The sequence below is a fragment of the Haliotis asinina genome, chromosome 11 (genome assembly GCF_037392515.1).
Source record: "Haliotis asinina isolate JCU_RB_2024 chromosome 11, JCU_Hal_asi_v2, whole genome shotgun sequence".
NCBI lineage: Eukaryota > Metazoa > Mollusca > Gastropoda > Lepetellida > Haliotidae > Haliotis > Haliotis asinina.
The window spans coordinates 45308637-45380725 of record NC_090290.1 but is presented as its reverse complement, the minus strand read 5'-3'; the positions used below and the strand labels follow the sequence as shown (position 1 = coordinate 45380725).

General features: G+C 40.1%; 1 protein-coding gene across 1 annotated transcript; it reads right to left on the bottom strand.

The window, feature by feature from the left end:
- Window positions 1-44328: 44328 nt before the first annotated feature.
- Window positions 44329-59389, bottom strand: LOC137256039 (growth/differentiation factor 8-like). Its single transcript, XM_067793701.1, has 8 exons — window positions 58957-59389; window positions 53149-53339; window positions 50838-50987; window positions 50096-50206; window positions 49093-49299; window positions 48089-48340; window positions 47307-47389; window positions 44329-46187 (listed from the first exon to the last, which is right to left on the bottom strand). Exons 1-8 carry the CDS (start codon window positions 59181-59183, stop codon window positions 46065-46067), a joined length of 1344 nt encoding a protein of 447 aa, XP_067649802.1. The 5' UTR covers window positions 59184-59389; the 3' UTR covers window positions 44329-46064.
- Between the last annotated feature and the right edge of the window lie 12700 nt (window positions 59390-72089).

Below are 72089 nucleotides of genomic sequence, written 5' to 3'. Positions count from 1 at the left end.
ATGTGGATTTACATTGTAAATCATGTTCGACCTGGGAATATAAACTGTTTATATCACGAACTCTTTGTGTAAAAGTATAGTAAGAGTACAAGTTTTCTGCATCTTGCGCTATCCAAACATGAACAAACCACATGTGAAAATTAAGTGACGGACATCTGCAACCGATGTATGATTGCCATTTTCATCAACTTTTTTGGACGAATAAATAAGACTGTGTGATTCCATTCCTGATCATTTTAACCAAAATTTTATAACACCTATTTCAGTGGACATGTGTACCACATATCTTCCACATTCACCCAGTATGTCTTATTGGATGCCTGTTTGCAAAACTTCAAAAATAATTTGCACTATGTAGTTTTTTCAAGCTTTCCGCCTTTTCTAAGCATTCATAATATCTAGCGCCCAAACTTCTGAACCATACAGTACTGCCATCCTGATTTTATGATATGAACAGCTCAATATGATTTATGATGTTAATCCTTTTGCCATATAATTTTCACTGCTATTTTACATTTTGCGATCACTGAAATCTCTTTAAGTAGCTAGATAATCGAGACTAGTTTCTCCGATAGTATTTCATATTTATTATTATTTTGAAGGTTGCATTTGCAAATTATTTTATTGTGCATTCCAGACAGAAAGTCAGTTTCACCCGGCTCACTATAGTGCAAAGGAAGACAGAAGACAGTGTCTCGCTTGCTCAAGAACTGCACATGATACATGTTTCTTAGCGTTACTGTTGATTGTCAGTGTTACAGATCATGTGTCACTGTCTCGGCTAAACTTCACTTCCGGGAGTACATAGAAAGAGGAGACCTTTCATGATAATTCTTCTGTTAACATTTACCAATGGTATTCAAGATGAAGTCTTGTAAAATGACTTCCTCGGGATTCTTTTGTCGGCGAATGTTGGAGCAGGATTGAATAAAGGCTCAAGTGCACATCTTTGCGGGATGCTGCAGCATCCCGCAGTAAAATTCGAATGGCTTTTGTGTCTCATGCTTGTGGCATTTCAAAGTCACACTCTTCAAGTTGGTCTGCGTTCTTTCATGTCATTTCCAAGGGGGAATCGCAACAAAATTACATGTATTCAAACTGAACTCACTCAACTGTATATCCATGTTCGATGTTTGACAAACTGGTCGAAAATAACTTTGAGAATAGTCACTATTGTTTTGACTGTCGCTATGAAACGTTATGTCAAATTCCTGTTTACCCATCGCCAAGCTGTAACGCTAATTGTATTTCAAACTGTCTACGGCTCGTCTAACTTCATATAATTACATTATATGTTGTTCACTGGTTCACTGGTTCACTGGTTCACTAGTCCCTCGGGGCGCATGAGTTGATGTATCTCGATGTTTGTCTATGTTCCGTAAGTCCGAAGCCCCGAAACAACAACGAGGGTACATCAACCCATGAGACCCGAGGGACCAGTGAACAAGGTATTTCTCTTACCAAACACCACAATGTTAATTTTAAACTGTTTGAAGCATGATAATCGGATCGTATGCTTCGGCTAACCTGTGTGAATCAAAGGATTCGAATCTTGTTTTTGTTGTTTTTCCCGCAGGATTTGATCGCCGCGGTGTAATTCCCCTTTTCAATATTCACAGGGACTACATTTCAACGTTTTGTCAAAATGTATTTATTGGAATGCGAAGTGTTGATATAATTGATATCTGTAGACACGCGGGTGAGATTCTATTCATCATTCAAAATCATTCTTCATTAGTGTTCAATGAAAAATGTACATCTCTGAACACAGCACTGGCATTAGATTAGAGCAACGATGTCATAGCAGTGTGACGTCATCAAGTTCATGACGTCATAGCATTGTCGAGGCATTGTGCAAAATCTACTCTCAAGCGATATCTATTAGGACATATCGTCTGATCTCACACAAGCGATATCTCCTGTGGAACACAGTTTGGGATGATAAAAAGAAGTACTACTACGAAGTACCGAATGAGCTGCTATTGGCAGCGGGGTACATTACAATGTACCTCGATTGTAAATGGACACATTGGAAATGATATAGGAGCGCTTAACCAATCGGAAAACGACATTATGTGTGAGGTAAGATAATATCCAATATCCCCCAGCAATAGAAACGCTGAGCGTTTTCATCTATACATTAGCAGAAATACAAGAACTAGTTGCTTTACCAATGTTTTGGCCTGAACCTCAACACATGAAAAGACGATAACGGAAACTAGTAAATTAAATGTTTTTTATTAAGTATCTATGATTTTATTACTTTCATAACGTCGTTTCATGACTTGGTCACACGTTAAGTGTGTGCATGAACGATATGAACTTATGAGCAATGAAGGTTCAGTAGAAAAACAAAGCATACTGTGTTTTAATTTCTTTGAAAATTCAAAGAACTATTTTCAGATTTGATCATGTGTTTTGAACCATAATGCTTTTTGCAACAGTTTGTACAAATGATCGGTGGTTTGATAAAAAAATTGGTGTAAATTCTTAACTTGATGTAGAAATAGACTGATCAATGACAACTGGTGACAGAAATGAATTGCAAAGATGCATTGATTTTCAAACATAAAATGTCTCAGATACATGATCCCGTCAGCAGTTGATTGTCATCATGTACTAGTATTTTTGTTTTAATGTTTTGTAACAAAAGTCATCTCTGACTGCAACTTATCCCTACGATACGTCAAAATATGGGACGAATATTACTGAGTTATGTGATGCTTTAATTGAAAATCCGTCACATACAATCAGCTCAAAAGACAATCAGGTATTGGTTTATACTACAACAGCTTCTAAATACATTCATGATTCCTCTGATACTGTTGAGGATGATGACGTTGTCCAAGGCGGCCGATTTCTCTGTGTATGTTGTAAACGCTTTGGTACTAATCTACCTGCTCTATGAGTATGTGTCCAGGTGCATCAGCTCTATTGAAGTTCTCGTGGGTTTCAGCAACATCTATGATATTTCACAAATACATCACTTTCTTCACAAAATATGCTCATTAACTGGAACACTGTTGAAATCTACGCTACAACAAACCGACTCACTCATGACGCTGTGCCCGAGTTATAGGTACACAATATGCAGTTGGTACATACGTTTACTCCAATCACTATTCACAGTAGTCTTAAACTTTGGAATGGAAAACTGCATTTTCACTCCAGCTGTTATGCAAGCAACATCGTATAACTAAGTCCTCAAATGCCATTTTGAAATTAGCTTTCCATCTGTAACATTATACACCGACAACGAACGGATTTAACGAGGCAATATATAGCAATAATGTCCTTTTAACTGTCCTCATCGGGTATATTTGAATGGCAGATTATCTCCTCTTGTCACACTAATAAGTCGCATACAGTACCGTTCACTAACACAGATGCCACACAATGACAGAGGACGACAGTTTAATGTCATAAAAACAGACATTATTATTGACTTTCTTTATATGTCTCTATTTCTTCCATGATCCAAGGCTGGATTTGATTAACATACCCATGAGACACCACGCAGTCACATAACTGTTCTTCATACAGTGTAAATGACTATAAGGTAAAGAAATGAGCGGCCTTAGGACCTGGTGTTTGGGCCACAAGGCTGCACCGTATAGAATGCATTCATGGACTCTAATTCGTATTATCTGAGTAAAGATTACATTTTGTACTTGCATGCATACCTTAAACGGGTGTAAGTGTGCCCAGAAACAAACACAGGAAATTGTGCATGACAGGTGAAGAACTGGTAACCAGAGAGAGGAGCCATGTTTCTGTGTTTGAACTTTTCTTTGCTTCAGCTGATTATGGTCAGCCCAGTGGCGTTTGGCAACGTTTAGATAACATTCGTAATGTCTTGGTCAAATCCAAGTGCAGATTTGGTGAGTAGTAGTTCTTTTCCTCATTACCCATTTACCGTATCCGATGTGTTTATATCTATCGGTGGTAAGTAGTAAGTCCACCAGAAAACAAATATCTCTTACTTCACGCTTTTTGTATATTTCAGTGACATCTGGCTAGACATCGTTTGGACGTCGTCTATTTGTATGTAAAGTCTCACAACTGATGTTTGCTCTCGGTAACACGTGATATAAACTGTTATTTAAATGGACTGCATCCATGGAATATAGCCTCTTTTCACTTTAGGTGATATATAATAGGCTGCTGTATGACCCACATACTCATGTATATGTGAGTCGTCTCTCCTTTCCGTTAATGTTTTCTGAAAAGTCGAGGCCAATGACAGTGATTGTAATGTCTTGGGTATATAATATCATTTTATTGTTATACGCTTCACAATCTGTCTATCATTTTTACGAGCTATGTCTTAGAAGATAAACTGCATTATGTCATGCGGACAAGTGCAAAGTTGGTGAGTAGTACTTCTGTTACCAATTACCTATTTACCTCATCTCAGGTACTTATATCTATCGTTTGTAATTATTAAGTCCACCAGAAAACAAATAAGTGTAGTTTGCATATTTCAGTGATATCTGGCTAGATATCATCTGTTTGCTTGCGACTTCGCACAGCTGGTGTTTGCTCTCGGTAACGCGTGATATAAATAAACCATTATTCAAATGGACTTCATCCATGGAATAAAACCTCTTTTCATTTTTTGATGATATGCAATAGGCTGCTGTATTGCTCACTGGAATCCCAACAGACGAGCAGGATGACACACATACTCACCTATATATAAGTCGTCCTTCTGTGTTAAGGTTTTGTGAAAGTCGATACTTGGAACAATGACAGTGACTGGTTCTAAAGTCGTAGGCATGTAATGTTGTTATTTGTTATACGCTTCACAACTTGAGGAAACAGTTATGGCTCCAGGTCTAGAATTTATAAGAGTTATGCCTCAAAAGATAATCATGCATGACGTCACGTGAACATTTCATCTCAATGTTATAACGACGGATGACGTAATTGGTTTTATTGCAGTTATATGATGTTCAACATGAAATTGTTTTTGTCAAGAATTAAAATCATAGGCCCACAATAATCCAGTGACTGACATCGGTCTACAACAACTGGGACACATGTCATGAGTCAACCGAGCAATCGAGCCTAAAAACACGATCCCGTCGGTCACCTCTTACGCCAAGCATGGGTTGTTGAATACCAATTATAGCCCAAGGCTTTCTTTAAATGGTTTTTTTACTAATCCGACGAAAATATTGCATTGCGTCATATATGACGGCATCATCTGAATGAGTTAGCAGCCACGGTGGAGGACGTTCATGGTTTCATTGGAGGAAACCGGAACACTAGGCCAGATATACATTGGCGCAGCAGGATCCTAACGTCATTACATCACACAATTGATGGTCACAAGAGAAACAACGTTTTTATCTTGTGCTGCAAATCCCGTAAATTCTCGAAAATCTCGCCATAGTGACTCTTTTGACTCAGGATCAACCGGTACACCTGCAGAAGGCAGACGGAAGTTCATGGCTTAATTTAAACACTCTCTATAATCTCAGACTTACGTTGTCAGTATCAATGGGAACTCTGAATCGCCCCTTTCATGGGCAATGCACGATGTATTCACTCCATCGAATAAGAAGGCTCCTTGACAGTCGGACACTAATCGGCATGTCGAAAGGAACATTCCTTCAAGATATGGCGTCCTACAACTGGGGTCTCAGTTGTAAAGAGAAGCTACATGCCTCTGCAGAGTTCATCAAATTTCAATACAGCGATTTATGCTGAATAACATATCCAACAATAAGGAAAAGTAATGTGAGAATTCTCAGTGTGAGAAGTACCAGGATAAGCACTATACGAAGACATTGTAAGCCGGAATGCTGACTGTGGGTTAGAAGTTGTAAAGATGAAGGAAACCCAAGTTCTGTAGATACTCAGTGAGTGCGATGTTTCAGCGTAGGTACTAACACCGTTATCAAGCAAGTCATACAACAATTTGAAACATGGACAATGTATATATTACTTCAAATGGAGTATATACACTTGAAAAGATTGATGTGCATTGGATATCTGATTGGTCATAGGTAAAGGGATGGGGTTGATGACGATTATTATGTGAATGACGCCAAACAATAAAAATGTTGAAGTAAGTGACCATGCATACGCACACACGCACACGCACGCGCACACACACACACACACACACACACACACACACACACACACACACACACAATTGTTGAATTAGCCCCTATTACAAGTGCACAAAATAGCAAAAGAGCTGCACGCCGCGGGGACAGCACACAGTCAAACCCAGTACATATAACTCTAATACAAAGGCCATGTTTATATAAGGCTTTGCTCATGATCTCTGTGTTATAAACACATGAAAACTTGATGAAAAGTATTTGGAGAAAAGTTCAAGTTGTCTACGTGTGTAGAGGAAATACTTATGGTTTTATTGCTTTTAGCAATGATCCAGTATCACTGCAGGGGATGTGTAGAAACTGAATCTATATTTCTATTTTACTATTGTACTGGAAATGCGCCAAAAGACAAAAATATGGCCAACTGTGTGTCGTTCGTTATATGTGACCACGTGTAACTCCACGTGTCGTCCTGAATATCGCTGGATCACGACCATGCGTGATTCTTTAAAATATATCTTCTTTATTCCTGTTACTCTTCTCTACCTCCCCAGCAACAGCAATTCCGGGCTTTATTTGTCAAGTATCGTGTAATTATTTAAGCTTCGGATTCTGTAACACAGTAACAGACACACGCAAAGCAGCTTACAAGCTCCAACCATACACTCAGAGATAATATATGACCTCATCATACATATGTAGAAGTTTTCTGCCTGTATGTCCTCTTTATGATTTACTTTATAACTTTGTGAATTCAGCTTGAACCATTCATCCCTCAATACCTTCATGTCAGTCATGAAGCGTTCACCCGTTCGTTTACCTGTGTGGTATGCCAATGCGTGTTTATAATCAGTGGATCAGTTGCAAGAAGGTCTTATAAATGCATTGTTTCCTGAGCCAGGTTATCCATTATTTCTTTAACATTGTCTTTTACGTCGTTTTCATTTTCGTCTAAACCACACGCTTCCGTTCTTTTTTTGTATTTTCTGCAAATGTTTCTCCAACTTGGTAAACAAAAATATTTTCCTACCCGTCTCTTCAGTGTGACAATTTCTTTAACTGATCAGTTGTAGGGCTAACGATTTCCATGTTGAAATGAGTAATAGTGTCATAATTCTAACTTTAAATCACTGCAGTTAATTCAAAATGTTAGTAAATGATATTTCAATAACACGTCGCGCATTCACACCAAAATTGCATTTGACAATTTAGCGAATTATTTACATATGATTTAGATAAAGTACGTAGCTGACCGTCACAAATCTGCAACTCAGTCAAGCAGCCACGGAGAGGCTTACGCCCCAGACTGTAACATAACGTTGTTACGAGTGTGTATTTTCTGTATATTATGTTATTAATTCAGTAATAATTACATTGGGTCACAATGTTTAGTGTTTTGAATATTAAATAGGATGGGTCACATTGCGTTTTAATAGAAGGTCAACAATTTTAGGATTCTGGTTTTCCGGAATTTATCTGCTCCTAGTTTTCCATGGGTTTACTTCCGGGAGACTTATTCGAGGGCATTCTACAGTGTTGACGATTGTCGTATGTGCCTGAACTTTCGGGAAATGACGGAGTATATATATAAAGGCTAGTTGCCGTGTTGAGGGCGACACTCATTCATATTTGCTGGAGTTACATCACCGCCAACGCTTGACGATCAAAACCCGTCAACGCCTGAATCTACATTATCCGCTCTCAGACCGATCGCTGTGATTACATTCTGCCTAGTTGATCTTCTCTCGCACTAAGACTTTGGTGAGTTTGCTATATTGTACTTTGTGTCTCTCTTGAAATCAGTATTATGAAAGTGACTTGTGACTTTGTATACCTTGCTCTCGTTGCACAATAATGCATAATTTGAATGTTTATGACTTGTCTTTGTTCTGTTTTGCTGGTTCACAGGGGATTTCTTAACCGTAACAACGTCCATGACCGGGTGTATTGTGGTTTTAGGACTGTAACAAAAGTACAAACTTCGCCGCCAGTTCCTCTGTGAAGAAGGCTACATGTACATTACATGCCATCGGAAATTTCTTGAACTTTGTTGCTGAGAGCAAAACTTACTCACGCCATATCTTAAAATATGTCATTAGTTCTGATAGTTCATACTGTTTTCAGAGACAGCTTGTTACTATTCTGTCAGGAAACGTTCTGCAAACTTAAGGAGACCCCTGATTGCTCAAGAACGTTAGTGTTGACACAGTCACACCAAATCTGTTTGTCCATTCAATGAGAATGAGTGTTCATTGGTTTAAAGCTTTGATATCTATACTTAGATTTTTTTACTACAAGTGTTGACGTTTCGAAGTAGTCATTCCTCAGCAGATAATATCTGACAGCTGTATTTACAGAAAATGTTTAAAGAAATGGCGTAGATGGTTAAAGTATTGACCCATCACTACATTCGAATCCTCACACGGACACGCCGGAGAAAGTCCATTATTGCGAAAACGATATAAATTAGTCCATTATTAGGAAACAAAACAAATTAAAGAAACCTTATTTTTTTACTGACGACAAACACCTACACAAACACATGTGTTTCATAGCAAGGGTAGTTTCTACCAGGTTTCAGTGTCACCCTTTAACATAACGAGTTTAAACTACAAAGGAATTTCCGATGGTACACTACTGCCAATTGGTATTGTAGTTATCTTTGAAGATCAACATTTTCACCCTTTTCTTCCAAAGGTTTAAAGGTGGTTGGGCAATAAAGTTTCAGAGTCCTTTCTTATCCAAGTCTTCATTTAACCTTTTTTGAAAAGAAATGAAAGGGATCACTTTCTTCAGGAATGAGTGATTGTAAAAAAGACATAATCAATATAAAGAACAGTTTGCTTTCCAAATTTCAATTACATAAACACAAACTCGGCATATGTTCTTCCGCCCCTCCGTTTAAATGAGTCTGTTACTTCTTTTGCTTCTTCACTCCAGTGACAGTATAAAAGTGTCCTTACCATTTTCTCCAAAGGGAATTAGATAGAACTATATTTACACAAATATATTTCACGTTGACTATGAATGAAATAATAGATTTTGTGGGTATTTAAGCTACTATTTTTTGACAGAATGTAACAGTGGATCATTTCACATGCATGACCAGCTGCATCTGAAACAGATGGTACGTTGGATACATACACAAAGCGAGACAGCCCCTTAACATGGTATATACGTATGGTGAGGGATAACATCAACATGAAGCGGCATTCCAGTAACTGATGTCTTTAGTTCAAACATTTAATTACCGTTGATGTTCAGATGAGCAAATTGTCCCAATGATATTAAAGAGCATCATACGACACTATTCATTGCCATGTGCTGTTTTGAAAATACTATTCCCAAGTTTTAGTCTTGCAATACTGATATTCTTCAGCAATCTCACACAAACAAACTGTACTTGTTAGTGATTCATAAACATATGTACGATCAAATCATGCTGTTTTAATCTAGGATCTGGGAAACGGATTGACACGTTTATTCATAAAATTGAACCACAGTGATACTGCGTCTAGTAACAAGGAAAGAATATTTTTTACGCAAATGACAGGTGTGTGCTACCGGTAGAACGTAGCCTTTTTTACAATATATGGTGTCATTTTCGTATTTTAGCGGTTTTTACCTTGACTAAGCTCTGTGATGCTTTAAATCAAATTGCATAGACATTTGATTCCGTCTTCAAATAATGTATCGTCTTTCAAATGATAAAAAACCCTGCAGTTTGGTTCAAAATCTATATAAAGGACGTCCCTCAAAGTTCATGTTCACTTAATGACTATCTTGTGTCTTTAACATTTAGCTTTAGTAGAGATTATTTTGTAATTATATGAGTTTTTGTCACTGTCCTTTATACATGCTGACAGTGTAATTTTTGTGCCTTTTTTGTCACAGAAACACATTGTGCCATATGTGCAGATACACAGCCTGATTGCATTTTGCATATTAGATTATTCGACGTCTTATAGTCTGAGAAACGGGCTAATATTGCCGATATTGCTACCATTGCTGGACTCAGTGGCTGCTACTTATAACGTTCTTTGGAACGACTGGTCCGGACATCAAACCCAGATCTGTCACTGTCAAGACATATGTTCTGTTTCCGGTTTTATACATGTGAGTGAATGAGAGGAAATTTTACTTCACATCTCCAATATTTCAGCCATATCGTGAAAACAAAACGTTCTGTACTAAAAATAAATATATTTATACCTACAAAAAGCTGTCGGCGAAGTACAGAATCACGACTAGATTATCACAAATTAATTAAAACCAACTTCAGCTCACTGTAAAATGTTAAATCAATTCAAAACAACAATATAAAAACCGGCTACAGATCGCCAGCAACTGAAATTAGATCATCATGCTAGGAACCTTATACGTATGATAGTCCTAACAATATTAGGAATATGCAGAGAAACTTTGGAGTGAAATATCACATCCCTCTCCATCAGCTGCCGTCTGTAAGAAACAAGGTAGATTCCCAGTTATCCGAAAATTAGATCACTCACTTTTCCGTCGTGAGGATCAAACTTTAACCATCCTGGGACTAATACATGATGTCCAGACGTTCTTTATTTCTTGACTAAATATCACTTTAACATTCAACGTTTCGCCAAGACGTTTGCATTTGACCTCTAAATCAGACGGATCTCTGCCCTCACAATGGAGATATTCCCAGTTTGGTATTAACACATGATATCCTGACATACTTTATTCTTTTACTAAATATCACTTTTGTAGTCAACACCGCTATCTCATCTCTGAACATCAAGAGTACAACAAAATCATACCTGGAACTCAAGTTCGTGTCAGCCGGGGAGAGTACAGAGATGATTTTTTGGAGATTCAATTGAGTGACTTTAGTTTTACACCACACTCGCCAATATTCTACCTATGTGGCGGCTGGCTGTAATCAATCGAGTTTGGACAAGACAATCCAGTGAAAGCAGAGCAAACTCTCAACATATCTCGCCACATAAGATTCGCGTGATTGGAACAACCGCTGCACATACAGCAGGAGAAAAGAACACAAGGCTTGATTTCAACACTCCTTATGACCTCGCCGACTTAAGTTTCAATATCAGTAAGCCAGTAAGGTTAGGTCTTCGCCTCAACCAGCAATATTCCAGTTATATGGCGGCAGTCTGTAATTAATCCAGTCTGTCCATTGGTTCCAGTATTTCCAGGATATCAAATGGCCAAACTAGTTTCAGCCAGTACACAGTTACAACTTGAACTCTCTTCCAAATACGTTTCACTGCATCCTTTTTCCATGTTCAGAATACATGGGTCTAGATCAAAGGCTTAAAGAAATATGGCATCCATCATGGGTAGATTTACATGTAGAGGCTTTGCGTCCTGCAGCACATTTGTTTTATCAGGAAAATGGTTTGCAAACTTAAGGAGACCTCTTATGGCTCAAGAACTCTTGAGTTGACACAGTCACAGGAAATCATTTTCTCCATTCAATCAGAACAAGTGCCCGTTTTGACGGTAACAAAACATCGAACATCTGCTGCTTTTAAAGATTTGATCAGTAAATTTAGGTTTTCTTGACTAAAAGTGGTGTCCTTTCGAAGTAGTCATTCCACAGCAGGAAATATTTGACAGCTGTATTTACAAAACGAGGCTAAAGAAATGGCATAGATGGTTAAAGCATTGCGTGATCACTACATCCTCAAACGGCCACGCAGAAGAACGTCCATTATTGCGAAAACGATATAAATTACTCCATTATTAGGACACAAAACAAACAAACCGTATTCTCTACTGACGACAAACACCTACACCAACACATGTTTTTCATAGCAAGGATTTTGTAGCAGGGTTCTGTGCACCGTTTAACTCTTTACCATAAAGAGTTTAAACTACAAAAGAACTTCCCATGGTACATTACTGCCAATTGGTAATTTTGTCTTCTAAGATCAACTTTTTTTTACCCTTTTTCTCACAAATTCACAAAGATTAAAAAATGGTTGGGCAAATTCATTGCTTATCCAAGTCTTCATATAATTGTTTTGTAAAAAGAAATTGAAGGGATCACTTTCATCAGGAATGAACGATATTAAAGAGTATCACACTGGCCCAAACGTTGTTGACCTGGGCTACAATAGGTGAGCATTGCTTTACTAAATATTCCAGGAACATCACGGCGGGGACACCAGAAATGGGTTGACACAGTGTATCCGTATTCATTGGAATATACCGTATTGACATGGAGGGTGTTCGTTGTCATGTGCCATACTGACGTAGAGGGTGTTCAGTGTCCTGTACCGTGTTGATGTACAGGGTGTTCAGTGTCCTGTACCGTGTTGACGTACAGGGTGTTCAGTGTTCTGTACCGTGTTGACGTACAGGGTGTTCAGTGTCCTGTACCGTGTTGACGTACAGGGTGTTCAGTGTCCTGTATCGTGTTGACGTACAGGGTGTTCAGTGTCCTGTACCGTGTTGACGTACAGGGTGTTCAGTGTCCTGTACCGTGTTGACGTACAGGGTGTTCAGTGTCCTGTACCGTGTTGACGTACAGGGTGTGCATTGGCATGTACTGAATTGAAGTGGAAGGTGTTCGTTGGCATGTGGCGTATTGACGTGGAGGGTGTTCAGTTTCCTGTACCGTGTTGACATGGAGGGTATTCATTGACATACGCCGTATTGACGTACAGGATATTCAGTGTCATGTACCGTATAGATATGCATTCATTGGTATGTACTGCATTGGTATGTACTGCATTGGTATGTACTGCATTGGTATGTACTGCATTGGTATGTACTGCATTGGTATGTACTGCATTGGTATGTACTGCATTGGTATGTACTGCATTATATTGTTTTACAACCGACCGTATACAAATATATACAACTATATGACACATTATGTGCATAAATTCATGCAGATGAAACATTTCCCAAGGAACGGAATAAATTATGACATTTGTCCTTAATTTCTCTTCTTCATCTTGTTCCTCCTTGGCTTCATCATTGGGGTAAGACAGGTGTTCTGGTTTCTGGTTACGTGATAGTCTTAAAAATATACGAAAATACAAAAGAAATAGAATATAGGAAGCACGTTGAAGTGAAATACCATATGCCTTAATTAGCATCAGCTGCTGTCTGTAACATAAAGGTTACAGAATGATTAGAACATTGTATCACTGATACTTACGTCCTAAGGATCTAATTATAACAATCATCGGACTAATAGATGATGTCCACACATACTTTTTGTTTCTAGAATAAATATCACTTTAGCGATCACCATCACCAAAGTATTTCTGAACATCAAGAGTCAAAAAATCACATTTACGCTCAAATTCGTGTCAGCAGGTGAAAATACAAAGGTAAGTTTTGAAATACAGTAAGTAGTGAGTGAGGGAGTGGGTTTAGTTTTAGTCCGCACTCAGCAATATACAAGTAATATGGTGACGGTTTGTAAATAATCGAGTTTTGGAGCAGACAATTTAGTGATCAACAGCATGAGCATTGATCTACGTAACTGGGATACAATGACATGTGTCAACCATGTCATCGAGCCTGACCACCCGATCCCGTTGGTCTTCTCTTACGACAAGCAGTTATTGTCGAAGACCATTCTAACCAGGAATTTTTCAATTTTTCAATTCAAGTGTTGAATATAATATACTTAAAATAAGACCTTTTCAGAAATTAAAATATATACAATAAACCGAGACAGTATTTCTTCACTGAAACAAAGTTGTTTTTGTCGGATCAGTCTAATTCAAGCACCATTAAGAGCCCACTTTTGTTTTGACGGCGTCATCGCCCGATCATCCCGGGACTCCAGGGAGCTCAGCATCTATGGCAAGTACTTACATTAATATTATGTCTATATATTCTACACATTCACTTAAGTTCTTAATTCTACGCTTCCGACGTTTACACTATGTATACAATGCTTATGTTTCATTTACCACATCAATGATAAGCACATTTACATGTATGTAAACCATACTTTATATACCTGTTATGTCATCTGTAACCTCATTTCGATACACGCATCACATAGATGTAGAAACACATAACTACATCACATTGCGTGCTACCTTGTCAATACTGTTCAATGTGCCAACCCAAACTCATCCAGGGGCGGTGGGGTAGCCTGGTAGTTAAAGCGTTCGCTCGTCACGCCCAAGACCCAGGTTCGATTCCCCACATGGGAACATTGTGTGAAGCCTATTTTCTGGTGTCCCCCTGCCATGATATTGCTGGAATACTGCTAAAAGCGGCGTAAAACTAAACTGACTCGATCACTTACCCAAACTCATCCGCTCGCTCTCCCACTCCCTCTCACGCTCACTCACTGACACGCTTACTAAGTGAGTTAAAGTTTAACAGCTTTTAGCAATATTGCAGCAACGTCAGGACGTCAGGAATGTCTATCACACATTGTTCCCAGGTGGAGAATCGAACCCGTGTCTTTGGCGTGATTAGCGAATGCCTTAACCGCTAGGCTACCCGACCGCCCCGGTATGTAATAGAAAATTGGTATATACGTACGCATGACAAATGGGAATATGTAACTTTAACAATGTAGATTGAAAATATGCAACAGGGGACATCACCCTTTAAATCAAAGCAGGCATGTTCCATTATTCTTATTACTTGTAAAGGCCCTTGAATGACATTTAGAGGTGATACACACAATGGGTGAAAATCTATGGATGTCAACTTCTTTGTAATATGAGGGACACGACATTATCAAGTATACTAATGAAGAAATGAAAATATACTCCCTCTGTAACAGAAGTTAAGATATACTCATTTCCACATAACGGCACATGGTATTACATCAGTATCGTATTTGTAATTCCTCTTATGGTTATCAATCAAATACGTTATTAGATGCGAACATTATCCAACTCTGAATGGATTCAAACAAGGCAGTATACTGTAACACTGCCCTTTAGCTGTTCCATATCACCATAATATCTCGTCGCGTGTACGCATAATGTACTGACCATAGACTGATTTCTCCGTGACGATAGTAAGATATTAAGAGAACAGACAGTTTATTTTTTACTTTCTTTTATGTCTTTTAATTCCAAGCATGTTTCAAGAACAGATTTAATGGTTCACCTGAGAACCAAATATTCTCTCAACTCGTCTAGCTAGACAGTGTTGCAAATGTAATGTAAAGAGACACACAAACCCATAAATTGGCTGACTAACAGAAGACGAGAAAAACATCCTAAATTTGTTGTGTTGTGCTGCAGCCATTCAGGTTGGGTTAATGTACTTCCTTGGAGTGAAGTGAGTGGGATCAGTTTTACGCCGCACTCAGCAATATGCCAGCTATATATGACGGCGGTCTGTAAATAATAGAGTCTGGACCAGACAATCCAGTGATCAACAACATGAACATCGATCTGGCAAACATGGGTTTCTGAAGGCCTATTCTACAAATAGCGTGAGCTTTTATTCGTGCCGCCACGGAACCGATGACATGTGTCAACCAAATCGGCGAGCCTGACCACCCGATCCCGTTAGTCGCCTCTTACGAGAAGCATAGTCGCCTTTGATGGCAAGCATGGGTTGCTGAAGGCCGATTCTACCCCGGACCTTCTCGGGTCCCAAACAGAGAGAAGAGAGGGATAGATTCGGGGAGAGACTGAAAGAGTCGGAGATTGACTGAAGCAGAGAGAGGTGGATGGAGCGAGAGATGTGATAAGCATAACCTTTTTCCATCAAACAGTATTCGGAGAGCTGATGAGCAAGAAAATTATATAGCCAAACGTCAGACCAGTTGCAAAAAAATCATAATTTATGTATTTCAATCGTATTAGCAAATTGGCATTCCTAATATTACAAATACCAGCTTATAGGTTCTTATTGCGCAAGACATGAGAGACAGACAGAAAGAGGGACAGAAAGGGAGAGAAAGATGGAATCACATGGTCTCAGAATGTACAACAATGTAGAGTAGCATACATATGTCACATCTGTGCATGAAATGGCGATCCCTGTGAATGCACACTATCGATGGGTACAATCTATGAAGCCCAATTTCTGGTGTCCCTGTCGTATTGCTGGAATATTGCTAAAAGCGGCGTAAAACTAACCTCACTCACTCACACTATCGATGGGTACAATCTATGAAGCCCAATTTCTGGTGTCCCTGTCGTATTGCTGGAATATTGCTAAAAGCGGCGTAAAACTAACCTCACTCACTCACACTATCGATGGGTACAATCTATGAAGCCCAATTTCTGGTGTCCCTGTCGTATTGCTGGAATATTGCTAAAAGCGGCGTAAAACTAACCTCACTCACTCACACTATCGATGGGTACAATCTATGAAGCCCAATTTCTGGTGTCCCTGTCGTATTGCTGGAATATTGCTAAAAGCGGCGTAAAACTAACCTCACTCACTCACACTATCGATGGGTACAATCTATGAAGCCCAATTTCTGGTGTCCCTGTCGTATTGCTGGAATATTGCTAAAAGCGGCGTAAAACTAACCTCACTCACTCACACTATCGATGGGTACAATCTATGAAGCCCAATTTCTGGTGTCCCTGTCGTATTGCTGGAATATTGCTAAAAGCGGCGTAAAACTAACCTCACTCACTCACACTATCGATGGGTACAATCTATGAAGCCCAATTTCTGGTGTCCCTGTCGTATTGCTGGAATATTGCTAAAAGCGGCGTAAAACTAACCTCACTCACTCACACTATCGATGGGTACAATCTATGAAGCCCAATTTCTGGTGTCCCTGTCGTATTGCTGGAATATTGCTAAAAGCGGCGTAAAACTAACCTCACTCACTCACACTATCGATGGGTACAATCTATGAAGCCCAATTTCTGGTGTCCCTGTCGTATTGCTGGAATATTGCTAAAAGCGGCGTAAAACTAACCTCACTCACTCACACTATCGATGGGTACAATCTATGAAGCCCAATTTCTGGTGTCCCCGTCGTATTGCTGGAATATTGCTAAAAGCGGCGTAAAACTAACCTCACTCACTCACACTATCGATGGGTACAATCTATGAAGCCCAATTTCTGGTGTCCCTGTCGTATTGCTGGAATATTGCTAAAAGCGGCGTAAAACTAACCTCACTCACTCACACTATCGATGGGTACAATCTATGAAGCCCAATTTCTGGTGTCCCTGTCGTATTGCTGGAATATTGCTAAAAGCGGCGTAAAACTAACCTCACTCACTCACACTATCGATGGGTACAATCTATGAAGCCCAATTTCTGGTGTCCCCATCGTATTGTTGGAATATTGCTAAAAGCGGCGTAAAACTAACCTCACTCACTCACACTATCGAAACCGAAAGTGAAAGTTTATTTAAAAGTATCTTTTATTCACTGTGGGCGACCACAATTTCTTTCAAAAACGCTTCGTTACATCAATTTTACAAAGTTTTTCGAATGCAGAGATCAAGGACTAACAACCACGTGGCTTCCTTCACATGCACGAGGCTTATATGACCACGTTTCGACTGCATGCTTGTCCATTGGTCCAGCAGCTGTGTTGTTTGATCAGGAAAGTGTATTGCTTCCAGTACAAACGTACTGTGAATTCTGATTGGTCAAGAACTCCAGTGTACATACAGTCACAGCAAACCCTGGTCTCAATTCAAGAGATGTAATAGTCCAGGCTGTGTTAAAAGAAATCGAAGCTATGTTGGTTGTGAAGCTGTGCCAAATATATTCAAGCTTGCTTGTTCAAACGTACTTTTAAGTCATTTCACAGAAGGAACTGGTTGACGGCTGTGGTTTTATAAATCTCTTTCTTCTAAGATCGAAACTTTTCAAACGTTTATTATCATGGGCTTTAAGAAGGAGCTTTAACTGAAGGACTCTTATAGTCTTTTTGACGACCTCAACAAATGCATAGCGTATTGGTATACACATCTGCAAAACGTATTTCAGAGTAAACCGTAAGTCAGCAACAACCGGTTTCACTGAAGACAATAACTTAAGCGTTCTTGACACTTCTTGATAATTGTCTTTATCAAAATCACACACACTGAACAGCGATAATTGGCGCCCACCAATACATGTCTCGCACACTACTATTCTGTTGCTGTATTGGGACCAGGGAATCAACACGACACGACCACACTGGTAAGCTATTTGTGGTGTCCTGTGATTGCCATCGCGTGCCGCGTAAAAAAGACGACGTCTTGAGCGACGTCGCGTTGTAAAACATCTTTGGCTACACAAACAAATGGACACCATAGCTAATACCCTTGCATAGACAAACAGAGGCACATACGCCAGTACAACCAGCTTAGCTCGGTGCCTCGTGGTTAAAGCACTCTCTGACCACAGCCGTCGAAACAACGTGTATGCGCGTTCTATAACGCCCGTTCGTGCAAAAAATGCTTTAAAACAGTACTTTGCTGCAACCTGAAAACAGGTAGGTATTTCCTGGGCTGATGACAGTATCGTTTCCGCATAATAAGGGAAATTACCATACGTATTTGTATCATAGTCCGTTTGATTCGAAATTTAATAAACATATAATAAGCTATGAAACGATGAACATAATCAAAACGTCACACCAACTCTGTGATGTTTTTTCCAGAATTTATGTCCAAAATGTTTGGCCGCTTATGAGCCAAGCGGTCTATAGCGCTTAAATCAAACACAAAAATGAACACATGGTGGTCAGAAAAAAACTGCTGAAAATACCTTTTTGTATTAATTCCGCACACTACAGAGGGACAACCACACTGAGAAGCAAATGAAAGTATACTTCTTGACCTGTTTGACCCGATATTTTATTTTGAACTGAAAATACCACATGCTACAGTTATCGAACCACAGGACGTAACTGCATTCGTGAGTGAGTTAAATTTAAAGTCACTTTGGCAATATTTTAGTCATATCGTGACTAATAGAATGAATACTAAATAACTTATTATTGTAAAATCTGTCGCTAAAGGACAGTAAAACAACTGGTATATCACAGTCAGAGATATAAAACTAGCATGTAACTTAAAATTATAGACTCTAGAGTTTTAACTCATTACGCCAGGTTCATAAAAATGAGCTATTGAAGACAGACCAACTTATTTGGGACTTTGCTGCCTGCATGTGTTCTAGCTGGATTTACAGCCATCCCTTCAGTCACTGGCGATTGTTGTCAAATTTGGAACTACATTAGCACTCATGCATTCTCGTCACTCAAACAATATTTCAACATGTCTCATTTCTAGATAAAATTTAAGGGTGAAACGATTTGAAATTAAGAAAGCCATTTCGTAAAACTGCCGATGGGTATCTCATACATCTCATCTTCGAGAAGCCTGAAATTAAACGTTTACAGCACAGATGTACTACGTTAAAGTTTTGAGCTTAATAGGTAACTAGTCCTTATCGAACTCATATGTTACCTAGCTAAGGTTCCCATGTTCCCTTCGTGACCAGTGAACAACTAATATTATCTTACCTCACACATAACTGTCGCTTTTTGATTGACGCTCTTCTGTTATTTTCAATGTACCCCGCTAAAAAGTGAGTAACATTTTCTGTATACCCAGCTGACAATGCCAACTCATTTGGTTCTTCGCGGTAGTAATTATTTATCTCGAATAACACTGAATCACGTATGACCGATGTTTTCCGAATGTAAATCGATGGAAGGGAGATAACTATCTGTTCTTCTTGTCTGCAAAATCTATCGATGGCGAGAAAAAAATTTGATACCCGTGCCTCAAACATAAAAATTTACATTGAGGTGTTCGGTAAGATAAATGCGTCGTTCACCGATCTCTCGGGCCCATGGGTTAATGTGCCCTCGCCATCGCCCTCCGGGTTCAGGGAACATAAGACCCGTGAAAGTTCTCGATAGAGTAGGCCTTCAGCAACCTATGTTTACCATAAAAGGCGACTATGCTTGTCGTAAGAGGCGACTAACGTGATCGGGTGGCCAGACTCGCTGATTTGGTTGACACATGTCATCGGTCCCCAGTTACGCAGATCGATGCTCATGCTCTTGTTCACTGGACTGTCAGGCCCAGGCACGGTTATTTACAAACCACCGTCATATAGCTGGAATATTGCTGAGTGCGGCGTAAAACTAAACTCGCCCAGCACTCACGCACTCACCCCAACTTTTTGTACGTTGTGTTCAAAGTTTAAGATCTTCAGTAACCCATGTTTGTAGTAAGAGGCGACTAACGGGATCGGGTGGACGACCGGTCACTTTATCCACTGGGCGACCCAGTCACGCCGGTGCTCAGCTGCAATCAGTAGATTGTCTCTTTCAGATTCGATTATGTGGAATATTGCTGAGCGCATAGTAAAACTAAACTCACTCACATAGTGATAATTGGGAGAGGACCCGATCTCGTTAGTCGCCAGTTGCTGAAGACAAATTCTAACCCAGATCTTCAACCGTGTTTAGCAAACGTTTTTATGCTTGTGAGGATAATACCTATAGAGTAGGATCCTGTTTTGCAAATACCTGGTGTCATTTTCAGTTATCTAATCATAATATTTCATGGTTATTTTGTCATGGCAGAGCTCTGGAACGCTTTATATAAACTTAGAAACCTGCTATCATGCTTAAATGAGTATTTCGTGACTTTTACTTTTTGTTTTAGTAGACAATATTTTGTGATTTATATGATTAGCTTTGTGTCACTGTCTTTTACATATGACAGAGTAATCATGCCCTTTTTGTCACCGAAACGCACTGTATCATATGTTATTATTATTATTATTCAGAATAGGGTATTTATAATATACTAGTAGCGCACATAATCACGCAGCTACTACGTGCACAAGGCGCTGAGTTATAGCATGACAGTTGTATATTGTGTATTGTATTATTCAACATGGTATAGTTTCAAAAGCTGTTTGATATTAATACAGACAGTACGTCCATTGTTATGGCTACGAATTATTATTATTACGATTATTACGATCAAACCAATCCCCTCCACTGTTTAGAGAGGCGTTGTATCACTCAGCCATTGATGCAGTTGTGGATATACGTGTATGACAGTTCTAACGAATTAGAAAAAAAATACCGGCGAAATAAAATGGAATTATTATTGCCTAAGCCGGTGTCTGGTAGAGAAAGGTTAGATTCCAAATGATTAGAACATTAAATCACTCAGACTTGTTGGATATGACATAGTCGACCTACGATATTTTCACTTAACATTCAAACATCATCTCCTCAATGGATGTTAATCTTTTTTATCGGCACGATTTGAATCAAACATTACTAAAATATCGTAAGTGTAATTATTCTAATGACATCTGGAAAATAACTATCAATTTGCAACATTACAATCCAGCTTGGAATGGATTTCGACAAGGCACTATTTCTATAAAAATTCCCATTTAGCTGCTTATAACTGAATATATTTAAACAGCAGAATATATCTAGCCTTGTTGCACAATGAGTCGCAGATTGTCCATGATATTGTACTCTTCCGAAACACAGTGACTAATCTGGGTCAGGCCACAGAACGTTATAGGTAAAACATATATTGCTTTTGAGTTTATTTTCATGTCTTACAGTTATAAACCTGGTGTCAACAACATATTTATTTAACAGGAAACGTCACATGCCGACTCAGGTGCCCAACTGATAGAATGTGTGTTAAAGATACACAACATATCCATGCATATGTATTTACAGATTGATAACCGCATCAAAAAACGTATTGGTTAGTACAGATACTAGTGATGATAATTTTGACAGCATCCGTGAATGATACTGAGTATATTACATCATTCAAATTGGAATAGTTTGATGAATATTTTGATACTAGCAACGGCAGTTCAGTTGTTAGGGCCGCTGCCGCTACTTATTAGGTTCTTTGCCATATGGATCCAGTTCTGTTGACGTCCATTCCTAGTGTATGTTGCCATAACATTACTATCTTTACAGTTGAAAATCAAGCACATAAAGTTAATTTCCTCCTCAACGAAACTAAGCCTGTTTGCTCTGGCCATTCCGATTCAGGCGTCACCGAAATATCGCTGATAATTCATATGGTGAAACGTTACCAATGTCATATATATCACATTTGCACATATCTCTTTTGCCTAGCAACCATTGTTTCTATATTTAGCCGTCTGTGACGTCATGAACCAATTGAACGTAGCGTAAAAGAACAAGACTGCCACTTGCTTGCCGTGTTTTACTGCACAAACGTGTATGAATAAAATATATAATAAAGAAATTATTACACGGGAAAGTGTGGCACACAACTTACACGAAACTCGTGCAAAACTGTGTAATACAACACGCCACACTTGCTTGAATACACACTTGCGTCACACTCCTGTTTGTGTAATAATCTCTATTCATGCATTTACTCTAATGGTAGTTGGAAATTAGCTATCAACATTCAACATTGGAGAGATTTAATAAACAATCTGCTGTAATAATTTCCTTTTAACTGCTTCTAATCGAGTATGTTCAGATAGAAGCATATCTGGTATCTTTCTATTAAGGATTCGTAAGCCAGTAAGATATATATATATGAATAGACATTGCTGATGATTTACCTTTCATGTCTTGCAATTGCAATGACCCGAAATAGATTCACTAAAACCTTACAAGTCACATAATCAGGCTGGCTATGCAACTGGCTGATGTGCTGTAAGAATATAGAGGAAACGACACGACATAGTCATTCAAAGATATTCCAAACTTCACAAACTTGAAACATGCAAGTTTATGTATGATAGCTTCTTGTTCAGTGCGTTAAGCGACATTACGATGTAGATTCTTACATCGTTATCGAGCTAAACGTCACTACAAGCAAATGGTTATCCATGCATGCATGCATGCATGCACGCACACACACACACACACACACACACACACACACACACACACATACATGGGACAAGCAGCGGATCAACATAAACAACAACATGTAATAGGCCGGTAGGGAACTAAAAGCAACAAATAGCAATACGTCACAGGCCGTAATGAAGAAGGAAGATGATAAACGTATGTAACGTACTCCGCAAGCGCACAGCGCTGCTGGGGCCACATTATTATTCTACAAATAACCATTTTCCAAAACCTGAATAAATCAATTTCACTTGTTGTTAAATCCGGGAATACCTGTTGTGCTTGAAATGTTGGGGGGATAATCCATAGTCAGTGAATGAATCAGACATCATACGAGGGGATGTCAAAAATTAGCTAGTCTAACTATACTCTCGATGTCCAGTGTTTGTGTGTCCAGTTTCCATTTTATTCTGAAGGGATCATAAACAAAACCAGATCCAAAATTTAAAGTTTTACATAAGTGGGTAATGTTGTTAATGGGATATAAGTCACCACAACACATTGGGGTATAATGTTTGTAAAATAATTGCAGAAAATGAAATGTCATTTGGTTCCTCTTGGATAATGGCATGTCCTAAGATAATATGATATAAAATATGTTCAGAATGGTCTTGAGTGCATTCCTGTCATAATCAACAGCCAAAGATTTGGATTACTTGATTCAGACTTAGACCGGGGCACATGAAGGACACCCATTTTGATCTTCCAAAACATTTTGTACACATATTCAAACTGGCACTGTTTACAATATATTGGAAACGGACACTTATGTGACCATTCAGTATTTAGCTTAAAACCTTGGCATCGTGTATGTATAGTGTAAACATTAGTGTCTTTAGGATTACGTGACCTGGAAGGGGTGGGTATAGTGTGTCCGAAACAAGCTCTTTCAGTAAGCATGAAGAGGGGAGTAACTTTAACGACCGATTGAAGCTTCAAATATCTTTTTATGCACTTTTATACCTAAGTTTGATTCTAGCGGACTTCTATAAATCTAAAACATGTTTCTTGTATATTTTGTTTCCTGAAGTTTGTGATGCATTTATTGCAGATTTTGCATTGATGGGAGATACCAAGATAAAACGTCAGACAGCAAGGGGATCGTGAGGCTGGAACATAGCAAATCCATTTTGCTTGAGGTCCCGAGATAACATGCAGAAAAATAAAACATAAAAAAGCAGCTGCATTTATATCATTGTGATGGTGAGACTCGCTACTTTTTTATATCCCCTCGTACATATTGCCTGAAAAAGTCAGGGATAATACGCATTTTCCTATCTGACAGATTCACAGCGACGTGCATATTTACTGATCCATTGGTTTGAAATCTCCGCCACCGTCCACCAACAGAAATCTGACTCACATAAAAGCGGACAGTAACCCGTCGCTGAGTTCGATCGGCATTCTAAATCCTGAAACCTTTCAACAAGTATTCAAGAACGTCTCACCTTAAGCTACGATTTCGAACAGGTAACTGAACAGTGAACGACAGTGAAAAAACATCTTACATGTGTATTGTCTCCACTCTCCACGGACTGAGCGACTTGCACGTGCAAATCATTGACATTAAGGGGCACATATATTTCCTCGTTTACAATCTAAACAAAAAGCATGAAAATAATAGTGAGTGAGTTTAGTTTTACGCCGCACTCAGCAATATTCAAGCTATATGGATGGTGTAATTTCCTAACTTCATAATCATGTAATTTGTTATATCGCCGTTGGTTTTCAACATGTGGAAAATGTTCTTGTTTCAAGTCAGAATTTAAATTAACGTATTATGCGTTTACGTTCCCCTGTATGATGTTGAGGGGAAAATAAACGTCTTTTCAAGTCTGTAAACATTTTCCGATTTTTTTTTATCTGAGAACAAAACAGTGCATTATGATATACACCATCACATCAACAGAATGTTTTAGCAGCCATGGCGGAAGGCGTTGATTAGAGATAACAGTACTCTCAGCGTTACATATTTGCGGAACGACTCGAATCCAGGGAAAGACGCTAGTGTTGATACATAACACGACTAGTGACCACATTGAAAGCAGTGTAATATAACTGACAGATGTAGCTCACATTGTAAATGGTTAAAACGTTCACAGAGCATTTCCGATGACACCAAACCAGTGCATTATGTCACATGTGACGAGTGAGTGAGTGAGTTTTACGCCTCACTCAGCAATATTCCAGCTATACGGCGGCGGTTTGTAAATAATCGAGTCTGGACCAGAAAATCCACTTATCAACAACATGAGCATCGATCTGCCGAATTGGGAACCGACGACATGTGTCAACCAAATCAGCGAGCCTGACCACCCGATCCCGTTAGTCGCCTCTTACGACAAGCATAGTCGCCTTTTATAGCAAGCATGGGTTGCTGAAGGCCTATTCTACCCCGGGACCTTCACGGGTCCACATGTGACGATATCATGTGAGTGGATTACGTGGTTTACGCCGGTTTAGCTAAATGTCAGCAGTTTCTGGGACACCAGGAAATAACTTCACACATTGCACTCATGTAGGGAAGCGAACCCGGGTCTTCGGCTTGATGAACGAATACATTCATGGGAAAACTTTTATTCCCCATATGGGTTTCAGTTGTGAAGACCATTTCCCGTCGTGATATTGCTGGGAAATTGCATAAGGCGGAGTAAAACCTCACTCACACATATGGATTACTGAGTTACATGGACACTGTTGGGTGCTTAACTTTTGCAAAGATGCTTTTTCAAAATTGATGTTTGGTATCAAGCTTTGTACAATATGCACACTATTCAAACGTATGCAATCTGTTGGATGTTTAAATATACACAGTTTGGATACAGTTGTATGCAGTTCGGAAACGATTGTTTACTTATCTTCACCAACTTAGATACGGGTGGGTGGACAATTTATGTTTTTTGCATACATTTGCCTGTATTGACTTATGCAGTATGTGGAGGGAGGTCGATGTCTGACATTTACAAAACACTTTCACGTAAATAACATCCCCAAAATATTTTGAAATGTTTCCTGACCACTATCAATTGAAGAATGACAACGTTGTTCAGAACTACTTCAACGATAATCATATATTTGCAGCGTATACGATAAACGATATGGAACTGTAAGAAAACTCTTCACATCCTCACATTTACTTACGCCGAAGACCCGGGTTCGATTCTTCACAAGGGTACAATGTGCGAAACCCATTTTTTCGTCACCCGCCGTGATATTGCCGGAATATTGCTAACAGCGGCGTTAAGCCATATTCACTCACTCACTCGCCCCACACATTTACACAACGCTCTTTGCCAGTAGAAACACAGTAGAAATACTTTGAAGGTTTCCCGGAGCATGTAGAACGCATTAAATCCATTTTTCGGCAATCACATATTGGCAATGTATAAGGTAGAGAAGCATAGCTGGAATGGTAGCTCGTTACTCATAGGTGAGAGCCATGTCGTACCAATCCAACGAATTTACAACGCCGATTATATATCTTACCTCACACATGAATGTCGCTTTCTGATTGGTTAAGCGCTATTCTATTATTTTCATGGTACCCGCTTACAGGCGATGTGTTATTTTCAATGTACACGGCTGGGAATTCCGAACTCTTCTGGTGCTTCATTGTAGTACTTCTGTGTCTCGAATAACATTGAATCATGCATGAAGCACGGAAATTACCGATGTTTTGCGATTGAAAATCGATGGCAAGGGAGATAACTCTAAATCTGTTTACCTTGTGTCATCTGCAAAATAGCGATTCAACAGAAACGCTTCAAACAATTTAAAAAATAAATCCAGGTGTTCGGTAAGATAAATGCGGGCTCGAGAAACATAAACAAACGTCCAGGGTACATGAGTCCATGGCCCCCGAGGGACCAGTGGACAACTTCTATAATTCGTTTTGGTTCAAATACTGTATGACAGCCTTGAAGAGGCATTATTGCATTGTAGCCTTTACAAAACCAATTGGACAAGTGTAAAAATTTACAAAAACGCAACGACAGGCAAGGACGCGATAATAGCGACCATTGTAACATCATAACAAGTCGAGCGTTTGCCCTTGATGTAACACCGAATGTTGTTGAATAAAATCAGTCTTCCTGAAAATGTATGTAGGCGCGAACATCGCCAGCAGCAGAACCAAAGTTTACTGTAAATTACATTTTAATCAAGTTATATGACGAAATCCTACCATTCCGTATATCTACGTTATGTTATCCTTATGTCTTCAGAGGTAATTACGCATCGACAAAATGAGGAGATGTAAACCACGGGAGCATGTCTTGGAGTGTGTGTTTTCCACATCTAATGACTCAGAATAATTTCACACAACATTCTGTGTTTTTAAGAATCTGCGATAATGTGATACTGGTAACATTTTACAGAAGGTGCGTGCCAATGTATAATTAGTTGTAAAGGCTGCCATACATTTAATGATATAAAAAACGTAGTTTGTTTCTTTACGATAATAAAGTCGAAATCACACATCAATTTGGCAAGAACAAAACAGATCTCGTAGAGAATGAGATGGGCGGATTGAGGCAATATTTCATAATAATTTGAAGACGTTATGGCACTAATCCTGGTGAAATGTCCGAGCAGTACTACACGGAAAGACCATTTCAGTCTGGTGCCTTCACGGATCACGGATCCACGGATCAGCAAATGGCATCGGGATGCTTTAGTGAATATCGATCATATACATCGGCTTATAATGAAAATATCCTTATCAAGCTTCCATACTGCCTGGACTGTACGATGCAGTCTTCTGGGCAGTGCAGAGGTAAAACTTGTATGTGTTTACGAGTGTGTGGAGTGTTTTTTTCTCCTGTTTCTAAAACTGATTCATATTACGCATTCGATCTGTTTTAACTGTATTTGCAGTGGATGTTTGTTGTGTAACATATACTCTTCAAACAAAAAGTAGGAGAACTTGAACTTTGAAGTCTGGTCGAAAGGAAACCCACTAAGGAGCGTTACAATGACATTCATCTTGTGCATGCAGCATCATTTCCCGTTATCACCACACGCAAACACAATGCATGGAAAGCACGTGCACAACGTGGGAGCCTCCTACACGTGCCTGGGGAGTCATTATGAATCTTGACGTTTTTCAGAGAGGTCGATAAATCACTGTAGACCATTTCTCCGACAATTTTCTTGCATCTGTGCATGGTCAGGGTTTACAGGGTCAAGTCACACACTACTTACTGAAAATTGCAAACCTGAAATTTTCATGTCATACTCCAGTCACCTAACAAGGGGGATAATTGAACGAACAGCTTTGCTTTGAATGAAATCCATGTGGTGATGCATTCTCAAAACATCTGTTATTATTGGATCAACATTGATTCAATCCCATATATCTCCCAGTTTCAACAACCGTACACTGAAAGTACAGTTCCCCTACATTTTATGAGTGTATGTGACCACTTTCGAAAACACATTGTGTATTCATATCAGTCAATACGTGTAACAGATTCACATACTTAAAGGCACAGTATCACACCACATTGTCCTAAAAAATATACGAGTATAATACATTTCCCCCAATAAAACTAAGTACCAGCCCTCAGGAAAGCTACCATAAATGCATTTTTTATAAAAAAAAATATGTAATACTATTTAAATACAATAATAAATTAGAAAGTTCGAATGAAATTTCAGTTATCGATATCAGGCAAATCGCAAAGGGATAATAAGTCTTTTACTGCATCAATAGGAAGCTAGTGTGAGTGCCTATGCCTCAATATGTATAACACAGGCCAAAATATTGTCGAAATTGTGTGCTCCTTTAAAAGTTGGCAGAGGTGCTAATAGGTAGCCATATCTGTCAGCTCGCAATATTAAATTCACTGTGACACTTTTGTCTAAAACGTTGTAAAAGAATGGTCACAGTGTGAATCACAGTATTATTATACTCGATGTTCCGGTCCTGCGAGATCTCCCGCGATTCTCATTTGCTGTTAATCACGTGACACAGGATACATTATCCGTTGATATTCATCGGAACAAGCCTGCTCGAGGCATGGCTTTCACTCTCCAGCTTGTAGTCATGGATGTAGATTAGGTGTAACCCTGACATTCAGAACTGTACTTTACAATGTTTGTTAGTGCAAACATGTTGACAGACTACAAGTAAACTTAAAGTACTGTAAACGATGCTACAAAATGGTTATCGCCTTGTATTTTCTCATCTCAACTCTCATCAAAAGGCTGATATAAAATATCAACTAAGATAACAGGTACCTGGTTGAGATTTCAAGCTTTAATGAAATCGCCGATCCAGTGCCATCGTTTACAGAGAGGAAAGTCGGAAAAACTACCGCTTTCCTATCGTCCAAACAAAGATTTCTTATGACAAGCATGGGTCACTGAAGATCAATATTCTAACTCGGATCTTCACGGTTCTCAAAATATTGATGATACAAGTATAATGATATAAACTGAGTTAAATACACTTTCTTGTGCAGTATCATTGTCTATGATGTAGATACCAGAAAGTTCAAGGTCACATGCAACCAAAAAATCAAACAAAATGAAAACACAGTTATCACTTTTTCATGATATACTAAATGCATTGGCGATTGAGAAAAAAACAAATAAACGAAAATGTAAGCGTATAATCGCAAATCAAAAGTGCAATATTTTGTACTTGGGTTTACCTCCCTCGAAACGAAGCATCCCCGATACGGAACCCAGTCAGGGTCTGTGGGTGTGCTCTCACGCGTAACGGAGCCTTTTCATTGGCCACTGGTTCATTGCCGATACGCTTAGTCGGCTCTTTGCTTATGGCTTACAGTCAAGCCCGACAGGTATTCAGTTTGCAAATGGTAAGTAAATGTTGTGCATTGCTTATTGTCATCAGCAGACAGTTAATCGTTTTTTTCGTCGCGTTTTTGATTCAACTTTATAGATTGAATTGGCATTTTTGATGATTTGTTTCGGTAAGTGCGTACCGAAAGGTATCAGAATCTGCAAAGTTGTGTTTTACGTTGCATGTGACCTTTCAATATCAAGTACTTACTTAAAGTACCCTTCAGAGACAAATGATTTATACCATTTAAATTTGTTCCCTTGTAATCCAAACTTTAACTTGTCGCCAGATAATATCATATACTCTTTCAGTATTATGAAATACGTACGATATATACCGATCAAGCATTAGAGACTTTTCCGAAACCCTGACTTAATTCTGGATAACAACTTGTTTTTCAACAGATGAATAGTCAAGTGGTTGGTGACTATATTTTCCTAAATTTTACATAAATAGCACGAAAGAGTAACTGGATTTACCTGGCTTTAGTACGGATGTGATAATGGCATGTCTCCAAGCCCGACCGCCAAAACTTATTCATCAGCAACTATCACCAAGAGCAGGATCTGGCATGGCTCACAGCACAAACTATCAACTCTGGGTGATGAACAGAGAGCTTACGAAGTTACATGTCATCGTTTGTAATAGGTTTATTTCAGTTTCATGAAACATAATCGTAGCCAATGAACAATAATATTCAGCTTGGCAGGACTCCTTGTCACCTTGAAATAAATTCCACAGGGGTTTTGGTGCATAAACACAGCTGTCATATTAGACTAAGTAGAAAAAGTGAAATGTTTTTTTCGGGCATCGGCTCGTCACTTTTATTTGTGCGCGTAACCATTTGTTGTTGCCATTGGACAAAATATTTTGACTTTGCCGCGTCCCAAGAACGGGTGTCTGTGTAACTAATGTGACTGAATCTACAACTCATTTGTAGATGTTGTCCAGAATATGCTTCCATATACATAACGAAAACGTGTTCGCCGAAACGCAACTGGGAAAATCCCCCTCTGGCACGTGGGACGAGAAGTCTGGGCATCGACACTTCACCAAACGGAATTACGAAACTATGGCAAAATACGCCAGTTTTCTCAACTTACCCATTCTAAACTTACCTTGACAATGTTATTGGTATGTTTCATCACAAAAGATAGAAATTATGCAACAGGTAGCACCGCGTCTTTCTGTCAACCAGTCCCGTGGAATAGGGAGACAGTTATATAGTCACTTATCTCCCCTGTTTCTGTAATTGTGGCTGTTGAACTGGCGGCCCTAAGAATATATCTAAAGATAGATATATAGAGCATTCATGCTACTTACGTAAAAGCATTTGACAATTTTGCGCCAGTTAGCTGTTCACGATATGATTCAGCTCTAAACATCTTTCATTTTATGGCCTTTAATTCGTCTGAGGTGTTGAAAAACCTGCATGCTGGCATTTGTAAGACGTCTCACTTTATAGATTGGATTAAAATACACATCACATTTCTAACGTTCGTGATATAATAGTCTTGTTCGTCTGTTATGCTAATGATGAAAATGTTTGATGAAAAGAAATTATGCTTCTCACATCCATCTCCCGCTCTCTCCTTCACTCTATCCCTCTCTCCATCTCTCCTCCATCTGTCTCTACATCCCTCTATCTCTGCCTACATCTCGCCCTACCTCTCTCCCCACTTCCCATCGTGTTCTGCATTTATTTATTTATTTATTTATTTATTTATTTATTTATTTATTTATTTATTTATTTATTTATTTATTTATTTATGCAAAGCTAACCACTTCTTTACATTAAAACCCGTGAAGATCCGGGTTACAATTGACCTTAGAATTAGCCCATGCTTGTCGTAAGAGACGACTAACGGGACCGGCTGGTCAGACTCGTTGACACATGGCATCGTATCCGCTTCCCATCGTGTTCTGCATCCCTCCATCGCTCCCTATCCCCTCTCTCTATCGTGTTCTGCATCCCTCTATCTCTCCCTATCCCCCTCTCTCTATCATGTTCTGCATCCCTCTATCTCTCCCTATCTCCCCTCTCTGTCGTGTTCTGCATCCCTCTATCTCTCCCTATCTCCCCTCTCTCTATCGTGTTCTGCATCCCTCTATCTCTCCCTATCTCCCCCTCTCTCTATCGTTTTTGCATCCCTCTATCTCTCCCTATCTCCCTCTCTCTCTATCGTTTTTTGCATCCCTCCATCTCTCCCTATCTCCCCCTCTCTCTATCGTTTTTTTATCCCTCTATCTCTCCCTCTCTCTATCGTGTTCTGCATCCCTCCATCTCTCCCTATCTCCCCCTCTCTCTATCGTGTTCTGCATCCCTCCATCTCTCCCTATCTCCCCCTCTCTCTATCGTTTTTCTGCATCCCTCTATCTCTCCCTATCCCCCTCTCTCTATCGTGTTCTGCATCCCTCTATCTCTCCCTATCTCCCCCTCTCTCTATCGTGTTCTGCATCCCTCTATCTCTCCCTATCTCCCCCTCTCTCTATCGTGTTCTGCATCCCTCTATCTCTCCCTATCTCCCCCTCTCTCTATCGTGTTCTGCATCCCTCTATATCTCCCTATCTCCCCTCTCTCCATCGTTTTCTGCATCCATCTATCTCTCCCTACCTCTCTCCGTCGTTTCCTACTTCCCTCTATCTCTCCCTACCTCTCTCTCCATCGTTTTCTACATCCATTTATCTCTCCATCTCTCCATCCGTTTCCCTCCATCCTTCCGCATCTCTCTCTCTCCATCAATCCCTTTTTAACACCCCTATCTCTCCCTCTCTCTGTCTTTCTCCATCTCTTCCTCTACATCCCTCCATCTCTTTCTATATCCCTCTGTCTCCCCATATCTCTCTCCTCCATCGCTTTCTACACACCTCTCTCATCCTCTCTCTTCATCAGTCTCTTTCTACACCCCTCAATCTCCCCCTCCCTTCTCTTATTCAATCGTGTACACCTTACCCTCTACTTGACCCACTATACAGCGTGTATGCCACAGTCACATACTCAACACCTCGTCATCAGCCACTGCACTCATGACAACGTGTACAACACCGCACCGCCAACGACACCAGCCACAACAATACTTCTATCAACAGCTACGCTATAAGCTGATGAAAAATTAGTCCTCATAATTCCAAGGGACATTAACCGCGCAGTTAATAGGTTCGCCATTACGGTCACGTGAACATAATGACAGCAACATTACCACGGCGGCTGTGCAATGGCGTCTGGACGGCGCATCTTAACTAAAGGAAACGTGAATCGCGATCAGAAAGGCTAAATGATTTTCACACTGCTGAGATGAGTCAGGGGATACAGTGCACAACTACTGTTAGAATTTCCGGTCAGGTCCGGGTTACCATTTTTCTGTAATAAGTTTTATTATCCGTGCTAACCTCTTTGCACTCATATTAAACACAATTTGACTATTGTAAAAACGTTGAGTTCGTGAATACGCAAGAACACTACATCTGGTTCGTGATGGGTGTCATACACGGAACCGGACACGCTCACGTTTTGTTGTTTGTTGTTTTTTTTGTTTGGTTGTTTTGTTTTGTTTTGTTTTGTTTTGTTTGTTTTGTTTTTGTTTTTGTTTTTGTTTTTGTTTTTGTTTTTGTTTTTGTTTTTTGTTGTTGTTTTTCGTTGTTTTTCTTTTTTCTTTTTTTTTTTGTTTGTTTGTTTTTGCTTTTGTTTGTTTGTTTTTTTCTTTTGGGTTTTTACGAACACCTGTTATAATCAGTTGTGATTAATCATTAGTTATAAAACAAATGTTTATGGTCAAGTCAGAATCTTATAATGTAAAGGATTGTGTATCACTTATTTGTAGATAAAACGAGAAGAAACATGGATAATAACCAATTTATAAATTAACCGGTTTTGAGATTTCGATTGCCTCTCCGGTTTCATAACACGTGACTATTATTGATCCATTCATCTATTGTATTTCCCTGTAATCGGTAAAGGTCCCATTTTGATTAGACCAGACTCGGGTTAATGGTGTATATCGTAGTAAGTCAGTAAATTTATTTCACAATTTCATTTGTTTGGATTTTTTGTTGTTTAACGCGGCACTCGGCAATATTCCAGCCATATGACGTCGAGACTGGACCAGACAATACAGTGATCAACAGCATGAGCATCTATGCAACTGGAGTACGTGTCGACCAAGTCACCGAGCCTGACCACACGATCCCTTTATGACAAACATGGATTGTGAAGACCATTTCTCGCCCGAGTCCTTCACGGCGGTGGACACCAGAAATGGTCTTCATAGATTGTCCTCATCTTTAGAATCGAACCCAGATTTTCGGTGTTCCAAGCGAATTTATTGTAGTGAAGTGATAACTCATACACCATCAGCTATGGGTCTGGTCATCACCACTCACCCCACTCCTTCATCGCTATTCGACTTGTGAGTTAGTCACGAATGGAAGTTGCCAATATGGAGGTTAAGGGATTCGAAGCCTTTCACTTGATCCACTTATCCAGAGTTTGAATTTATGGTAAGTTCTAAGTATGACAAATGTACAATGAAAGCGTTAAAACCTAAACAATATTTTCAAAGTACATTTTATGTGAGCGTACTCAAAAAATATGGTCAAAAGAGTACAGAGATATATCGACATTTAAGGATGTTTTATGGTAGTGCAAATATCCCATGTTAACAGGCATTGTATTTTCTTTTTGTTGTTTGGAGCGTTCAGATTAGAAACCTGAAAACTGATTCAACATTCTGTCTTTATGTTTTATGCTTGGAAGTTCATGTTTAAGCTGCACTGTTCCAGCTATTAGTGACAGTCTGTAAATGTTCTTTTTTCGCCTAGTATGTTTGAAGTAAGCAACAATCATTCATTGCAGCTATTATGGGTACATAACCTTGACAATTCACCTTCTAGCGTCTGACAGGTAGCTTAGGCTGACAGGCATAATAATGTCCGTCCTCTTGTGGACGATACTGTCCATGCGTGGTGGCGTTCAGCGACACAAGTGGCTCTATTTATTTATTTATTTATTTATTTATTTATTTATTTATTTATTTATTTATTCACTCACTCACGCACTCACTCACGCACTCACTCTCACTCAATCCCTCAATCACTCTCACTCATCATTTATTTATTTATTTATTTATTTATTTATCTATCTATCTATTTTCATTATGCAAACCTAACCCATTCTTTACATTAAAGCCCGTGAAGATTCGGGTTAGAATTGACCTTAGAATTAGCCCATGCTTATCGTAAGAGACGACTAACGGGATTGGGTGGTCTTCTGTGTAGATCTATGCTCATGCTGTTGATCCCTGGCTTAGCTGGTCTAGACTTGATTATTTACAGTCCGCCGCCATATAGCTAAACTAATGCTGAACTAAATCAAACTAAACTCACTGATTATTCACTTACAACAAAATTGTAATCTTGATAAAGAAATTCACAGTTCACAACAAAAGAACGTATTTTCAATTTAAAATATTTTTGCTGTACGGACATTGATACGTGTCACTGATGCTTCGCTTGTATTCACAAATTCGGGCAGAGAGATTTTGTGATTTTATGTGCGCATTAGACAGTATTGCGGGTATTCACATATACAACAAGCGTACTACCAAGTATTAGTCAAGACGTCTTGCCAAAGTATTGTACTGCGATACCATACTAATCCCGATACTAAAAACTTTAATTCCAAACCCAACGATAAAGCAGCTTAAGATCAAACCAAACTGAAATTTTAAATATTTCTTCAAATTCCGTTAGTGTTGTTCAATGTTCATTCGCAAACGAATTAAGTTTATACACGCTTTGTGAATTTTAATAACATGCAAGCACTGTGTCAGAAACTGTTCCTGACGCGAAAAAGTTTACTTTTAATGTGAAAATAAGTAAGCATATATTTTAATCATCAAACAAAAGTATGTCTTTTTTCTTGACAGATATCACGATTCGGCAGCATTCAGAGTTAATCATCGACGTATCGTGGTATTTTTTAGGAATTGTGTCGGGATACACGACAATGTAAAACTTTGCATCGAAGAACTGCATCGACGGCCCATGGATCGATGTATCGATGCGTATCGATATATCGTAACACCAGTATAGGAGAGGCGACAGCCTAGTAATGTTGACTGATCTCTTGTTTAACGTCTTGCTCAGCAATATCTATATGACGTCTGTATGTAAATAATTCACAATCCAGTGATCAACAGCATGAGCATCTATCTACGCGGAAGATCTGTCAACCAAGCCGGTGAGTCTAACTACCCGATCCCGTGAGTTGTCTGAAGACAAATTCTAACCCGAATTTATAGATAACAGAGTCTGGACCGTGACAATAACATACACGTGCAGGTCGGTTTGTTTTTAAACATTTTACGTCCGCCTCAACTGACAACGACTCGAATAAGAGTGAGTCTCTTGGAGTACAGCGAGAGTCTAAGGGTATGTTGACATTCAGTGTCAATCAGTGAACAGGTATAGTCTGTCTGCGGTGAAAACATACACATGAATTTCACTTTAAACAAAAACTTAAATAAAGTGAAATTAAGATTGCGAATCCTGATAATTTTACCTTGCCAATTAAGAATATAATTCTTAGATTTTTATTAAACTTAGAAACAAGGTTGTTTAACAAACGATCATCGTTTCAAATAGTTATCATTGGCTTGTATTACAAGGGGGTTAGTGCAGTACTTGGATCAGTGTGGTACGTGATGAGTGGAGTGTTAACTTAGACCAACCCTGCTTATTCTTGCTGTTTCATGTAATGTGCATCCCCCCTTGTAATACAAAGTGCCGACTTGCAACTATGTTAAACAACTTTTATCCTAAGTTGAATGAGTTCCAAGATTTCAGAGTTCAAATGGCAAGGTAAAATTATGAGGTTCGCAATTTTAATGTCACTTTATTTTATTTACTCCTTTTGTTTAAAGGTGAATTCAGACTACAGTGTTCATGAGTGAACAGGTAGTGTTAATCAGTGTACAGGTAGTGTTAATCAGTGTGTACAGGTAGTGATAATCAGTGTACAGGTAGTGTTAATCACTGTACACGTAGTGTTAATCAGTGTACAGGCAGTGTGATGCAGTAAACTGGTGGTGTGTCAGTCAGTAGACAGATGGTGTGATACAGTAGACAGGTGGTGTGTCAGTCAGTAGACTGGTAGTGTACATCAGTAGACAGTTCGTGTGAATCAATAGACAGGTGGCGTAAATAAGCAGACAGTTCGTGTGAATCAGTAGACAGTTCGTATGAATCAGTAGACAGTTCGTATGAATCAGTAGACAGTTCGTGTGAATCAGTAGACAGTTCGTGTGGATCAGTAGATAGTTCGTATGAGTCAGTAGACAGTTCGTGTGAATCAGTAGATAGTTCGTATGAGTCAGTAGACAGTTCGTATGAATCAGTAGACAGTTCGTGTGAATCAGTAGACAGTTCGTGTGGATCAGTAGATAGTTCGTATGAGTCAGTAGACAGTTCGTGTGAATCAGTAGATAGTTCGTATGAGTCAGTAGACAGTTCGTGTGAATCAGTAGACAGTTCGTATGAGTCAGTAGGACAGGTGGTGTGAATCAGTAGACAGGTAGTGTGAAGCAGTAGACAGTTCGTATGAGTATGTCACAGTAGCATCATTATTTGCACGATCATTATCATCTTTGGGCGTAGCTTTGTGGTTAAAGTGGTGACTCGTCATGCCGAAGACCCGGGTTCGATAACAAATATGGATATAATATATGAAGCCCATTCTGGTGTTCATCTACGTGATGTTGCTTTAAAAGTATCTTGAAAGCGGCGTAAAACTAAAATCACTCATCCATGCTGGAAACCAGCTGTCATCATTAGTGGTATTGAGACCACCGAGGGACCTACATGATTAAGTAGTGTACAGTTGGCCCATTGTGTGGAAAGCTAATCCCAGAGTCGGCGAGCACAATGGCGTTAATACCGGCGGCATACAAGGACACCTACTACCCTCCAGCTCATTACCCCTACTCATCGATGTTTGTCCCATTAGAATTGAACCAGAGCCTGAGTAAGCACATAACACACGCCACATGGTCCTGCTCTGCACAAACACCTCGCACAGCAAACACAAATACATCCACAGGAGTCTCAATAGTTATTGTAAATTTATCTTCTGTTAATTACAGCTTGTTATTTGCGGCTTTCGTATATTAAACAAAGACCGCGTTTATATTCCCTCGGGAAAATCTGATGACAATATGCGAGTATCCTTTATTCAGGATGCCTGTGTTGCCGAACAAGATTCGTCGATAATAGGTACACCTGTACTCGCCAGCCGGTAACTGGAATACTAGATGCAGTTGCTAGGAAACAATGAGTTCCTTTATGCCCGTTTGAGGCTTATGTTTAATAATAAAAGAACCTTTTGTGCTGGTCGCATGTCCCATTACAATATATAAAGCCCTGAACATTTGATGGTATACTGGTTCGGGACCTGCATTGTCCTGTAGGTTGTAGCCCTGCCTAGTAGTTTGAGGAAGATGGCGGAAGATAGCCTAACGAAATCCATGGCGAGGTAAGCGAGTTGAAGTAAACACCATTGTATATGCTAGCTGTCAACCTTATTCTGTGTTGCGTTATAGCTGCATCTAGAAGGGTTTTTTATCGTTTTGTAGCACTAATGGACATAAACATATCTTGACGTTTAAAATTGGCGTTTAAAAGTATCAATGAAGGTACAGATTTATTGTCTCAAGGTATCAATGAAGATATAGAATTGGCGTTTAAAAGTATCAGTAAAGGGATAGAATTGGCGTTTAAAGACATCAATGAAGATAGCATTGACGTTTCATAGTATTAATAACGATTTGGCATTGATGTTTAAAGGTATCAGTGAAAGTAGCATTGGCGTTTAAAGGTATCAATGAAGATATAACATTGGCCTTTAAAGGTATCAATGAAGACAGTATTGACGTTTAAAGGTATCAGTGAAAGTAGCATTGACGTTTAAAGGTATCAGTGAAAGTAGCATTGACGTTTAAAGGTATCAATGAAGATATAACATTGACGTTTAAAGGTATCAATGAAGACAGTATTGACGTTTAAAGGTATCGATTAAACGTTTGAGGTATTGATAATGAAATAATAAACTGTTGGTGGTACTGATAAAGTTAATATGCATATTTTTGCTATTAGCGATGAAAGGATTAACTGGTGGTTGTGTTAATTAACCTTTGGTAGTGTTTATGTCAAAAAGAATCAAATGTTTTATGCATTAAGGAAAACAAGCACTGACTTTTTATTTCCGCTTCCCATGTGGCATGAGACTTAATCTCTACATAACGCGGATATGTGATAACATAACAAGGAACTGTAGGTTCGCTGTGACTATCATTTCAAAGTAGACATCTCCGAACGTAATGATACAAGTAAATGTATTCATGTTTGTGGCTTCGAATGTACGTGTGAGTGATTTCTTATGTCTACAGCAACACCGAAGCAACAGATTCAGGTATGTAAATAATCTTCATCAATGCATTAAATTCTTTCTCTTTCTATCCCGAAATGTTGACGCTCTATTTGACAGTACAAGTTTGACAGTAAATTTTTTCTGCGTATTTTTCCACAACACGGTGGACAGTAAACCATTTTTTAAAATTCTATCACTGCATGTACAAGTTCTACATGGAATTATTTCTGCGTATTCTGTCCCTGCAATGTCGACATTAAAATATTTCTGCGTATTGTATCCCTACTCAGTCGACATAAAACTAGTCCTGCACATTCTATCCCTACACAGTCGACATTTTAGAGTATTTTTGCACATATCTTTAACTACATAAGCCGACTTTAAACTATCTACGAGCTAGCGGGTTGTAATTCAGTGCTTACCATTTAAGACTATCCTTACTTCGAGCATTCTTACCATATTTCTGAGTCTGTAAGTTAGTGAGTCTGGTTTAATGCCATTTTTGAGAACTATTCAAGGTTCCTCGCGTGAGTCAACTAACGCCACTTCAAGTTATATCAGCGAGTATCAGCTTGATGGGAGTTCATCAGTTTGCGCTGGTGCAGTGAGCATGATGGGCAGGTGTCATGGTGATTCCGACTTGACAAGTAACTAAATGAAGTCCCGTTAGACGTGCACTTGGTTGAAACCCGTTAGACTACCACCTGACAAAAGATCTATGCTGTCCGGTCAGAAGGGGCTGAACTGCTCTGTCCTGGTCAACCGGGAGTGAGTGAGTGAGGTTTGTTTTACGCCGCACTCAGCAATATTCCAGCTATGTGGCGGCGGTTTCTAACCAGATCTGGACCAGACAATCCAGTGATGAACAGCATGGGTATCGGTCTGCGCAAAGGGGATACGGTGACATGTGTCAACCAAGCCAGTGAGGCTAACCACCTGATCCCGTCAGTCGCCTCTTGTGACAAACATGGATTAATGAAGACACATTCTAACCCGTATTTATGAACAACTGAGGCATAACCTAGGAACCGATGACATGTGTAGGTGAGCCCGACCATCCGACCCCGTTAGTCGCCTCTTACAACAAGACTGGGTTACTGAAGATCAACATTCTAACCCGGATGTTCATGGATGGGTCAACCAGGAAGATGTAACCCTTCGTTTTCATTGTTCAAAGGCGAGCAGGACAACAAAGGCTATGAGGGAACTGATGATGAGAAGATAGAAATCAAAGGTCAAACGGACGTCAACGACATCTGCATTGATCTTTCTCCCGAGGAAGAGGAACGGATTTTGGATAAGGTAAGTTGCAAAATTCCCCATAAATTCTATTCTGCGTGTACTGTTGATGCACATTGTTGTCACAATCAGTGATTTGTCAACATTCCAATATGGAGCTAACAATCAAGTGACCTTCTGTTAGGCTAGATAAAAAAGATGAAATGCTTCTCAGGCATCGGTGTGTCACTTTTATTTGTGCGCGAAACATTTTTTATTGCCATTTTAAAAAAAACCTTGACTTGGCTGCGTCCCGATCATATATTTGTCCAGTATGAGAATGAGTGTCTGTAAGCACGAGTGTGACTGAGTCTACAACCCATTAACACGTGCTTAACTTTCCAAACTGAGAGAATAAAATAAAAATGTGTTCGTCCCTCGAATGTGCCCGAGAAACATTTATTTTTTTTATGCTGCCTTATCTTTATGATGAAAAGCTGACGACCCGACAGAATTAAATAGCGATGGTGGTTCGAATCCATGGTCGTACCATTCAGAAATATTCCAATTGTGTGTCAACGGTCTGTAAATAATCGAGGCAGGCAGGATCAGATAATCCAATGATCAACATCACGGGTCGTTTGAATGAGCTCTTAGTGACTCTATTTACCCTTTAGACACAGACAATGCATATTGGCAATCTGAGGTTAAGCCACATTTCGTTGTTCTATAGGGTAATGCTTACCGTATTGGTCTTGGCACCTTTACAGAAAAGTGGAAGCGTCTGACCTCCCCATGTCTGGCAATCCTCCGTAACATTTACTTAAGACAGTCGTTCTCTTTGTAGAACAGTATCCTGGACCCGAGTGAGTGTTGTTTAACGCCGCTTTTAACAATATTCCAAATCAATATCACGTCGAGGGACAGCAGCAATGGGCTTAACACATTATACCCATGTGTGAACTCGAACCCAGGCCTTCAGTGTGACCAACGAACACTTTAACCATTAAGTGAGACCGACTCTCTCCCCACCTTAGAATTTCAGAGACGCATACAATTTAGGACACCGTTCCCATGAGAATAGGACTTAGATTAAAATGGAATGCTGTGAAAAAAAGACGAAATAGTGTTGTAGTAGTGTATTCAATGATTATTAAACTCTATCCCTCTTACCGTGTATGCTGATAGCTGATTATGTTTGCATCCACACAAAAAAGCATCCACATCGTTAGGAAATGTGCGATCAACACATAACCATTGATATTATTTTGTTTTTCCAAGAATCGTATTACGTTGATTTGTGTATAGCCAGTAATTTGTTTAAATCATTTTCATTCTTACTGTTGGCTTTATCGGTTCCTCAAAATTCAATATGTAATATTGTATTTGATACAGTTGCGGGAGGTGGTGAGAAAGTGCACCCATGTTGACCCCAACAAGAGACCAACAGCGGAAGAAGTACTGAAGTTATTGGATTTCCCAGACGTGAAGAAAATGTGAAGGATTAGACACGTTACGTGCATATCTGACCTCTTGGTATATACGTGACCTTCCTACCCAGCCATTGACCAATCACTGGACTGGGTCAAGGTCATCGTAGATGATGGAGGTCAATGTGTATGCCGGCCATTGGCGGGCCTATGTCAGTGTCTATTTGTTACGTGTCTCTGTCGTCTGTGTGCAAGTCTGTCAAGTGTCTCCGTCTGTCTGACTCGCTTTGTGTAATCATGTTGTGTAGAGAATTGGTACGAGACTGTTTTGAGTGACATGTTTTGGTACTCCAGTCATCGTTCATCGACACCCTATGACCTTCAGTCAAGAGTTATTTGACCGCTGAGAATGTTATATCGCGAACCCCAACAGTCCGAAACCCCTACTATCCGGAGTAATACCTGTTAGAAGCAGATTATGTCCTCAAAAACCTCTTATTGTCTTTAGGTGTGACAAACGATTCCAGTTAGAAAAACCAAAGACTATACAGGTGGTGTAAAGCCGTAACAATGACTTACAATTGATAACTTACTGAAACCTACGTCACTTTGCTATAAGATGTCTATATTTACTCTTATTGTTAAGTGACCCCTCGGTGATATTGCTGGAATATTGCTAAAAGCGACGTAAAACTAAACTCACTCACTCTTGCCAAGGAAGACCTCATCTGAGCAATACAACGGAGTAGTGGTACACATTCAGACATGCTGAACATGGTAAATGGCGACTTCAATACAATTACAACAGCAGGCCTTGCAGGAATTACAACAAATGAGAGTTATCTCCCCTAGACTTGTGAGTAGAGTCCCGATGTGCCTCAATCCTTTAACTATAACGAATAAACTTCACTGATCGGATTACTGGAGTAGAACCGGCATCAATATCAGCATGTTAGTTTCAATGTGCCCCAGATTGTTTCTTGTTATGTTGTATAAACTACGCTTATCTGACCATTGGTTTTCGTATTGTTTATTAAATAATGAGTTTGTTATAGCATATGTTGTATTCGGGATTACACTTTCTTAGTCAAGTATAAATTCTAATACTTTTGTTGGGTTGAGTCCCATCCGGGATTCGAACCCACTTCCGCAGAGTCAGGCACCTTATCGCCAGCAGTCAGCCATCTAACCCTCTCAGCCATCACGACTTCCATTTCTGGGAATATTCCTGCAATATCACAGCTGTGGACACCAAAACTCGGCTTCACACACTGTCACCCAGCTGCTGAACCAACACCAAAAGTGAGATGGAAGATACTGACAACGTGGACGTCCTCCATATGCAGTAATTAGACTGTGTTCAAAACTCAAAGCTAAACGTGAATTCAGTCACTGGAACAATCTGTTATCCTACACTTAACCAGTCTGACTGTACAACTGTAAATAGCACATCCACAAGAGCCTACAGCTAGTCATACAGACAGTAGCATCATCTCTCTATCTCGCTGACATACGAGCTATTCAATATTGTTCCTGTTAAAAGCAGTGGGTACATTTTAATGATTGGATACGGACACTCGTCTCTGTTTTCTGCTTACAACCTCGCTGTCGTTTCCAATAACTACACTTTCAGATCAATCAGCGCAGAAATACCTCCGCTGGATAACAACTTGAAAGTCTATTGGCAAGTCCATTTAGGGATTATTTTAATACAATGGCTGTTTAGTCACAACAAACCGTATAAGCAATGGGAGGCGACCGAGTTCACGTCACATCAATATTTAATGCTAATACGATCACAATGAAGCCATGCATGTTCGATTGAACAAACAGTCATTTGATTAATGTTGGACAAATAGATCTTCAGGTTACCGTGGCGTGTCGGATTATTGAGTATAGTTTTACGCCGTTTGGCACTGTTCCAGCAATATCAAAGGGAGGCCAGACAGTATTTGCAAGGCTTCAATTTACCAGCTGGCCATCAGGGCCTGCTGCTATCTGCAGGCTTTATAATCTACAGGCCCTGAATGAAATCTGCAGGCCCAATTCGTTAAAGTCAAACAAATGAAAATAAAATAGGCTACATTGTACAAAGTTTCACACTGTTTCTACAAAATTAAGCGAAGCCTACGGCACACAGAGGAGTTTAAGAGTGTTAAACTAGTGTTGACATTCCCACGCCAAAGCTTAAGTTATCGTAAAATAAAGGATCATGGATGCTTCCCGAACATTTAATAAAGGAAAAAGGGGAAACAATCCAGATGAAAAATAATTGCCCGATAATTTACTGAAGGCCACAACGGTCCGCACATATTTGAAACTGTCTGCCCGATACAATAACAACCAGCCCTGGGCCTTCGGGCCGGTGGTTACTTCGAAAGCTGAGGCCCGATTTGGGTTTGCACATTGTGCCATGATGGAACTGAACCGTGTCTTCGTTCAGTCTAAGTAAACTTGGTCTCAGCCTCCATATAGCCGGAATGCTGAGTGCGGCGTTAAACAACAGCCAGTCCGGTCTAATCCTGTAGCTGGAATTCCCAGAAAACAACAAACAACATACAGAGAGCTAGTTTTAATGTAGTGGATGTTTATTTGATAACGACATTCATTGATAACACACGATACAGTTTCTACAACTGACGGCACTAGTCTAGACACAAGGCACTGGTACATGCAACAATGAGACGGTCATAACACAACTGTCATGAAAACGAAATAAATACACATGAAAAATACATAAATACAGTTTGAATAAAACATATACTAAAACAACATCGGTATTTTCATATGCACATTTGTCATATATACTGAAAACACAACTTCATATTCATAAACTGTATGATGAAAGGGTGACGAATTCATCAGAATTCATCATATATTCATCAGTTCACCAGGTTTCAGCAAAGATTCAGCTGGAGCATTAAAGGACCTACAGTTCCCTGATTGTCCCACAGTTCATCATTGTTATACAACAGCTGTGACTGAAGCAATTAATGACACATATTTCAAAGATACTGGATCAGCATTCCATCCTGCTTGGCTCTTTGTCAATTTAAACGTATTCACGGTTTGGGGGTTTTGTTTCTCTAAACCAAATCTTATCATCAAAAAACTAAGCGTGAGACAACTTTTAAATACATGGAACGCTTATATATAACACTTTCAATTTAGATAAAACCTTCGTAGCGACACTCTAGGGAAACATTTCCCCATCATAAGAACAAAAAAATAAGTTATTATCGGGAAGAAAACAAATCTTCCAACGTTTGTAAAAGTCGGTTCAGTTACCAGAACGAAAGTAGGGATGATTCCGATGGCCAAAGTTTACGAGCGCTTCCGATGCTTTCGTTTTCTTCATATTCCCGTACTGTTGTCAAATTAAAAGGGACGCTCGAAAACACCCCGCACCTCTAATGTTTCCAGTGATATATACACATGTTTTATTCATATTGATAAACAACGTAATACAAAATAAGTGCTGCCATCTGTCTCCTTCTTGAGGAAAAGGAATAACCAATAAAATTTATTCATTCGCTCACTCTTACACTCACTCTGTCGTTCATTCGCTCGTTCTGACACATCATTGCATTGTAGGGATCCCTTGTGGGCACTTCCGGCTAACTACATGACGTATGTACAATGTCACGTGACACGCTGCAGGCGATGACGTGGTACAGAAACAATAGTAACGTGTTGAAACAAGCATTGGAATAAGTGTAACGTGCATAGAGAATAAAAAATATAGCATCATATGCCCTACGTCAACCAAATACTGATATGATACAGAATACGTGATACGAGTTAGAGACACGAAAATGTCTCTTAAACGAGCAAACTTTGTATTTCATATTCAGTTTTGATTTTTCATAAAAAAAAACACTCCATCCTCCATTTAGTCCTTTTAAGCCATTTGTAAATCTTTTCTGAATAACTTATTAAATATTGATATTTTGATTTTGCATGAATGGGAGGGGCACCCTAGTCATTGATGCCTCATTCTTGATACAGTTTCTGTGACGTCACACTATTGCATACACACTTGTAACAGTAGCTATTCTTCGATAACAAAATAAAAAATACTATTAATATAATAGTCAAAGGCCTCCTTCAAGTGTCGTTTTAGGTTTGTTAATACAGTCGGTCCAATTCTCTTATCTTTCAAGAAATGGACATTCAAAAACATGTATGTTTTAATGCCAAATATTTTAGGCGAAATGTTCCATTTAGGCATAAGTTACTGACAGAAATGTTCATGTCCAACTGGCACCACAATTACAAACTAACTTGTAAACAGCATATTTCATCAGCAGCCGCACTGTGTGACTTGTGTGAACGGCAGTTCTCCATAGTAAACACGCTGGGAATCGTCAAAGTAAAGTCCCATCACAGGATGCGACTCAGTAGGCCGACAACGTGACGATACAATCTGTGAATGGGCAAAAAACACTTGATAAAACAGAAATCAATTTTACATTGTACATTAAAAAACATTTCCGGACATAAACACTTGTTAAAACAAATTATGTCTGTAACTGTATATTGAAATACATTTACGCTCATAAAAACGTTCTAACACAGAAATTAGTTGTATACATTGTACATTAAAATGCATTTCCGCACATAAAAGTCGGTTAAAACAGAAGTGAATTTGTACATTGTACATTACATTTTGCGCACGGACCAAAATGGCTACCAGAGATAGTATAACCTTTCAGCTTTCAGTGCATGTGCACTATCACAGGAATATTGTTCGTTGACGTCATTCTAATTCTATTGTCACCCAAGGTGTGAATGACGTCACAATGGAAAACAAGTCATAGCTGAAGTTTGTTCATTCGGCATTAGTGGTATTCCAGGATCACGATCACGATCACAGTATATTGCTGATAAGGAAGTCAAAGGGTTCATGAGGAAAATGGGAAATAAGCAAATTATCACACTCGCGTTTTTGTGTATAAAAATGAACTCTGTTGGTTTCTCTGGGGAAATACAAAAACTTTACCCTGGTTTCGTAAAGTCATTATGCCATTCATGCTCGTAAAGCAATCGAGCCGTGGAATTCACCTATGCTTAATTTACGTAGTGTCAGCTTCGGGGGAAGGGTCGCTTTATGGTGTGAGTGAGTTTAGTTTTACGCCACTTTGAGCAATATTCCAGCTAAAGGGCTGGCGACAGTCTGTAAACAATCGAGTCTGGACCAGACAGTCCAGTGACCAACAGCATGAGCACAGGTCTGCGGAATTGGGAACCGATGACATATCAGTCGATTCGGCGATTTGTATTGACATGCAGTCATCACCATCGAGTACCAACACACGCAGCAACCATCCCGCCTAGCTCAACCTCATATCGCCACTCGCGGTCGTTATGGGTTACCGGGGACCCAGAACAATAGGAATCTTACTTCATTTATTCATTCATGAGGAAAAAGGAATGGGGTGAAATTGGTCGAAGACCACGACTTTGGTGAAGGAGACCAATGAAAACGTTGCATATTCACCATCCTGGCTCAGGAAAGGGACACAACCCGAACACAGACACCTACCTGCAGCATGCCGTTAAATGTCGTCGCGCAGGTGCCGCCACACATTAGCGTTGTGTATGATGATGGTGCAATGACGTAGGGACCTGAAATGTACAAGACGTTTGTCAAATGATTTTCAAACAAATATTGAGCGAGGTTAGTATTACGCCGCATACACATATCCTACCCATGGGGGAAATCGGACTAATAGGGTTTGTTTGTTTGTTTGTTTGTTTATTTGTCTGTTTGCAGTTTTCAGCGATCCTCCAGCTATTGAAAGTCGCCATGTAAATAACTGAGATTGATCCAGGCGACCCAGTGATTGACATCATGAGCATCGATCTATTCGAACGATGACATGACAAAACTCAAGACTCCGAGTCTGATCACACAATCCATTTAGGGAAGGTGGATTAGCCTAGAGGTTAAAATGTTCACTCGTTAAGCCAAAGACCCAGGTTCTATTTCCCACATGGGTACAATGTGTGAAGCCCATTTCTGATGTCCCCCGTCGTGATATTGCTGGAATATTGGTAAAGGCGGCGTATAACTAAGCTTACTTACTCACAATCCATTTAATGTTTGGCCATTTAACTTTACAATAGGAAATCGTTAATGCATTAAGCAGAGTCTTTCATTAATGCATACACATTTCTTCCAAATAGTTTCCATTAATAATTCATGGAAAATAGCATATAAGTGCGATTTGGAAATGCACTATATGCTGTTCTTAGATCTGCAAAAGAAAGCCCTCGGAAATGAGGACTTTGTTTCATAATCTATTCTTATATATCTAAACTCACTTGATTCCCACGTTGCTATCCTCACTTCCCTGCCTTGACACATTCCGACCGATCTCACGCTGTTTTTCGGTGACGCAGTTGCGATCGGTGATGACGTGGCTCCGACGTCACGTCGCGCACGGGGTCGACCAAATGATGGACGAAATCGGCTTTGAGTCGTGATGATTTCTAAATACGGATAGTTTGACTCAATGTTCTCCTGAAACCAGCGGAATCGGTTGAAACCTGATGGCTCCTCCCGGCATCCAGTCTCTGAAATGAGCAAGTGAATCGTTGAGTGAGTGAGTGAATAGTAGTGGCAAAGCTACTTTAAACGCAATATTTACATATATATTAGCATATCAACGCAGGGAAAGTTCCCCCACAACAGGCACCATGGCTTGTACTCATGCGGGAATCGAACCCGATTCGACGTTCCAACAAGATGACCCATCGAAAACCAAGATGAAAAATGACAATGGCTGTTGAATATGTAAAAACATGAGTGCAATGAAATCTGTCAAAACCGGCATCTGTCTAATCCGGCAAGATGTCAACACTGACATAAAATCTCTGTCCCATCCGTCGTTTGTACATTTATCATCAGTTCTACTATCCCGAACATTGTCTAAATTAGATTATTTCTTCAGTCCCAGTGAGTGCTGGTTTGGACAGCTTCCACTGTATTTCAAATTTTAATGACACCCAATTCAACTAAAAACGTGAATACTTCTATAGTGTAAAGGTGTAAAGTCTGCAGAGTGAGCCTAAGTTTCGATCCCGTCAAGTAAGTTAAATCATAAAAAAGTAAATCTTAAAATCACCTTTTCACCATTTCACCATAAAACTAAATTAACACCAGTTCTCAACAGATCTTTTAAAATTCTTCAAAGTCAGTTATACATATACACAGCCATAAAAACTAACGCATTATTTGTTTCATATCGGTTTGTGTATTGTATGATGGTGTTCTGAGGTACATAACTTTAGTCGTGAATTCTTCCGTTTTTAATACATAGTTTTACCTTCTGGGCTATTGCAGTCGACGGGAACAATCATATTCATAGCGTTGCATGGCATTTCGTTTTCGTCTTTGACAATAATCTCGAAACCAAAGTTGTTCCGTTCGCCGCTCAACCACTGCAAGACGGCCTGCTTCACATTAAGCGTCACCCACGTTGGTCCCGTTGTTGTCACCATCCGGGCATCCAGCAAGCGCTTCCGATTTAAAACTGAATCACAGAAGGACCATTTTGAAGGACAAATTGAAATTCCCACTGAAAGCAATGGGATAAGCATAGTTATGATCTCATGTTGATATTGTTTTACACCAAATTCAGCAAGTACTAAAGTCAAGTAAATTATCAAGTCAGAGATTGAGAGAATGATTGCTAATCCATGTTTTTGAGTACAATGCCATTTCCGCCATAGAGCTACACCTATGCATACAAACATATACCATTCTCAGTGCCCTCTCTTTAGCTATATACCTCGCTGTTTACACGAAAGACACTCACCTCGTTGTATACAGAATATAGCATGTAGCTTGCTATGAAAACAACAGAACCACCTGTCTCTCTACATATATACTATCTCTCTCATACATACATATAAACTATCCGTGAAGATCAGAGTTAGACTTGATCTTCAGTAAACCATGCTTGTCGTAAGAGGCGATTAACGGGATCGGGTGTTCAGGCTCGATGACGTGGTTGTCATATGTCATTGTATCTCAACCGCGAAGATCGATGCTCATGGCGTTGATCACTAGATTGTTTGGTCTAGATTCGTTTATTTACAGACCGCAGCTATATAGCTGGAATATTGCTGAGTGCGGCGTAAAGCTAAATTCACTCACTCACTCACTCACTCACTCATTCACTCACTCACTCAACCAACCAACCAACCGGCGTAAAACAACCAACCAAGCACCATTAATTCCATAGTCGCTATATCCACAATGTAGCAATATACTTCACTGTATACACAATATATACATCAGTGTGTTGTCTTTGCTCTTTTACTCACCTCTGTTCCGAGATCGCTGGAATCTCAGAGGTCTGAGGAACTGGTACACCGACACGAGGAACCTGGATCCGCTCGCAGACATTGGAACCTCCTCCCCGTGACAGGTGAAGCCTGGGGGTAGAGCAAGAAGAACTTCATCCAGAAAGCGAGTGTGAGCATGGTTTTACGTCCCTTTTAGCAGTACCCCAACAACATCACAGCGGGGGACACCGGAAATGGGCTTCACACTTTATATCCATGTAGGGAATCAAACCCGGTCTTCGATGTAACAGGCAAACGCTTTAACCCCTAGGCTACCCTACCACTCCTCATCCAACAGGAATATCTGACATGGATGTGTGTGCATGCGAGTTTGACTTCTTGTAAAAGCCCTGAAACTATCCTGTTTCTCTAGTCCATTGAGTGAGTGAGTGAGTGGGCGAGCGAGTGAGTGAGTGAGTGTGGGGAATCGAACCTGGGTGTGGCAAACATAACATACGTCACCACTTTCTAAATAACAGCTTTTGACTACATAAATTTAACCGACTGTTGTCCAACTTCCATTTTATGGAAACCGTGGTGTCTGATTGTGTGCTGACTCTTTGGATGTGGGTTCGAATCCCGGGTGGGACTCACCCCAACAAAAGTGCTAGAATCTGTACTTTTTCAACAACAAAAAATGCGCAATGCCAAATATAACACGTTACATTTGATCGCTCCCCATACAGATACATTATTGTCAAGAAACACTGACAACACTCACCATTTGTGTGTCGAAGGAAGACATTCAGATTGGCCTGCCGCAGGTGTAATGGTGTATTGTCCTGTCTGGCAGCTAGACTCGTGTAGACTCGGAACCCTCCGAGTTGGTTGTCCTCCCACAGCTGGCGGTCGATGTTCCTCGGTAGAGAACCTGCAATCATTACAACACGTCACAAGCACTGGATGTATATGTTTACTCATTGTATGATTGACCCAATGGGCCACTTTCATACATTTGGGGCGGGGGTGTAGCCTAGTGGGCCAAGCTTTCGTTTATCATGCCGAAGACCCGTGTTCGATTTCCCACATGGGTACAATGTGTGAAGCCTATTTCTTAGGTCCCCCGTCGTGATGTTGTTGGAATATTGCTAAAGCGAAATACAATGATACTCATTCACTCACCCAAAGGGGAAACAACTATATTGTCTAAATTATATTTTACTCGCTATGTTATACCTATCAAAGCGTGACTGAATATGACTCCAGCATCATCACGGCGAGGGACACCAGAAATGAGATTTATACTTATACCTGTGAGGAGAATCGAACCCGCGTCTTCAGCGAGAAAACCGAACCCTTTAACCACAAGGCTACCTCACCACCCACAAAGACTTGACATTCTGATTGTTCAACTGTTGCCCAGCAACAAATTTGCTTAATATTGTATGGCACATTCTACTTAAGTTCCAGCGCTCTTTAGTTCTGTACCAGTTTTGTTCCACGTCAACTATTTAATTGATAAAAATGTATAATTTCTTTGATTTACGTTCCAAACACAAATAATGACCATACTATGTGTAATTAATTTACTGTATATGAGACACATACTTTCTATAAACACACTCCTGTTTGAGGTATTCCTGCTGCAAATATCTTAAGCATATTACTTCCATTTAACATCCTATAAAATTGACAACAAGCAATAAACACACGCCGTGAAGGCTTATACCCCGCCTAGCCAGTAGTGTCTCAATCAGCGTAGCTTATTCATTCCTAATACCACCGGGGTGGGTGGGAGGGGCGTCTTCACTATAATCCATGGCTTAGGAAGATACTGGAAAATTCCAGTGTAGTTATGAATGAATGCTGGTTTCATTCAGGGTTGCATGCCATTCCCATTTGGAATACGTCAGACATCTAAGAATGGAAAATACCCAAAGGCACGCGGGAGAACCGTTAGACTCCTCGTGGGGGGCACGTTGTCTGGCCTTGACAAGTTCGCAACCATCAGCAAACGCCCCTGTTTTCCTGTACAGAATTCGATAGTCGACGCTTTGGTTTTGTCTGTCTTGCATGTTGTCTAATATCTTTGACAACAGCACGTCAAAGAGAAATCTTTTTGTCAAGTATTTTCTTGTTCTTTCAAAAGTGATTTTTTTTTCATATTTTGAACAAAACCTTTTTTTCAGACATTTTAGAATATAAACATTAATAAAAAATTCTCTGAAGATATGTTCTCGACTTTTTTTTCAGATTTTAAAATAATAAATTATTCACATATTTTCCAACACCTTTTACCAATTTATCTGACTAGTTGCTTGCGTCTTATTCACGGATTGCAGCTGACAAGTCATTCACTTCCCTTTGCTTCTTTGAATATATTATATAAATGTATACACGGGGTATAGGTTTCACATATAGACAGTTATAGTATTTCGTTGATTTGTAAATATTGTTTTACATTCAAGTATATGTCATTACAATTCGTCCAGTTGATAGGACATTTACTTTTTGTAATGTTTTTTTTTGTAAAAAACAATGATACATTGCTCAGTATATCGCTATATTTAGTTTAATTTGCAATACTGTTGTATCACACATAGATAATGTATAATAACAGGCAGTAGTATGTTGTGTTACTGATAGTTTGGCTTCAAGTTATTAACAGTTATGTACATAATATATTAACTAGAAGAGTTGATATAAAAAAAAGAAGATAGTTTGTTTTCTAAAATCCAAATCTTTTAAGCTATTGTTTGTATGTATTTTAATACTGTTGCATCATATATACATACTGGTAAACATAGCATAGCATGTTTGATTTTTTGAGTTATAAGTAGTTGTGTGCATGCAAACTTGTCATAATGCGCGTCAGTCTCTATGCTGCTAGTTACAAATGTTTCAGCCAAGACTTTATTATGCTTATGTTGTTGATCACAGCATTGTCTGGTCCAGACATGATTATTTACAGACCGCCGCCTTATAGCTGGAATATTGCTGAGTGCGGTGTAAAGTTAAATTCACTCACTCACTCACTCAACCAATCAACCAATCAACCATCAATCAATCAATCCCATAGCTGCTATACTCACATGAGGCAGAGAAACAGCGACTCTCCTCCCTGTTCTCCAGTTCGTCCTCCATTAAAGTGTAAGGGTAGGACTGGTTTGTGATGTTTCGGATGAGGCCTTCCGGAATGCTTGGGGGTTCCGTCCAGCCCAGACTGCGCAGAATCTGTTCCCGGATCCGCTGCAGACGGTATCGACGGTTCCACGAGTGGATCCTTAGGAGAGATAGAGCGGTTACTTACGACGTAATACTTAAGACTGGGTCAGGGGTGAGTGGTTATGATTTTACGCCAGAGTGCGAAAGCCGTTGCTGGTGCAATCCATAATATTGCTAGAATATTTTGATAAAAGTGGCTGTGGGGGTAGCCTAGTGGTTAAATCGTTCGTTTGCCACGATGAGAGGCCCAGGTTCGATTCCCCACGTGGGTGCAATCTGTGAAGCCCATTTCTGCTGTTCCCGCCGTGATATTGCTGGAATATTGCTAAAGACAGCATAAAACTAAATTCACTCACTAAAGCGTTCGCTCGTCCCGCAGGAGGTTCGGGTTCGATTCCCAACATAGGTGCAATGTGTGAAGCGTAAAGTAAAGTCACTCGCTCACACTATAATTGACAATACAATCCCTGTTCTTGTCGCTCAGTTTATTTTGCGTGTGCTCGTGCGCGCGTCTGCGTATATGACAACACGAGCATCCATCTACGCAGTTTGAATACGATGACACATATCAGCAAGGTCGGCGAGATCAAGGTCCTGTCACGCCGAGCACGGTTTACTGAAGAACGATTCTTGAATCTTCACGGGTAGCTTCAGAGGATCTACCATATGGCACCCCACACATCAGTGTCTATCATGATTATCATTACCAAGCAGAAATTATCTGTGTCAGAACCACGGGCATCCGCCTCTGATAGCCCTACCTATAATAAATATTCCTATTATGCCCACAAGGAATGTCACTCATTACTCTAGTGAAGCCTGTGCCCCCATCCCATACCCTGGGTGTGAATGGCGGGGAATTAAGGGGGATACGAGATGAATGGAGAAGAATGTTTGCGCTATCATCGAGTTCGTCTCGTACACGAATTCACTCCACGAGTGTCATCTAGAAGACACAGTTTTCCACCGTTTCATCGCGTCGAAAACACGGTTTCTATTCCCCAGTTGGTGAAATATGCAGCTCAAAAAATGTTTCGGATACCCAATTTTCAATATTAAAGTATTTGATAGTTCATATTGAATAGTGGGGTGTTTATTAATTTTCTTTTGTGGAGTATATGTGACATTCGTTTCTGTGTCCCCTGCCATGACGTTATTGCCAAAATAGGCGTGAAACTAAACTCCCTCCCTAACTCTAGTACGTGCGCGACATAATAGTTTGGTCATTTTTTAATTATTCAACTTCAACAATTATTCACCTCGCAACAATGACTGTGCAAAAGCATGTTTCATCAAGGCATATTATCATAGCATTCATTCAGCGGTCTTGGATTCACATATATTTAGTTAGGTGAAACCATACGTAAGTTTGCAAAGAGGTTTAGACACAGTCAAATACAACACATTCATTTATCTTACGTCTATTCAGGAAATTGGTTCATCAATGTACAATTAATTCATAAACATTGTTCAGGTAAAACATACTAAATCAGATTACGTAGGCATTAGCGCTAAGCCCCCTTAGTGCTAAGATAGTCGAAAGTGCCATACATTAACATTAACTTACGACTATCCTACCTTCGAAAATCTAGGCCCAGATCAACGATGACATGGAAAATACTGTGGTATGGACCCGAAACGTCGGTTAGATGTTATGCCATATACTGCATGAAACTTGTATGAATAACGAGTAAATACAACAACTTATATCATTCTTTTCTGAAAAGAAATATGAATTCGTTCAGTTATTCAGTATTTCTCAGTCAATGCGAAACTTGTCAAATTAGCTTGTTCCACTATTTTAAGACAAGAAATATTAATTTGTTTAATTATACCTTTTTTCTCGAACAATACATTTTCAGTCAAATATCTTTAGGCATAATATATCATGATATTTTAATTCACGCTTCTTTATTGCATTACGTTAAAATGTTATATACCCTAATTAGATGCTATGATTGTTTCAGCATAATGCTATGATTGTTTCAGCATAATGCTATGATTGTTTCAGCATAATGTCATAATCAACTGTGCATGTCTATGGAAGATGTTCAACAAAGTCAGCGCTTAACGTCTGTTTACCTCCTCCCACTGTAGTGTGGTGGAGAGCAATAACCTTCTAATGTGAGGAGAATGGAATACAATCATGATAACAACGCAAAAACATACCATGGGGTACTGACCAACCACGTCGTCACTTAGTGATCACGTGTGTTGGTGTAGGAATCCCGCATGGACAGTAGAAGGTCACAACTTGACAGAAGTGGGCTAGACGAAGAGATTGATAGGGCTCAGAAACCACGTACCACAACAACCAGAAATAACTGATTGTGTAAACCTTAGAGGTCACAAATGTCGTTGTGAATCAGGCCAGAGTACGATGTGTACCCTACAAACAGTCTCAGGTGTTGTGATAGTCACAATGCATTCCACCTAGTCACTCTTGAAGTCAGGGGTTCATAACACGGGATTTCATAACATCCTGTAGAGAGTCAATGTCAGGTGGTGTAGACAGGCGTCATAACATCCTGTACAGAGTCAGTGTCAGGTGGTGTAGACAGACGTCATAACATCCTGTACAGAGTCAATGTCAGGTGGTGTAGACAGGCGTCACAACATTCTGTACAGAGTCAATGTCACGTGGTGTAGACAGGCGACACAACATCCTGTACAGAGTCAATGCCAGGTGGTGTAGACAGGCATCATATCATCCTGTACAGAGTCAGTGTCAGGTGGTGTAGACAGACGTCATAACATCCTGTACAGAGTCTATGTCAGGTGTTTCCGATGGACGTCATAACATCCTGTACAGAGTCAATGTCAGGTGGTGTAGACAGGCGTCATAACATCCTGTACAGAGTCAATGCCAGGTGGTGTAGACAGGCGTCATAGCATCCTGTACAGAGTCAATGTCAGGTGTTGCAGATGGACGTCATTACATCCTGTACAGAGTCAATGCCTGCTGTTACAGATGGACGTCATAACATCCTGTACAGAGTCAATGTCACGTGGTATAGATAGACGTCATTACATCCTGTACAGAATCAAAGTTAGGTGGTGTAGACACACGTCATAACATCCTGTACAAATTCAATGCCAGGTGTTGTAGGTGGACATCTTATCACCCTGTACCTAGTCATTGTCAGGTGGAGTAGGAGGGTGAAATAACATCCTGTACAGAGTCAATGTCAGGTGTTGAAAATCTGTCTTTTTTACTCCGCACTGTGCATTAGGGAGCCCGCGAAACCATTAATTTTTTTATTCATTTTGTTTATTTAAGTGAACACATTTTAAAATCATAGACTACAATTGGACATAATAACGGACAATCAGCTACACAGGACTCTCATATATCGGATATAAGTCTGTATACATATCCTGAAAGAAAAATATCCAACAGTCAACACTGTCTGCATTAATTAACAAGTTAGATCGGTGTAGTTGTTTTGAAAGACTCGCGGGTCCTCTTCAGTGATTATAATTTAAGGCATTTTTTGTTTGTTTGTTTGTTTGTTTTGGGGTTGTTGGGGTTTTTTTGTTTTGTTTTTTGGGGGGGTGTTTGTTTGTGTTTGTTTTTTGTTTTTTTGTTTTGTTTTTTTTTGTGGTTTTTTTTTTTGTTTGTTTGTTTGGGTTTTTTTTTTACAGTACTAAATATTTCAGAACCTTGATATTGTTTGGAATATATTCGAAGATCTCTGATGAATGATTGCATTTTGTTAACTGCGGAATGACGAAACTGCTATACTTGCTCGTACACACATGAACATGAATATTTGACAAAGTCATATTAGTGCATGTACATTTTTTCCGCCAAAATGTATTACAGCTTACAAGAAAAGTATTTTTGCTTGGTTTTATTTTATCTTTTTTATGTCCCACTTTGATTCACTTTGATAAATAAGAATGGTAATTATGAAAAATAATTATGCAATGCATTGCAAGGAAACGAAATCAGCTTCAATGAATCAAGATTCTTTCCCTTGATAATATTACCGAACATAAATAATTCTACGTTTATAAAGACACCAAAAGTCCTGTAGTATAAAGATGTTATACGTTGTAATAGGGAAAATAGTCTCCCAAAATCGACTTAGAATAAATACTACAGACCCTTATACTTAGACCCATCTACTACAGAACCTTATACTTTGACCCATCTGCTACAGAACCTTATACTTAGACCCATATACTACAGAACCTTATACTTAGACCCATCTACTACAGAACCTTATACTTAGACCCATATACTACAGAACCTTATACTTTGACCCATCTGCTACAGAACCTTATACTTTGACCCATCTGCTACAGAACCTTATACTTTGACCCATCTGCTACAGAACCTTATACTTAGACCCATCTGCTACAGAACCTTATACTTAGACCCATCTGCTACAGAACCTTATACTTTGACCCATCTGGTACAGAACCTTACATTTAGAACCTTATGCTACAGAACCAATACATTTTCATTTGAGGTACGATGTTAATGAATTTATTATGCACCTTACATTTTAATGTATAGTTGTTCTTTATACTGAGGGGAAAATAAGGGATCCCATGAAAGCACAAGTGTTCCCTTATCTGTTTCCAAGTTTCTTCACAGGGTAAATGCTATACACAGCTTGTGAAGAAACCATCGGGAAAAATACAGGAACATTTGTTCTTTCATGTGATTTTTTCCCTCAGTGTATACATTTTGATTGTACACCGCGGTATTGTTCTGAAGACAATAGTGCGGAGGAAGCGGTAAAATGTTACGCTCTGTAAGACCAAATACCTACTACACTACTGAGACTAGGTGAGATGGGCCTATGTATGCTGTCTCGTTATACTTCATATAAGGACGGGCATTCACGTGTGAGTGCATGTGTGTGACTCATGACTGTTGTTTGTGTTTCAAATGACGGCCCATTCTGTGGGGTTCAGTGGAACGGCGACATGCATGCGCGTGTGTGCGTGCGTGCGTGTGCGTGTGACTGAACTTGCTGAGGTACTATGCCGCAGTTAAACCTATATACGCTCATACACAATATACAGACACCACACTTGGCATCATTTTATACTTTTAATGCTAAGGCAGGGTGACATCAAGAAACATCTTTTAACTTCACAGGGATACTATGTGCCGTACGTGTGACAGAGGGAGAACGACTGAATGTGTGTATGTGCGTGCGTGTTTGTTCATCCACCACCTTCTTGCTCTCTCTGCACCAAATGAGTGTTTCACAAAAAATATGACTTTTTTCATTACCTTTCCTCCTTACGTGACACGCGTGGACAGGTATTTACCTTATCGCTACCTTACCTTATTTAAGTCTTACATTTAACATTATGAGAATAATATTCGGATGGAGGTTTACAGGTTTGCGTAATGTCATTAATTGGTATTACTCAAGATTGCATCACCCTGTTCACTACCCGGCTACAACACTTTTCACTCTGCTCATACGTTCAGAATCCCACCCTATGCACATATCCAAGGTATTTGGGGGGTTATACATATTTGGTTTAAAAGGGGTTTTCAAGACGTTTTAAACTAAAACCTTGCATAGCATTGAGGCGATATCGATTAAAATATATGTAAACTTTTTCCATAATATCATGTAAATCGTACATATATACCTATCTGGATATAGTGCGAATGTAAAACTGTAAATTCTAGTAATACTTACCGTTCTCTCATTTCAAACATTCTTTCTTCCTCTGTTGTGAGGTTTGGCGATGCCGTTGAGTTGATGGGGTCGGTGCCGTTGTCTGCCACATCTTCAAGTTCTGTACTGTTTCCTATGTCAACGTTGTTGCCGTTCTCTCTGTTTATGGTATTACAGTCAACGTCTTCAACAGCAACGTAAAACAGCAACATCGTCATCAAAATGTTGACACAAGACCACACTTCCATTCTGGACAAATGTTGAAAGAAGACCTACAGAAGTAATGCTTAATGGTTTTTGACGTTCCAAATATTTTATAAACGATATCTTTGATCGATTTCAAAATGTCTTTGACAACAAATCTGGAAGACAAAGTTCCAGCGGGGATTTCAAACAAATTCGAACCGACGACAGTGCAAAGGTAAGTTAATCGTCTTTCCGCAAATGTGTTAAGGAAATCCGTGTTGTCATGAGCGCGTTTTATAAGAAGGAATTGGGAGGCGGGTGTAGGTTGACCAATCACACAGGGTGATCCCGCGACTGCCTGCCATATTAAGGCGTGGTCTAACAGACGCCTCTGGTGGTCTGGGGCCGAATAGCTCAAGCAGTCGTCCTCACTAGACCCGTTTGGGAGGATCACACGCGTTACACGGGTTGATTTGCCTTTGTACGCCGGGCCGACTGTACGTCTTACGAGCTTGTACTATAGCCTACAGAGTCAGACAACTTATGTTGGTTAATTAGGAATGTCGTCTGCCCGTGCTAGCATTCCCGCCCAGTTTGTCTGAAACAGTTCGAGAACTACTGTCTGGGTGTCCGATGACGCACTACCTTGTTTGTTTGATGTTTTCGTTATGTTTGAAGAACATTAGCTGAAAATGAATATGTTGAAGAGAGTCTATCAACACGTATGTTTTCCTTTTTAGAACGAGCAGGCACTGATGACAGTTTATCGAGCCCTCGTTTCATCATCATTGTATGTGGATATAATTGTTTCACATCACAGTATAAAGCAGATATTTCAGTGAAAGCACCTTGTATGTGGACAGAAAGTTTATAGGAAAATGTGGTTTACCAAACAAGCATGACTTTTATCAGTGCAGTAGATACTATGGACATATATATATATATATAGACCTGCTCGAGGTAAAAGATCACAGAGGTTTAAGTAGAATGAGGAAATGAACGCTCACAAAAATCATCAAATGTTCATTTGCACAAACCCAAATTTACGTAATACCGTGCGTGCGTGCTTGTGTGTGCGTGCGTGTGCGTGTGCGCGTGTGTGTGTGCGTGCGCGCGCATACGTACGTACAAGGGAGGCTGGTAGGTTTTTTCAGTGCTAGCGCACTCGGATGCCATAACGCCGTGGAACTGGGTACTGATATTCTGCCGTCCCTTGGTTCATCTCTGAGTGCCAGCCATGGTAACAACAAGAGCAACTCTTCCCACACTTTGGCGCGTGTTGTCTGTGGCTTGAACTAGTGACCTTCATCTTTCCTTGTAAATGCCTTTTCCTCTCGCCTACAGGTGTAACGTCAATCAAACTTGAACTGGTTACATTTATTTCAAACGCCATATTAAGTACCTGCCATGGTAACAACAACTTTGGTGCCTGTTGGCAGAGGATAGAACTAACGACCTCCATCCTTCCTTGTAAATGCTATTTCACTTTGGCTACATTTGTGACGTAAATCGACATTACAACGATTAAAGTGATTCCTAACGCTGTATGTTTGCCGGCTTATTCAGAAACCTAGCTGACATTTTGAATTCCTTACATACTAATAATAAATGTAATATAATTTCAAATAATGACGAAATGTTTACTAACATTATTCCCACCTCGATGTGTATTTACTACTAAACATAACATCATGGATAAAATGTTTTTCTTGATAAAGAAAATAAATAAACAACCAATTAACCATATATGATGTATGTATTTTACATATAATTACTTGCTGGAGGTATTAGTTGTAACTTCAAATTTTCCTTAAAGAACTAATATTTGTAATAGACGGAAAACACTTAAAAATATTGGACAAAAAAGTAACAGACATGTTTTACCTACAGAATTGTTGGATAAACACGGGGCATTCGCACCCATCCAACCCTCAGTCAAAGCATGTTCGAGTTGTTCATCCGACTGGGAATCTCATCAAGACCAAACTACAAACTTATCAGGTTTCCGTCCATGCAACCCTCTAACAGTAAACGACTGGGTATTCTCCACTCCCTAAGCGTTAACTGGGAAAAGGTGAGTGTTCTTCCATATATACCAAACTAAACGGCGATATACTAGAAAAACTAGATCTTCAAAAAACACGTTCAGTCAGTTTAAGAGTGTTCAAAGAAAGTTTGAGGGTGTTGCAATTCAATTTTTATAAAAAAATATTCCTAACATGCATGGATGTCATTCTTTGTGGCAGCTTACATTATACGATGCATCATGAAAAGGACGTTTACACCATGTTTTAGAGTGAATAGTGAACGAGAAAGTTCATACCATGTTTCGAGGCAAACAATGAACAAGAAAGTTTATACTATGTTTTAAGGAAAATAATGAACAAGAAATTTCATACCATGTTTTAAGTCGAATAATGAACAGGAACGTTTATGCAATGTCGTAGGGCGAATAATGAACAAGAAAGTTTATACCATGTTTTAAAGTGGATAAAGAACAAGAAAGTTTATACCTTGCTTTCAGGTGAGTAATGAACAAGAATATTTACACCGTGTTTTAAGGCAGATAATGAACAAGAGAGTTTTCGCCATGTTTTAAGGTGAATAATGACCAAGAATGTTTACTGCGTTTTAAGGTACATAGTGAAAAAAACAAGTGTTTATTTAATAAAAAGAGTATAGGTATGGAATAAAATGTATTTTCGTCAAACCCAATATTTAATTAAATACAAACTTTTGCCAGGCAACTAATCAATAATTGATAGAGAAGTGTTATTTCAGAAGATTCACCAAACAGTTGTATATAGTTGGCATTTCACTTTCCGCTGAACCATCACGTGTCTTTGATCTCTTGTATGTACAGGAAATCTTTAAAAAGAGGAATTTCTTGACATTTTCTCAAACGGTTATATTACAACGTTTTAAGTTCAAAACAAGACTTATGTTGCCGGGTCCACCTATGTCCCACACACAATGGGCAGCAGGTCACATCGTCAGTTAGCTCTCCAGCAGTTGATGATGAGGCAGCCAGTTGCCTATGATTACGTTGATGACGGTGGTGACGACAGAGCATGATGCATTTTGCGCAAAGGCCTTCTTCTCGGTAGACTCACATGCCGCAAGGCGATTGGAGAAGAGCTCTTTTACCTTTGTTTTGTAAAAGAGTATTCGACTCGTTTGATGACAAAGGATGTAAGTTTTATTCTGGCGAATCTACATAATGTTACTGTGCAAACCCAGATATTTTATCCTGACACGTGGAGAATGAATCCGCATGCCTCCCTCTAGTACATGTATTCGTAAATATTTTGCTTCATTGTACATTTAGATTATGTTTAACAAATTACCGCCATGGTTTGTCTTCAGTACACTATTTTAGATTTTCTGTATATTATTTTAGACATATTCTCTCATTTTGTCGACAAAGGAGGGCGCATTGCAATTGACCGGGTGTTTTGTTGGAGTAGTTGTACAACTTGCAGTTGACGCTGTAGTTATTGTGATAGTTGTTGTTGCAGTAGACATAAAAAAGTACTGGTATCGGCACTTTACGGAGGAAGAATAATCCCCCAAAATACCATGAATGTAAAAATGATAACAGGCGGGAAAAACTATCCGATGATATGTAATCCACGAGCATAGTTCAAAAACGATATTAGACAGAATTCACATTAATGAGTATCTCAAACCTACATTTCAGCATGGTGTCTTTTAAAAATATTTTGATCAATTTGTTTTCAAGTGAATATTGTCGTTTTCTAAGTTTATATTTTTCAGCAGAAAATAGATTTAAGTACAACGTAAGAAAAACAAAGCTTTAGAATTTCTTTAATGAAGACCACATGTAAGAGAGGAACCTCTATATATTAATACTTTTAAATTATAAAACGTGTAAAAATGTATCCCTTGAGAGGATTTATCTGTGTAATTAATACATTCCAAAGTTTCAAATCCCAGTCTGCTAGGATTATGTTGTTTGTATGTTTTTTGTTCGTTTGTTTCGTTTTGTTCTGTTTCGTTTGGGGGGAGGTTGTTTGTTTTGTTTTGTTTTACTTCATTTTGCCTTTTTTTATTTCTTTTCTGCTGTCGTTTATACATATATGTTATTGTGAGTAGATGCGCATGTGTACTTTTATTATATTATCTATTTATCCTCAAATCAACAGACCCGAGAAGGTCCGGTTAGAATAGACCTTCAGCAGCCCATGTTTGCCGGAAAAGGCGACTATGCTTGTCGTAAGAGGCGATTAACGGGATCGGGTGGTCAGGCTCGCTGACTTGGTTGAAACGTGTCATCGGTTCCCAGTTGCACAGATCGCTGCCCATGTTGTTGATCACTGGATTGTCTGTTCCAGACTCGATTATATACAGACCGCCGCCATGTGGCTGGGATATTGCTGAGTGCGGCGTAAAACTAAACTCACTCACTCACATCAACAGCATTTCAGTCAGTCATATAAACGACATACGCAATATATGAATAATTATACTATAATATTGCAATTATTTCAAAGCACTGTTTCCTGAAGTTCAAGTCAATAAAATATAAGCAGAAGTACTTCATTACAACTATTTTTCGTTTAGAAAACTTGTTCTTCGGAATAACTCTGGAAAAAATAGCTAGGTTCCTCTAGCTCAAACCAATCACAGATGCTATCCATTGGTTACAACTTATCACAAGATACAACTATCAGTTCAATCACTAACAACAGAAAAGTACATGTTTGGGAACAAACAAGTTTAACTCGCATGCCCGCGCAATGTCTCCTCACACCAGACCACAAACGACTTCACATAATTTCACCATGTCAGCAAAGTTTTGTACAACTCTGACAATAGCGCCATTCGGTTACCTGTGTCTGTATGTTCACAACCAAGCACGAGATATCACGCTGTGAGTACAAGACGACAAAAAATAACATCTGAGAAAACCACAACGATAGTCACAATAAAAGGGCTTTGAGAAATGTGAAGAAGGCAAATATCTTTTCGTGTTCTTGCAAAACGTCCCATTCATCTCAAATCCCCTGTATCGTTGGCGACTGAGAACGCCGACAGCTTGAGGGACATTACACCGAACGGCTCGAGGTTGTACAAACGTTAAACCTCTGAACATGGGAGGTCCGCCATTCATGCCCGCCACAATATGAAAATATTTTGGATGTTGACAAAGAGCAGAGGCAGTTACATTTATGCTCAATGGAATCCATTACAAAAGAGTAGCATATTTTCGGTTCATTTTCAACACGCTGAAGGCATTGTAAACATTTAACGAGAAGCCATGTAAAGAACTGATGTTGTGATTTTAGTGTTGTTATTACTCGGAATAAAGTGTTTTCCTATTAAAACACCATATTCGTGGTTTGACTGCCTGAAAAGATTTTCGTGAAAAAAAGTGTTTTCGAGATTTGCTCACATCTGTTACCGGATATCGTCTGGTGTCGAGATGTTCGTCTGCTAAGAGTCAGCTCGTGCAAGGCGCGTGTACACGTGGGAGGTCGCAGACATGTTGTAAATCAACAGGTTTCTATGAGGCGTGGATAGCAGTCTCGCGATGTAAATAGAACCTACGGGAGAAGAAGGCTGAATGGAAATAGCGCCGTCATTTGAGAAAAGGAGCTAGCACATAGTACCGCACACCAACCTAGGTCTTCATCTTGGTACAGTTAGCTTGCGTTTAAACCACATCAGGACATCCGTCCTGATTAGTCAAAATGAGGTTATTGTATAGAACCACACACCAATATTCGTCCTCACGTTGTCGCTTCTAGGTTATTCTCTAAAACCACACAGTTACATACTAACTCGTTTAGGTAAAGGAGGTTATTGTGTAGAACCACACACCAACATATTTTCTCACATAGGTACATGGAGCTTATTGTATATAGCCACACACCAAAATGTGTCCTGACATATGTACATGGATGTTATTGTGTAGACCCACACACCAACACACATATATGGAGGTTATTGTGTACAACCGCACACCAACATCCGTCCTCACACAGGTACATGGAGGTTATTGTATAGAACCACACACCAACATACGTCCACACACAGGTACATGGAGGTTATTGTATAGAACCACACACCAACATACGTCCACACACAGGTATATGGAGGTTATTGTGTAGAACCACACACCAACACACATCCTCACACAGGTACATGGAGCATATTGTGTAGACCCACACACCAACATACGTCCTCACACAGGTACATGGGGGTTATTGTATAGAGCCACACACCAATATTCGTCCTCACACAGGTACATGGAGGTTATTGTGTAGAACCACACACCAACAGACATCCTCACACAGGTACATGGAGCATATTGTGTAGAACCACACACCAACACACATCCTCACACAGGTACATGGAGGTTATTGTGTAGAACCACACACCAACACACATCCTCACACAGATACATGGAGCATATTGTGTAGAACCACACACCAACACACATCCTCACACAGGTACATGGAGGTTATTGTGTAGAACCACACACCAACACACATCCTCACACAGGTACATGGAGGTTATTGTGTAGAACCACATACGAACACACATCCTCACACAGGTACATGGAGGTTATTGTGTAGACCCACACACCAACATACGTCCTCACACAGGTACATGGAGGTTATTGTGTAGAACCGCACACCAACGTACGTCCTCACACAGGTACATGGAGGTTATTGTATAGAGCCACACACCAACATACGTGATGGCATACGTATTCGGAGGTTATTGTGTAGAACCACACACCAACATACGTCCTCACACAGGTACATGGAGGTTATTGTATAGAACCACACACCAACATACGTCCTCACACAGGTACATGGAGGTATCGTGTAGAACCACACACCAACATACGTCCACACACAGGAACATGGAGGTTATTGTGTAGAACCACACACCAACACACATCCTCACACAGGTACATGGAGCATATTGTGTAGACCCACACACCAACATACGTCCTCACACAGGTACATGGGGGTTATTGTATAGAGCCACACACCAATATTCGTCCTCACACAGGTACATGGGGGTTATTGTGTAGAACCACACACCAACAGACATCCTCACACAGGTACATGGAGGTTATTGTGTAGAACCACACACCAACACACATCCTCACACAGATACATGGAGCATATTGTGTAGAACCACACACCAACACACATCCTCACACAGGTACATGGAGGTTATTGTGTAGAACCACAAACCAACACACATCCTCACACAGGTACATGGAGGTTATTGTGTAGAACCACACACGAACACACATCCTCACACAGGTACATGGAGGTTATTGTGTAGACCCACACACCAACATACGTCCTCACACAGGTACATGGAGGTTATTGTGTAGAACCGCACACCAACGTACGTCCTCACACAGGTACATGGAGGTTATTGTATAGAGCCACACACCAACATACGTGATGGCATACGTATTCGGAGGTTATTGTGTAGAACCACACACCAACATACGTCCTCACACAGGTACATGGAGGTTATTGTATAGAACCACACACCAACATACGTCCTCACACAGGTACATGGAGGTATCGTGTAGAACCACACACCAACATACGTCCACACACAGGTATATGGAGGTTATTGTGTAGAAACACATACCAACACACATCCTCACACAGGTACATGGAGCATATTGTGTAGACCCACACACCAACATACGTCCTCACACAGGTACATGGGGGTTATTGTATAGAGCCACACACCAATATTCGTCCTCACACAGGTACATGGAGGTTATTGTGTAGAACCACACACCAACAGACATCCTCACACAGGTACATGGAGCATATTGTGTAGAACCACACACCAACACACATCCTCACACAGGTACATGGAGGTTATTGTGTAGAACCACACACCAACACACATCCTCACACAGATACATGGAGCATATTGTGTAGAACCACACACCAACACACATCCTCACACAGGTACATGGAGGTTATTGTGTAGAACCACACACCAACATACGTCCTCACACAGGTACATGGAGGTTATTGTGTAGAACCGCACACCAACGTACGTCCTCACACAGGTACATGGAGGTTATTGTATAGAGCCACACACCAACATACGTGATGGCATACGTATTCGGAGGTTATTGTGTAGAACCACACACCAACATACGTCCTCACACAGGTACATGGAGGTTTTTGTATAGAACCACACACCAACATACGTCCTCACACAGGTACATGGAGGTATCGTGTAGAACCACACACCAACATACGTTCTCACACAGGTACATGGAGCATATTGTGTAGAACCAAACACCAACATACGTCCTCACACAGGTACATGGAGGCTATTGTGTAGAACCACACACCAACACACGTCCTCACACAGGTACATGGAGGTTATTGTATAGAACCACACACCAACACACATCCTCACACAGGTACATGGAGGTTATTGTATAGAACCACACACCAACATACGTCCTCACACAGGTACATGGAGGTATTGTGTAGAACCACACACCAACATACGTCCTCACACAGGTACATGGAGGTTATTGTGTAGAACCACACACCAACACACATCCTCACACAGGTACATGGAGCATATTGTGTAGAACCACACACCAACATACGTCCTCACACAGGTACATGGAGGTTATTGTGTAGAACCACACACCAAAAGACATCCTCTCACAGGTACATGGAGCATATTGAGTAGAGCCACACACCAACATACGTCCTCACACAGGTACATGGAGGTTATTGTATAGAACCACACACCAACATACGTCCTCACACAGGTACATGGGGGTTATTGTGTAGAACCACACACCAACATGCGTCCTCACACAGGTACATGGAGGTATTGTGTAGAACCATACACCAACACACGTCCTCACACAGGTACATGGAGGTATTGTGTAGAACCATACACCAACACACATCCTCACACAGGTACATGGAGGTTATTGTGTAGAACCACACACCAACAAACATCCTCACACAGGTACATGGAGCATATTGTGTAGAACCACACACCAACATACTTTCTGATATAGGTATAAGGATCTCATTGTATAGAGCCACACACCAACATACGTGATGGCATACGTATTTGGAGGTTATTTTAAGAACCACACACCAGCATACGTCCTCACACAGGTACATGGAGGTTATTGTGTAGAACCGCACACCAACAGACATCCTCACACAGGTACATGGAGCATATTGTGTAGAACCACACACCAACAGACGTCCTCACACAGGTACATGGAGGTTATTGTATAGAACCACACACGAACACACATCCTCACACAGATACATGGAGCATATTGTGTAGAACCACACACCAACACACATCCTCACACAGGTACATAGAGGTATTGTGTAGAACCACACACCAACATACGTCCTCACACAGGTACATGGAGGTTATTGTGTAGAACCACACACCAACACACATCCTCACACAGGTACATGGAGCACATTGTGTAGAACCACACACCAACATACGTCCTCACACAGGTACATGGAGGTTATTGTGTAGAACCACACACCAACACACATCCTCACACAGGTACATGGAGCATATTGTGTAGAACCACACACCAACATACGTCCTCACACAGGTACATGGAGGTTATTGTGTAGAACCACACACAAACATACGTCCTCACACAGGTACATGGAGGTTTTTGTATAGAACCACACACCAACAAACATCCTCACACAGGTACATGGGGGTTATTGTGTAGAACCACACACCAACACACATCCTCACACAGGTACATGGAGGTTATTGTGTAGAACCGCACACCAACAGACATCCTCACACAGGTACATGGGGGTTATTGTGTAGAACCACACACCAACATACTTTCTGATATAGGTATAAGGATCTCATTGTATAGAGCCACACACCAACATACGTGATGGCATACGTATTTGGAGGTTATTTTAAGAACCACACACCAGCATACGTCCTCACACAGGTACATGGAGGTTATTGTGTAGAACCGCACACCAACAGACATCCTCACACAGGTACATGGAGCATATTGTGTAGAACCACACACCAACATACGTCCTCACACAGGTACATGGAGGTTATTGTATAGAACCACACACGAACACACATCCTCACACAGATACATGGAGCATATTGTGTAGAACCACACACCAACACACATCCTCACACAGGTACATAGAGGTATTGTGTAGAACCACACACCAACATACGTCCTCACACAGGTACATGGAGGTTATTGTGTAGAACCACACACCAACACACATCCTCACACAGGTACATGGAGCATATTGTGTAGAACCACACACCAACATACGTCCTCACACAGGTACATGGAGGTTATTGTGTAGAACCACACACCAAAAGACATCCTCTCACAGGTACATGGAGCATATTGTGTAGAGCCACACACCAACATACGTCCTCACACAGGTACATGGAGGTTATTGTATAGAACCACACACCAACAAACATCCTCACACAGGTACATGGGGGTTGTTGTGTAGAACCACACACCAACATACTTTCTGACATAGGTAAAAGGATGTCATTGTATAGAGCCACACACCAACATACGTGATGCCATACGTATTTGGAGGTTATTTTAAGAACCACACACCAACATACGTCCTCACACAGGTACATGGAGGTTATTGTGTAGAACAACACACCAACACACATCCTCACAGGTACATGGAGGTTATTGTGTAGAACCGCACACCAACACACATCCTCACACAGGTACATGGAGGTTATTGTATAGAACCATACACCAACACACATCTTCACACAGGTACATGGGGGTTATTGTGTAGAACCACACACCAACACACATCCTCACACAGGTACATGGAGGTTGTTGTGTAGACCCACACACCAACATACGTCCTCACACAGGTACATGGAGGTTATTGTGTAGAACCACACACCAACACACATCCTCACACAGGTACATGGGGGTTATTGTGTAGACCCACACACCAACATACGTCCTCACACAGGTACATGGGGGTTATTGTGTAGAACCACACACCAACACACATCCTCACACAGGTACATGGAGGTTATTGTGTAGAACCACACACCAACACACATCCTCACACAGGTACATGGAGGTTATTGTGTAGAACCACACACCAACAGACATCCTCACAGGTACATGGAGGTTATTGTGTAGAACCATATACCAACACACATCCTCACACAGATACATAGAGCATATTGTGTAGAACCACACACCAACATACGTCCTCACACAGGTACATGGAGGTATTGTGTAGAACCAAACACCAACATACGTCCTCACACAAGTACATGGAGGTTATTGTGTAGAACCACACACCAACACACATCCTCACACAGGTACATGGAGCATATTGTGTAGAACCACACACCAACATACGACCTCACACAGGTACATGGGGGTTATTGTGTAGAACCGCACATCAACGTACTTCCTCACACAGGTACATGGGGGTTATTGTATAGAGCCACACACCAACATACGTGATGCCATTCGTATTCGGAGGTTATTGTGTAGAGCCACACACCAACATACGTCCTCACACAGGTACATGGAGGTTATTGTATAGAACCACACACCAACAAACGTCCTCACACAGGTACATGGAGGTTATTGTGTACACCCACACACCAACACACATCCTCACACAGGTACATGGAGCATATTGTGTAGAACCACACACCAACACACATTCTCACACAGGTACATGGAGCTTGTTGTGTAGACCCACACACCAACATACGTCCTCACACAGGTACATGGAGGTTATTGTGTAGAACCACACACCAACACACATCCTCACACAGGTACATGGAGCATATTGTGTAGAACCACACACCAACATACGTCCTCACACAGGTACATGGAGGTTATTGTGTAGAACCTCACACCAACAGACATCCTCACACAGGTACATGGAGGTTATTGTATAGAACCACACACCAACATACGTCCTCACACAGGTACATGGAGGTATTGTGTAGACCCACACACCAACATACGTCCTCACACAGGTACATGGAGGTTATTGTGTAGAACCGCACACCAACACACATCCTCACACAGGTACATGGAGCATATTGTGTAGAACCACACACCAACATACGTCCTCACACAGGTACATGGAGGTTATTGTGTAGAACAACACACCAACACACATCCTCACAGGTACATGGAGGTTATTGTGTAGAACCGCACACCAACACACATCCTCAAACAGGTACATGGAGGTTATTCTATAGAACCATACACCAACACACATCTTCACACAGGTACATGGGGGTTATTGTGTAGAACCACACACCAACACACATCCTCACACAGGTACATGGAGGTTGTTGTGTAGAACCACACACCAACATACGTCCTCACACAGGTACATGGAGGTTATTGTGTAGAACCACACACCAACACACATCCTCACACAGGTACATGGGGGTTATTGTGTAGACCCACACACCAACAGACATCCTCACAGGTACATGGAGGTTATTGTGTAGAACCATATACCAACACACATCCTCACACAGATACATAGAGCATATTGTGTAGAACCACACACCAACATACGTCCTCACACAGGTACATGGAGGTATTGTGTAGAACCAAACACCAACATACGTCCTCACACAAGTACATGGAGGTTATTGTGTAGAACCACACACCAACACACATCCTCACACAGGTACATGGAGCATATTGTGTAGAACCACACACCAACATACGACCTCACACAGGTACATGGGGGTTATTGTGTAGAACCGCACATCAACGTACTTCCTCACACAGGTACATGGGGGTTATTGTATAGAGCCACACACCAACATACGTGATGCCATTCGTATTCGGAGGTTATTGTGTAGAGCCACACACCAACATACGTCCTCACACAGGTACATGGAGGTTA

Coding starts and splice junctions, on each gene's coding strand:
- LOC137256039 (XM_067793701.1), bottom strand. CDS start 59,183: ATGGAAGTGTGGTCTTGTGTCAACATTTTGATGACGATGTTGCTGTTT. Junction 53,340..58,956: donor ATGTTTGAAATGAGAGAACG/GTAAGTATTACT, acceptor ATCTCTCCTAAG/GATCCACTCGTGGAACCGTC. Junction 50,988..53,148: donor TCGCTGTTTCTCTGCCTCAT/GTGAGTATAGCA, acceptor TAATGATTGCAG/GTTCTCTACCGAGGAACATC.